The sequence below is a fragment of the Triticum dicoccoides genome, chromosome 2A (genome assembly GCF_002162155.2).
Source record: "Triticum dicoccoides isolate Atlit2015 ecotype Zavitan chromosome 2A, WEW_v2.0, whole genome shotgun sequence".
Classification (NCBI taxonomy): Eukaryota; Viridiplantae; Streptophyta; class Magnoliopsida; order Poales; family Poaceae; genus Triticum; species Triticum dicoccoides.
In genome coordinates this window covers 95,876,953-95,949,041 of record NC_041382.1, presented here as the reverse complement: position 1 = coordinate 95,949,041, position 72,089 = coordinate 95,876,953, and the positions used below count along the sequence as shown (strand labels likewise).

General features: G+C 44.7%; 2 protein-coding genes and 2 pseudogenes across 2 annotated transcripts; 2 read left to right on the top strand and 2 right to left on the bottom strand.

Annotated features, from left to right (window-relative positions):
* The first annotated feature begins 42,339 nt into the window (after positions 1-42,339).
* LOC119353572 (protein DMP2-like) lies at positions 42,340-43,292 on the top strand. The gene has a single exon (XM_037620192.1). The coding sequence runs from the start codon at positions 42,442-42,444 to the stop codon at positions 43,075-43,077; it is 636 nt and encodes a 211-aa protein (XP_037476089.1). The 5' UTR covers positions 42,340-42,441; the 3' UTR covers positions 43,078-43,292.
* A 4,237-nt stretch (positions 43,293-47,529) lies between these two features.
* On the bottom strand, positions 47,530-50,870 carry LOC119353571. Its single transcript, XM_037620191.1, has 4 exons — positions 49,847-50,870; positions 48,331-48,538; positions 48,120-48,249; positions 47,530-48,023 (listed from the first exon to the last, which is right to left on the bottom strand). The coding sequence occupies exons 1-4, from the start codon at positions 50,644-50,646 to the stop codon at positions 47,767-47,769; spliced, it is 1,395 nt and encodes a 464-aa protein (XP_037476088.1). The 5' UTR covers positions 50,647-50,870; the 3' UTR covers positions 47,530-47,766.
* Positions 50,871-60,019: 9,149 nt separating this feature from the next.
* LOC119353570 lies at positions 60,020-63,997 on the top strand (annotated as a pseudogene).
* A 3,100-nt stretch (positions 63,998-67,097) lies between these two features.
* LOC119359082 lies at positions 67,098-68,804 on the bottom strand (annotated as a pseudogene).
* Positions 68,805-72,089: the final 3,285 nt, after the last annotated feature.

Genomic DNA, 72,089 nt, shown 5'->3' with positions numbered 1-72,089 from the left:
GAATGCGAGGTTACTATTGTCCATGAGGCTTAAGTTTTACAGCAAGAGATTTCTCACGGACGGACACGTTGAACAGCAAAAAAAGAAGTTTCAAGTGGACGAATGGGCTTCTAAACGTGCTCGGTTCTATTTACAACAAGTTGTAGTCATCCTGAAATAATTTTTTTGCACAAGATGTTGATTTTATGGATCACACCGATCCATTTGTTTGTGACTGCGAAAAGAGTGGTTGGGTTAGATGTTACTACCATGTTAAATTTGGGTTTTGTCTAAAAGTTTGATGAATAATTAATCCTTGGGCTTTTTGTACCGTTTGTCAGCTTGAGTTGCATGTTGTTGCCCTCGTACTCCCCTCCACCTGCCACTACACTACCGTATCTTCCACGGTTGTTGTCCGTTCTCGTCCGAGGCCTCGCTGTCGTTCTCTGCCTTGGTTTGCTCGTTGTGCCCGCCGCCGTCCGGCGTTGTCAACATGGTTAACAACCAAGAGGAATCAGGAGATAACTATACATGGAGAGGCTGACAATAGGGACCCACCAGGGTCATTGCATTATGCAAGAAGGTGCTTCGTTATTACAAGCCAAAAAATACTTCCTCCTAATTGTTTGACAACTAGGTCCCACGCCATTGTCAATGTAGTCAATAAACGAGAAAATTACACAACAAGCGGATAACACCAGGGACCCAGCAGCTCGCCCAGTTGTTTTTTAGTTTCAGAGACGGAGCTCAATTGCACGCTGTGCGGGGGCTGTGGCCCTTCTAGCCCACACTTATGCTTTTATTTAAGCACATGACGAGCCCGGTTGATATCTTTTTCCTTTCTGAAAATGGCTAGCCCAGTTCTTTTTTTGGAGAGTACCAAAACCAAGGCCTACTTGCTTTTCTCAGCCCTACTAGGTTGCACATCTTTGAAGACGAGGAGGGATGTAAGTAGTAAGAAATGGGCTTCCCTTGAAAATGGGCTATAAGTTGTAAGAAATGGGCTGTAAATTTTTAAACCAAAGCCAACCGACAATTACATTAAAATATCATTTTTTCTGGATTTATCTACTCTCTACTCTTATAAAAACCAAAGCCAGCTGTCAATTACATTAAAATATCGTCTTTTCTCCCACAAGATAAACTACTCATACAAATGCATCTTCATGTTTCATGCAACGCACGGGCATCTTGCTAGTAAATATTTTAAATTTCATTCATTTTTTGGTGGAGTATTTTTTATATAATTTTTTTAAAATTATTTTTAATGTGACTCGAAATTTTGTGATTAAAAGAGTTCGGACCCCATCGAAATATGAAATATTTCGTTGAATTTTTTAGAAGTGCCTAGAATATATGGTCTGTAATGCTAATAAAAAGAATATGGGCTCCAAAATATCCTTAAGAATTAGCAAACGAGCTGTAAATTATTGAAAATAATGGCTAATGGGTTGTATGATGTTTTCCACAGATTTGGAGGTTGACTTCTGGGCCTACTAGGTTCATGATGGCGTTGTCCTATTTTTTTTTTGAAGCGTACGCAAGGCTTGGTCCACTTAGTCAACACAGAGCAGTGACTGTTGGATGTCCATCCAACGGTCGCCGTGCTTCTTCAATCTCTGATCTTCCTGCTCCAGCCGCCCAAACCAGTGCCGACGGGACTGCCTGCTCCCTCCTCCCGTGGCCGGCTATGCTGTCGCCAGGCCATCCCTCTACCCACCCGCACATCCTGTTATTTTCCAGCAACGTCAGCCTCACCCCGCAGCCGACCAGTCAGCGCTCGTACTCCCCTCAGCGTGGGCATCCACTGACGTGTCTTCCCGAACTCTGTATCATTCCCTTCCTAGGCCTTGCCGTCGTCCACCACCCTGGTGCTCTCGGCATGGTATGGTCAACGTGGTCAACAAACGCCATCCATCGGAAGTGGACGGTACGTGGAGAGGCTGACAGCTGGGTCCACGGCCGCACATAAGGAAATGCCTCCTTATTACACGCAAAATAATGATTCCTCCACCTGACAGCTGGTACCCACTGGAAGGGCCTCTGTATTTCGCAAAAAAAACGTTCCCCCCGCTGACAGCTCGGACCCGCCAGCTATATCTTCGCATGCAAGGAAGTGCCTCCTTATTACACAAAAAAATGAATACTCCCCCTGCTAGCTGGGACCCACCATAGTGTGAGGCTGACTTGTGGGCCTACTAAGTTGACGGGGATGGAGGGCTTTGTCAACTTAGTCAATATGAACGATTCTAGCTCCAGTGACCGTACGATGTCCATCCAATGGCCGTAGTGCTTCTTCAACTTCTGGTCTTCTTGCTCCAGCCGCCCAAACCAGCATCGGCCGTGCCACCTGCTCTTGCCTCCCATGTCCAGTTGTGCTGCCACCGCTGGCCATGAGATCCCTCTATACTCACCCACACCTCCTGTTATTCTCCGGCGACGGTAGCCTCACACCACAGTCGAAGCAGTTAACCCACGTACTTCCCTCCACACGGGCATCCACTGCCGCATCTTCCCCGGCTCTGCGTCATCCCCTTCCTAGGCCTTGCCGTCGTCCACCGCCCTGGTGCTCTCGGCACGGCGTGGTAAACGTGGTCAAGGAACGACTTCCATCAGAAGAGTACAGTACGTGGAGAGGCTGACAGCTCAGTCCATGTCTGCATCAAGGAAGTGCCTCCTTATTACGCGCAAAATAATGATTCCTCCACCTAATAGCAGGGACCCATCGGACGGGCCACCGTATTTCATGAAAAAAACGTTTCCCCCTGACTGCTGGGACCCACCAGCTACATCTTCGCAGGCAAGGAAGTGCGTCCGTATTACGGGCAAAAAAATGATTCGCCCCCTGACTGTTGGGACCCACCAGCTACATTTTTGCTCGCAAGGAAGTGTCTTACAGTCGGGACCCACCTGGTCGAAGCGTATGTAGCATTGTCATTCTGGTCGCGAACGTGTACGTACATACTAGTCGATAGGTCTGTCTGCAGGCTGCAGCGATGAACCGTGGCTGTGTAAGGAAGGGCACGTGTCGTAGTAGAGGCGCACATGTAGCATGTACACGTACGTACAATGGCCATGGTGCAAGAAAGTAAATACGGCCAGGTACGTACATACGGGTAGGGTCTCGAACGCCTACTCGCACATACGTACGGCCAGGTCTTGTGTACATGGCTGGGTCAGAACGGAGAAACTGCGTCGTCGTGTTCATGGGGAGGCAACAGAATGCATCGTGTTCATCGGGAGGCAATGGAATACGTCATGTTCATTGGGAGCCAACCGGTTGGACGGAACAGTTGATCGAAACGAGGCCTGGCGTATAGTAGAACGGAGGAAACGACCTTGTGTTCGACCGGCCATGGCCGAAACGGGATCCTATTCATCGGGAGGGGTCTGGCGTACCGCAAAACGGAGGAAACGGACTTGTGTTGGAGTGCTATGGTCGAAACGGGGGTCCTGTTCATCGGGAGGGGTGTGGCGTGCCGCAAAACGAGACTCCACGGGATACTATTCATCTCCACCGTCGACCTCCTCCAGCCTCCACCTGCGACTATTCATCCACGGACTCCTTTTCATCTAGCCTCCACTGCTCCTCCACCGGCTACTGTTCAACCAGCCCTCTCCACGGGGTCCTGTTCAATCACCCCTGCACAGGCTACTGTTCATCCAGCCCTCCACCGGCTATTGTTCAACCAGCCCTCCACGGGGTCCTGTTCATCCATCCCTCCACGGGATCCTGTTCATCCATCCACAACCGACTCAATCGGGGTCCTGTTCATCCAGTGGCAATGGCCTCTACTACCACGGGGTCCTGTTCATCCAAGCCCCCACCGGGAACTGTTCATCCAAACCCCCCCAAGAATGCTCACTGTTCATCCAGACGCAGCATCGATCGGCTTTAGTTAGCAGCAGTAGCGAAGGAATCACTCGATCGGGTTCAGTTAACAACCATCGATCGATTGCTCGGGTTCAGTAATGCGTAGCTTGCAGTGCAATCGCTCGGGTTCAGTAGGCGAATGCCTCGCTCGGGTTTAGTTAGAGCCCAATGCCTCGCACACACACACGCGCGTACGTGTAAGAGAGAAACACGCATCGCTCGGTCTCGACCACCCACCGTAACTGGGAACTCCCCGATATTTTCCTCGCCCTCGCTTCTACCATGGTTTTTTCCGTCATGCACGGCCCAAAGAATGTCATGCAGCTGCGTCTCCGGCCTGCCCAGGACGAAAAGCCCATTTTCTGTTATGATTTTTTGTCATAGAAGTAGGAGCCCACCACATCTATGATGATACCGGGTTTGTCACAATTATCGTCATAGAAGTGTCATGAGCATGATAGGAAAAAAATTTGTTCTGCCCAAAATGTCATGGATGTGTCTTTTTTTGTAGTGTTGGCTTAATGCCATGCATTAAGAACTCAACAACTTCGAGCACAACAAGGTCTGGAGATTGACGCCAAGGCCAAAGGAGAACCATAATGTTATTGGAACCAAATGGATATTCAAGAGCAAGCAAGATGCTCACGGGATAATCATTCACAACAAGGCTACTCCCAAGTCGAGGGTATCGACTATGGTGAAACCTTTGCTCTCGTTGCTCGTCTTGAATCTATTCGTTTGTTGATTGCTTATGCTTCTCATCATAACTTCAAGTTGCAACAAATGGATGTGAAGAGTGCTTTTCTTAATGGTCCTATTAATGAGTTCGTGTATGTCAAACAACCCCCGGGGTTTGAGGATCCCGAGTTCCCCAATCATGTGTACCAACTCGATAAGGCACTCTATGGCCTTAAACAAGCCCCACGTGTGTGGTATGAGCACCTTACCGAGTTGTGATACGTCTCCATTGTATCTACTTTTCCAAACACTTTTGACCTTGTTTTGGACTCTAACTTTCATGATTTGAATGGAACTAACCCGGACTGACGATGTTTTCAGCAGAATTGCCATGGTGTTATTTTTGTGCAGAAATAAAAGTTCTTGGAATGACCTGAAACTTCACGAAGAATTTTTTTGGAATTTATAAAAAATACTGGCGAAAGAATCAACACCAAGGGGCCCACACCCTGCCCACGAGGGTGGGGGGCACGCCCACCCCCTGGGGGCGCCCCCTGTCTCGTGGGCCCCCTGATGCTCCATCGACCTCAACTCCAACACTATATATTCATGTTCGGGGAGAAAAAAATCAGGGAGAAGGATTCATCACGTTTTACGATATGGAGCTGCCGCCAAGCCCTAATCTCTCTCGGGAGGGCTGATCTGGAGTCCGTTCGGGGCTCCGGAGAGGGGAATTCATCGCCATCGTCATCATCAACCTTCCTCCATCACCAATTTCATGATGCACACTGCCGTGTGTGAGTAATTCCATCGTAGGCTTCCTGGACGGTGATGGGTTGGATGAGATTTCTCATGTAATCGAGTTAGTTTTGTTAGGGTTTGATCCCTAGTATCCATTATGTTCTAAGATTGATGTTGCTATGACTTTGCTATGCTTAATGCTTGTCACTAGGGCCCGAGTGCCATGATTTCAGATATGAACCTATTATGTTTTCATGAATATGTGTGAGTTCTTGATCCTATTTTGCAAGACAATAGTCACCTACTATGTGTTATGATCTGGTAACCCTAAAGTGACGATAATCGGGACCACTCCTAGTGATGACTATAGTTTGAGGAGTTCATGTATTCACTAAGTGTTAATGCTTTGTTCCGGTACTCTATTAAAAGGAGGCCTTAATATCCCTTAGTTTCCGATAGGACCCCGCTGCCACGGGAGGGTAGGACAAAAGATGTCATGCAAGTTCTTTTCCATAAGCACGTATGACTATATTAGGAATACATGCCTACATTACATTGATGAACTGGAGCTAGTTATGTGTCACCCTATGTTATAACTGTTACATGAGGAATCACATCCGACATAATTATCCATCACTGATCCATTGCCTACGAGCTTTTCACATATTGATCTTTGCTTGGTTACTTTTCCGTTGCCACTGTTACAATCACTACAAAAACTAGTAATGTTACTTTTGCCACCGTTACCATTACTTCCATATTACATTGCTACTAAATACTTTGCTGCAGATATTAAGTCTTTCAGCTACAGTTGAATTGACAACTCAACTGTTAATACTTGAGAATATTCTTTGGCTCCCCTTGTGTCGAATCAATAAATTTGGGTTGAATACTCAACCCTCGAAAATTATTGCGATCCCCTATACTTGTGGGTTATCAAGACTATTTTTTGGCGCCATTGCCGGGGAGCATAGCTCTATTCTTTGAGTCACTTGGGATTTATATTTGTTGATCACAATGAAGAACTTGAAAGACGAAAGAACCAAGATTTTTCCCTCAACTACGAGGGGGGGGGGTAAGGAACTGCCATCTAGCTCTACACTTGATTCACCTTCTGTTTTGAGTAAACTTGCGACACCTACTCCTGCTATTCATTCTGATATGTCGCATGTTATTGATGATGCCACTTTTGCTTTGCATGATGCTTATGATGAAACTACTTCTATGCTTGATAATATTGTGCCACTAGGTGAATTTCTTGATGAACAACTTGCTAGGGTTAGAGAGAATGAAATTATTGAAACTGATAATATTGATGAAAGTGATGATGAAGATTCTCCAACTAGATATGAATTGCCTGTTGTGCCTAAGGGTTATGTTATGGATGAAGAAACTGCTAGAGACTTTTTAGTTTGCAATGATAGATATGATCTTAAGAAACTGTTAGCTAAGCTGAAAGAAAAGTCTTTGAATGCTAGAATGAAATATGACCCTGCTTTTGCTACTTCACCTATCTATATTTCCGATAAGGATTATGATTTCTTTGTCGATCCTGAGTTAATTACTTTGGTTGAATCTGATCCTTTTTATGGCTATGTATCTGAAACTGTTGTGGCACATCTTACTAAATTAAATGATATAGCCACCCTGTTCACTAATGATGAGAAAAATCGCTATTACTTTATCCTTAAGTTGTTTCCGTTCTCATTAAAGGGTGATGCTAAGACATGGTTTAATTCTCTTGATCCTAGTTGTGTGCGTAGTCCCTAGGATATGATTTATTACTTCTCTGCTAAATATTTCCCCGCTCATAAGAAACAAGCTGCCTTAAGGGAAATATATAATTTTATGCAAATTGAGGAAGAGAGTCTCCCACAAGCTTGGGGGAGGCTTCTCCGATTACTTAATGCTTTGCCTGATCATCCTCTCAAGAAAAATGAAATAATTGATATCTTTTATAATGGACTAACCGATGCTTCCAGAGACCACCTGGATAGTTGTGTTGGTTGTGTTTTCAGGGAAAGAACAGTTGAGCAAGCTGAATTGCTATTGAATAATATGTTGAGTAATGATAATGATTGGACACTTCTCGAACCAACTCCTAAGCCAACTCCAAAGAAAAGGGGTATTCTATTTCTCAGTCTTGAAGATATGCAAGAGGCAAAGAAATATGCGAAAGAAAAAGGTATTAAAGCTGAAGATGTTAAGAATTTACCACCTATTGAAGAAATACATGGTCTTGATAACCCGACACAGGTAGTAAAGGTAAATTCTCTCAATAGATTTGATAAGGGTGAAATCCCATCTACTAAGTTTGCTAGACAATGCTTGGATGAGTTTGATAATTTTATGATTAAACAAGAAGACTTCAATGCTTATGTTGATAGACAATTGAAACAAGGTGCTTATATGATTGAACACTTGAGTGATTATATGTCTAGAGTTAAAGGTGAACTTAAACTTATTAGTAAACATGCTTCTATGGTTACCACTCAAGTAGAACAAGTGCTTAAAGCTCAAAATGATTTGCTCAATGAATTAAAAAATAAGAAAAATGATAATTCTATTAGAGTTGTGACTAGAGGGTAAAATGAATCAGGAACCTTTGTATCCTGAGGGTCACCCTAAGAGAATTGAGCAAGATTCTCAAAGAACTAATGTTGATGCACCTAGTTCTTCTAAGAGGAGGAAAAATAAAAATGATAGGACTTTGCATGCTTCTAGTGAACCTGTTGTTGACACACCTGAGAATCCCAATGATATTTCTATTTCTGATGCTGAAACACAATCTGGTAATGAACATGAATCTAGTGATAATGTTAATGATGATGTTCATGTTGATGCTCAACCTAGCAATAACAATGATGTAGAGATTGAACCTGCTGTTGATCTTGATAACCCACAATCAAAGAATCAACGTTATGATAAGAGAGACTTTGTTGCTAGGAAGCATGGTAAAGAAAGAGAACCATGGGTTTAGAAACCCATGCCTTTTCCTCCTAAACCATCCAAGAAAAAGGATGATGAGGATTTTGAGCACTTTACTGAAATGATTAGACCTATCTTTTTGCGTATGCAATTGACTGATATGCTTAAAATGAATCCTTATGCTAAGTATATGAAAGGTATTGTTACAAATAAAAGAAAGATACCGGAAGCTGAAATTTCCACCATGCTTTCTAATTATACTTTTAAGGGTGGAAGACCAAAGAAACTTGGAGATCCAGGAGTACCAACTATACCATGCTCCATTAAAAGAAACTATGTTAAAACTGCTTTATGTGATCTTGGAGACGATGTTAGTGTTATGCCTCTCTCTTAAAATCGTAGACTTGATTGGAATAAGTTGACACCTACTGAAATATCTTTTGCAAATGGCTGATAAATCAACTGTTATACCTGTCGGTATTTGTGAGGATGTGCCTATTGTGGTTGCAAATGTTACTATTTTAACGGACTTTGTTATTCTTGATATTCCCGAGGACGATAGTATGTCTATTATTCTGGGTAGACCCTTTTTGAATACTACAGGGGCTGTTATTGATTGCAACAAAGGCAATGTCACTTTTCATGTTAATGGTAATGAGCATACAGTACACTTTCCGAGGAAACAACCTCAAGTCCACAGTATCAATTCTATTGGAAAAATTCCAACTATTACTATTGGAGGTTTTGAATTTCCTCTTCCTACTATCAAGAAGAAATATGATATTCTTATTGTTGGGGACATGCATATCCCCGTTCAAGTAACCTAGTGTTATTCAAAAATTCTCCGGTTTCATGCAATTCAGGAAGAGTTTGTTAACAAGACTTGATCAACCTTGTTAGTGGATTCCTTTTGATGAGCATGAGATGGATGAAGTTAGAAAGAACAACTCTCTGTACCCTCCTTTTACTTTCTATTATTTAGATTAAATAAAGCAAAATTAGTATTTTCTGTCTGTTTTCTGAATTATCCTTGCAATAAAAAAATACCCCGAAAATGAAAAATCTCCAAATGTCCTGGAAATTTTATATGATTTTTTCTAGAACATTTAAGAATTATTGGCACTCAGAACACACCTAGGGGCCACACCACCTGGCCACGAGGTTCCAAGGCGCGCCCCCTGCCTCGTGGACCCCATGTGCCCCCCTCCACTTATTATTGCACCCACACACTTCATCTTCCTTCAGAAAAAATCCTCCACCAGTTCAAACCCGAGTTCTAGCTCATCTTGCTGCCATTTTTTATCTCCTTGCTCAAAGCTCCATTCACAAAACTGCTTTGGGGGATTGTTCTTCGGTATGTGACTCCTCTAATGGTCCACTTAGTTTTTGTTCTAGTGCTTTATTTATTGCAAAAAATTTCTACTTAGGTGACCCTGTTCTTGAGCTTGCATGTCAAATTTATGTGGTTAAAAGTAGTTTTAATGCATGATATGGCCTCTAGGCACTTGTGGGAGTAGTTGCTATCAATCTTGCTGAGTTTGATTCACTTTTATTTTGAGTCACTAAAAATTTCAGAAATTTTTCAGAGAAAGAAAATGATGAAGAGATTGTTGAGGGGCTCTTCGAGCCAAAGCTCGAAGGATAAGCAAAGTGAAGATAATAAGAAGCCCAAATATAATCTCCCTCGCACTGCGGAGGTTCGGCCGTGTGAATAGCCTTGTGATGAGTTCTTGAGAGAAGCCGAGATTTATGAAGAGTTTTATTATTTGGCTGAGAATGCAGGCCTCATCGACTTCCTCCGCGACCAGCGCGAACAATATCTCCTCCTCACTAATATTTTCGTGCAAAATTTTTATTTTCATGCTAAGAAATCACCACCTTCAGTGGAATTTCATTTATATGATGAGGTTAAGGAGATGTCACTATATGAGTTTTGTCGGGTCTGTAAGATACCCTTTGCAGGCAGCATAGAGGAACCACATCGTAATGATGTGGAGGGGTTTATTGATATGATTGCTGTAGGGAAACAAGGAAGGTTTCCGATGCAAGAATCACTAGCATACATTTTCCTGTTCTACGTTACTTTGCAATATTTGCTAGTAGATGCTTAATTGGTCGCAGGAACAGTGGAAACCTTAGTGCCCCTGATATTGTTATTTTGCGCCATGCTTTGTTTCGTGATACCACTTTCAGTTTAGGCGCTATTGTTGCTAAACAGTTAAATCTGAACTGTACAAAGGGTCCCATCTTCAGAGGCATCTTTGCCTCGCGCCTTGATGCACACTTTAACATACCTATTAGGCATTATGAGAAAGAGTAAAAGTTGTTGCCTCCTATTTTTCTAGATTATAAGAGTATGGTAGCACATGATTTTATTGTTAAGGATAAGAAGAAGGTGCTTAAGTATAGATTGATTTTTGATAGAAACTACTATGAGATTATTACCTTGCTTGCTTCCGCTTTGTTTAACATATTTTCACGCACGTACCTCGTGTTACCGGAGGCCGTTCATGCATACTGGAGCCTGACATCAGCTCCAGAGCCTGAGCCGGAGCCACCACTTGATCCTTACCATCAGTCTGTTTATCAGTGGGATCCGGAGGAGACCAGTGGCACCCAGAGGACACCCCTCCGTACACCGGAGAGGGCAGCTTTGAGCCATGGCCATAGATCAACTTAGGCCAAAAGCCTAAGCTTGGGGGAGTATGTATTTCTCACCAACATTACATTCATGTTCACACACTCATGCCAGTTGTCGTTGCTCATACTTTTTCATTGTAATATCCATGCTAGTTTATTTTGTTTTCCAGCATTCTTCTTGTGTGTTTGAAAAACGTTAATAAAAACAAAAAAAATTGTTGTAGCTTTTAGCTAGTTTACTTTCCATGCTTGTAGTAGTAGTAATTAAAAAGAAAACCCAAAAAGATTTCTCGTTCTTCTTTGCTTGTTGGGAGCTTTCTCGTGTAAATAGTTTTATTTCCTTTCTTTTCTTTGGGGGTCGAGAGGAGAAGACCATGATGAAAATGTTGAGTGGATCTCATATGAATTATTGTTGATCTAACCAAGAGCCCATATTACCTTGTCTTCTCCCTTGTATTGAATGCTTGCAGATTCCAGCTCAGTCCAATGCACGTGCACTATTATTATTATCCACACTGTTCGGTTGTGCAAGTGAAAGGCAATAATGACGATATATGATGGGCTGATTGAGACGAGAAAAGCTGGTATGAACTCGACCGATCTTGTTTTTGTAAATGTGATTAGTTCATCGTTCCTGATTCAGCCTATTATGAATGAAACATATTTGCAATGACAATTAGAGATTATAGTTGCTCATGCCATGCTTAATTTGCTAGGAGTTTATAATGGTTTACCTTGTGTGCCAACATGCTATTAAAATGGTTGTGATGTGGTATGATAGGGTGATATCCTCCTTTGAACGATTCAAGTGGCTTGACTTGGCACATGTTCACACATGTAGTTGAAACAAAATCAACATAGCCTCCACGATATTTATGTTCATGGTGAATTATATCCTACTCATGCTTGCACTCAGTGTTGATTAATTTTAATGCATGTTCATGACTGTTGTCGCTCTCTAGCTGGTCGCTTCCCAGTCTCTTTCTAGCCTTCACTTGTACTAAGCAGGAATACTGCTTGTTCATCCACTTCCATAAACCCCAAAAGTTATTCCATATGAGTCCACCATACCTTCCTATATGCGGTACCTACCTGCCTTTCCAAGTAAATTTATATGTGCCAAACTCTAAACCTTCAAATGAAATTCTGTTTTGTATGCTCGAATAGCTCATGTATCAACTAGGGCTGTCTATATCTTCCATGCTAGGTGGGTTATTCTCACGAGGAGCGGACTCCGCTCCTCATTCACGAGAAAATGGCTGGTAACCGAGATGCCCAGTCCCATGCTTAAAATTAAAATAAATGCAAACAAAACTCCCCCAGGTTTGTTGTTAGTTGGAGGCACCCGTTGTTTCAGACAAGCCATGGATTGATGTTTGTTGGTGGTGGGGGAGTATAAACTTTACCATTCTGTTTGGGAACCGCCTATAATGTGTGTAGCATGGAAGATGTCGAGTTCTTTCGGTTGTTATGTTAACAATGAAAGTATACCACTCAAAATATTATTTATCTCTATTTCAAAATCGAGCTCTGGCACCTCTACAAATCCTTGCTTCCCTCTATGAAGGGCCTATCTATTTACTTTTATGTTGAGTCATCACCCTCTTCTTAAAAAGCACCAGTTGGAGAGGACCGCTGTCATTTGCATGCATTACTATTAGTTTACATTGAGTATGAGTGTGACTGGATCTCTTTTACCATGAATTACAATGTTTAGTCAGTCCTTGAACTTCAGAGGTGCTTTGCATTTATGTTTTGCGGTCTCAGAAAGGGCTAGCGAGATACCATCTCGTTATATCATATTATGATTGCTTTGAGAAAGTGTTGTCATCCGAGATTTACTATTATTGCTCGCTAGTTGATTATGCCATTGATATGAGTAAACATGAGACCTAAGTGTTATTGTGAATATGGTTAGTTCATAATCTTTGCTGAAAACTTGAATGCTGGCTTTACATATTTACAACAATAAGACCAAACAGAGTTTGTAAAAGTTTTTCTTTATCACTTTCAGTTTGTCAACTGAATTGCTTGAGGACAAGCAAATGTTTAAGCTTGGGGGAGTTGATACGTCTCCATCATATCTACTTTTCCAAACACTTTTGACCTTGTTTTGGACTCTAACTTGCATGATTTGAATGGAACTAACCCGGACTGACGCTGTTTTCAGCAAAATTGCCATGGTGTTATTTTTGTGCAGAAATAAAAGTTCTCGGAATGACATGAAACTTCACGGAGAATATTTTTGGAATTTATAAAAAATACTGGCGAAAGAATCGACAGGGGGCCCACACCCTGTCCACGAGGGTGGGGGCGCGCCCCCTATCTCATGGGCCCCCTGATGCTCCACCGATCTCAACTCCAACTCTATATATTCATGTTTGGGGAGGAAAAAATCAGGAAGAAGGATTCATCATGTTTTACGATACGGAGCCGCCGCCAAGCCCTAATCTCTCTTGGGAGGGCTGATCTGGAGTCCGTCTGGGGCTCCGGAGAGGGGAATCCGTCACCATCGTCATCATCAACCTTCCTCCATCACAAATTTTATGATGCTCATGGCCGTGCGTGAGTAATTCCATCGTAGGCTTGCAGGACGATGATGGGTTGGATGAGATTTCTCATTTAATCAAGTTAGTTTTGTTAGGGTTTGATCCCTAGTATCCATTATGTTCTAAGATTGATGTTGCTATGACTTTGCTATGCTTAATGCTTGTCACTAGGGCCCGAGTGCCATGATTTCAGATCTGGACCTATTATGTTTTCATGAATATGTGTGAGTTCTTGATCCTATTTTGCAAGTCAATAGTCACCTACTATGTGTTATGATCCGGTAACCCCGAAGTGACAATAATCGGGACCACTCCCGGTGATGACTATAGTTTGAGGAGTTCATGTATTCACTAAGTGTTAATGCTTTGTTCCGGTACTCTATTAAAAGGAGGCCTTAATATCCCTTAGTTTTCGATAGGACCCCGCTGCCACGGGAGGGTAGGACAAAAGATGTCATGCAAGTTCTTTTCCATAAGCACGTATGACTATATTCGGAATACATGCCTACATTAAATTGATGAACTGGAGCTAGTTCTGTGTCACCCTATGTTATAACTGTTACATGAGGAATCGCACCCGACATGATTATCCATCACTGATACATTGCCTACGAGCTTTTCACATATTGATCTTTGCTTAGTTACTTCTCCGTTGCCACTGTTACAATCACTACAAAAACTACTACTGTTACTTTTGCCACTGTTACCGTTACTCCCATATTAGTTTGCTACTAAATACTTTGCTGCAGATATTAAGTCTATCAGGTGCGGTTGAATTGACAACTCAACCGTTAATACTTGAGAAAATTCTTTGGCTCCCCTTGTGTGGAATCAATAAATTTGGGTTGAATACTCCACCCTCGAAAACTATTGCGGTCCCCAATACTTGTGGGTTATCAAGTTGTTGCAAGATTGTGGGTTTGAAATTGGGAAAATCGACCCCACTCTTTTTATTAAGAAGGTCAAAGGGGAGTTGTTTGTATGCCAACTATATGTTGATGATATTATCTTTGGTTCACCTAACAAAGCTTTCAATGAGGAGTTTGCCGCACTCATGACCTCGAAGTTCAAAATGTCCATGATGGGAGAGTTGAAGTTCTTTCTCGGGTTTGAAATCAAACAAAAAAGAGAAGGAACCTTCATCAACCAAGCCAAATACACTCAAGACATGCTCAAGAGATTCATGCTAAGTGATGTCAAGCCGGCTTCTACTCCAATGCACGTCAAATGCCAACTTGACATTGATCCCGATGGTAAAGCGGTGGATCAAAAGGTATATCGCTCTATGATCGGCTCCTTGCATTACCTTTGTGCATCTAGACCGGATATCATGTTGAGTGTGGGAATTTGTGTACGGTTTCAAGCCTCACCTAAGGAAAGCCACTATGTGGCGGTCAAGCGAATCTTTTGATATTTGGCTCATACCCCAAACTTTGGCTTATGGTACCCTCGAGGAGCAAACTTCATCCTCGTGGGATTTTCGGACTCGGATTGGGCGGGAGACAAAGTGGATAGGAAGTCAACTTCCGGAGGGTGCCAATTTCTTGGTTGCTCTTTGGTGAGTTGGTCTTCTAAGAAGCAAAGTTGTGTGTCTCTCTCCTCCACCGAAGCCGAGTATGTGGTCGCCGGTAGTTGTTGTGCTCAACTTCTATGGATGAGGCAAACTTTAAAGGATTACAGTGTCATTTGTGACAAAGTGCCTCTTTGGTGTGACAATGAAGGTGCCATCAAGATTTCTCTCAACCCGGTGCAACACTTCAAGACGAAGCATATTGAGATTCGGTATCACTTCATTCGGGATCACATTAGGCGAGGGGAGATTGAGCTCAGCTATGTCAACACTAATGATAACCTTGCAGATGTTTTTCGAAGCCTTTGGATGAAGCAAGATTCCGTGAGTTAAGGCATGAGATAAATATCATTGATTTGAGCAATGTGGCTTGAACCTTTGCACACCCCACCATACTCATCTTGATGTCTTGTTTAGGTGTAGGCCTGGACATAGTGGGAGTGTTGTTCTCTCAATGAACTCTCCCTCCCCCATTATGCATATATTGATCAACTCTTTCACATTAGTCATTGTTGATGGTACTTGTGCTTCAAAGACAAGTTTTGGTCATGGGCCCAAGGATAATTCTTCGTGGTGCCATACTAATTGACTCAAACATAGGTGGCTCTGGCCACCGCCCTCTTTTCTTGAGAGGTTTTGGTTCGTTGTTTGGTCCTCTCTTTCTCCGTGTTTGTCTTTGGACCTTGTGCCGTGGTTTAGTTGTTTCTTTGTGTGCTCTTTTTGTGCATCCTTTTGCTTGAAGTTTGTGTTGCAAAGGCCTTTTGTTTCTCTTGTGTCAAAACTTGCACTTTCTTGGGCATGCGGTACTACCATGGGGTGCCACAGTACTACTGCTGGAGATGGGTGGCTGTTGTGCCTGCACAACTGCGACCACGGCATGGTATTACCGCTTCCATCATGGCAATAATGTTTTACTGCCGCTGGAAGAGCAGTACTACCGCCCAGTGTGCGGTACTACTGCCCGGGCGGTACTACCATGATGATCCGCGGTACTACCGCGCTGTCGAGACCATGTGGGGGTTAAGAGAGGGCGGGGGGAGTTCCAACTCCCCATACCCATTCATCTCTTCCCCTCACCTCGTCTCTCTCTCTCTCTCCTGCTCAAGAACGGCGCCGGAGGACCTCGCCGGATCTCCGTCTCTGGCCACTCTCCTCTCTTTTCAACCAGTGGGATCGATCCCCACCTCGCCCTCTCGCCATGGACCCCGGTATCTCCCCTTGCCCCTCTCTCTTTGCTTCTTTTTGTTGCTTCTAGGTTTTGGGAGATGCATGAGTAGGTCTTGTGATTTTTGGCTAAATCTTTGCAAGAGGAGATTGTTGGAGAGTGTTTGTGTAGTTGATATGCTATTTGGTGTAATACAACTTGGTAGTTTTGATCAACGGTAGTACCTATTCATCTTCACGGATGTTCTCATATTTGTTTTTGCCGAATCCGCCCTGTGCGGTACTACCATTCCCCTGGAGCGGTACTACCACCCGAGGCGCGGATGTAAAAAATTACTTCCGCTCTGAGTGCACTACCGCGCCACTCCGGCGTTGTACTACCGCGGTCAGAGCAGAAGTAAATTTTTACTTCCGCATCCTGTTACAGTACTACCGTTTGGCCTAAAATTGCTTCGTTTTGTCACACCTAATCTCATTTCTATTTCTTTATTTCTTTTGCCCTTGGTCTTTGCAATAATACTTCTCGCTTCTCTCGTGTGTTTGCGTTGTGTGTCATAGGTGGTGGATCCGGTTCCGGTGCTAGGCGCTCGAATCCCAGCAATGATACGAGCTCAAAGCGCCTTCGCAACCAAGAAGCTCCTGAGGGGTCCAATGCCCCACAACGCCACGTCAAGACCACAACTACCAAGATCAAGGAGCCAGTTGTCAGCATGGAAGAAATGCCTCAAGCAGAGTTCCTGATTCGAAGGAAGCTCAACCCCTACGTCAAGCCTAGGGAACTCTTCAGGGGCAATGACTTGTTTTGGACCAAGCAACAAAACCTCATCTTCCTAGATGTGATCAAGGCCAAGCAGAACATCTATGTACCAGTTCAATGGATTGACATGGTCCATTTGAGGAAGAATCAGGCATATTTTGGAGAGCCTCTGGACTTGGTGGAGCAGTTTGATATTGAGGGGATCATCACGTTCCACCTTGACTATGGCCTGGAGATTGTGGCTCGGTTCTTTGCCTCTGTCCACTTCCAGACAGATGAGAAGTGGACCCTGACTTGGATGACTAATGGAAAGAGGATGACTGCTGAGTGGAAGGAGTTCATGGATATATTGCACGTTCATGATGAGGGGCTAGATGTGCCCGTTGGTATCCGCCCGCACACCAACCCAGAGTCTGCGTCCAAGAACAAGCTTCAACCCTACCATGTTGAGAAGACTTTACCCAATGGCAAGAAGTCTTATGTGCTAAACCCGTTTCTCGACATCATGCACTGGATCTTCCGCGACACTATCTTTCCACGCATGGGTGACAAGGACAAGGTGCATTCCTATCTTGTGGACATGATGCTTACTTGTGAGGAAGTGTGTCTTCAACAACCTAGACCACTTGATGTCTCTCACATCATGTGGGGTGAGCTTCAGTCTGCTGTGTTCCATTGCAAGTTTCCTATCTACGGCCCTTATCTGTACCTCCTGATTTCGAAGACTTGGGAGAAACTCTTTCCGGGTGAAGAGTTTCATGCTCCCAACTGGATTCGCCATGAACCCATTAAGCTGCGCCAAAAGAACAAGTGGGCTAACACCACTACCCGGGCTAAGGCAGAGGCTGCCCGCATGGATGTCGATGATGATGAGATTGAGGAGGAGGAGGCGGAGGACAGTTTTGAGGGGTATGCACCTCCCTCAGCCGAGCCATCTTGGGCTAAGAATCTCAAGGCCAAGATGAAGGCTCTGTTCTGCATGCAGGCCAAGGAGCAGTACCAGGCTCACGTTGCTCAGAAGGAGAGTCACCGGCGTGATAAGCGAATTTTGAGAAGCTTGGCGAGCACGTCTCGAGCGGGTCGGAGAAGAACATAACTCCTGAGGCTGCTTGGATGACGAAGCAAGGCTATCAGTGGGCTGAGTCAGATGAGGAGTCCATTCCTACTGCTGAGACAGATGAGGAGCTTGTTGGGTGATCACTTCAGTGGGAGCTACCACCCGTGTCTTAGGTGTCCTCTCTGCCTTTTTGGTGTCTCGATGCCAAAGAGGGAGATAGTGTAGGATTTGCGAGTCTTTGTCTCCTTGCTTTCGTGTCGTTTCGTTGAACTTTCGTTGCTTTGGTTTGTGTTTTGTGCGTGTGAGACTAGGAGACTTATTCTATCATATGGTGTAAGACATATGCCTCAATCCTATCCTTTATTGTCTAGTATGATTAGTAGCTTATTTTGTCTTGTGCCCTTTACATCATGCTTAGTTACTATACCTTGCTTCCATGCTTAGTGTCACTTACTTTGCTGCAAGGATTGCCGTATCTATAAAATATAAGGGGAGTGTTGATACTACTGTGTGTGTTGTGCAGTCTAAAGCGTATCTATAGAATGCACACATCTAGGGGGAGCCTGTATATATTTTATAGATCTTGGGTTTGCTTGCTCATTTTATATCTCTATGTGCAAATCTCGTATTGTCATCAATCCACCAAAAAGGGGGAGATTGTAAGGGCATATTTCTCCCTGAGTGGTTTTGGTGATTGATGGCAGTGCATTTGCGGACTAATCATGTTCTTTGAACATTTTAGATATCTCATGTCTAGGCACAAGACGATTCGGTGCCCCTTAGAGCCTATCAAAGACATCGGTTCTCTATGTTTCTTTTCGGTGGATTTGAGTCATAGGAAAGCCATACTATTAAGAGGGGGCCCACTTAGGAAAGGTTAGGGTGGAATCAACACATACACATCTGTTCCTTTGCACCGCCTTTCCTTTGCTTCGATAGAGCACCTTCCAGTTATCCATGTCTTGCGATATGAAGGCTGCCAAATGCTAAGTCTTCTGTGGCGTGCGGTAGTACTGCTCAAAGGAGCAGTAGTACCACAGGGGCGTGCAGTAGTATCGCTCAGGCGAGCGGTGGTACTGCACCTTGCGGTAGTACTCCTGGCGAGCGGTAGTACCGCTGCCTCCAGCCCTGGCGCTGGCGCATGCGGAAGTAGGCGCGGAAGTACTTTTTTACTTCCACCCCTACGTGGTAGTACCGCTCCCTGGGAGCGATAGTACCGTGCCAGATTTTTGCACAACCCTAAGCTTAGCGGAAGTAGTTACGGAAGTAATTTATTAATTTCGTGCTTTTTCCAGCGCCGGTAGAGCACTGCCTTGTGGTAGTACCGCAGGGGGACGTAGTAGTACCACTCCGGTGGTTCTACCACTTGCTGTCATGTGCAACATGGCCTCGTCTGGTCACTACCGTGCAAGCGGTAGTACCAAACCGTCCAACGGTAGTACCGCGGTCGTGTGCAGTAGTACCGCACCGCGTGGGCTGAGTGAGGGGGTAACGGTTGGATGTTTCCCCCACTATATAAAGGGGGTCTTCTTCCCAAGAAGACCACCTCTTCCCTCCCCAAGCTCCATGGTTGAGAAGGCCCTGATCTACACTTACACCAAGAGAAATTTGATTCCCCCCACTAATCCCTTGCGGATCTTGTTACTCTTGGGTGTTTGAGCACCCTAGACGGTTGAGGTCACCATGGAGCCATATTCCATTGTGGTGAAGCTTCGTGGTGTCGTTGGGAGCCTCCAATTAAGTTGTGGAGATAGCCCCAACCTTGTTTGTAAAGGTTCAGTCGCCGCCTTCAAGGGCACGAATAGTGGAATCACGACATCTCGCATTGTGTGAGGGCGTGAGGAGAATACGGTGGCCCTACTAGCTTCTTGGGGAGCATTGTGCCTCCACATCGCTCCAACGGAGACGTACTTCCTCTCAAAGGGAAGGAACTTCGGTAATAGATCCTCTTCTCCACCGGATCCACTCTTGGCTATCTCTTACCTTTACTTGTGCAAGCTTATATTGTGTTGTATCCCTTTCTTGCTTGTGTGCTTGTTGTTGTTGCATCATATAGGTTGCTCACCTAGTTGCATATCTAGACAACCTATTTTTATGCTAAGTTTAATTTGGTAAAGAAAAGCTAAAAATTGTTAGTTGCCTATTCACCCCCTCTAGTCAATCATATTGATCCTTTCACAAAGTGTGTACGCAATAGCCCGGGCTCGCAGGTTGTGTGCGAGTTTTCTTCGTAAACCATGTTGGATGTCTTTGCCTGCACTATTATTACCATCAAAATCACTAATTACACCCACAAAAGATCACTAATTAAGGGGGGCACATTGCAAAGGTCACTCTCCACCTTCTTTGGTGATGACAAGTGCCACACTGCATGTGTGTCATTTGTCGAATGGGGGTTTCTTTTTTTCTTCGTAGAATCATTTATTTAAAACATTTAATTCTTGAACCGTGCATTGAAACCACGATCCATTTTTAGCATTGGATTCCTTGTGTTGAGATCTTTGTAAGTAGATCCCATGTTAATAGGTTTCGTCGACTTTTTTCATGGATAAACCGAGGAAACACAAATGAAAAAGCGAAATCGGGAGAAAATAGAAAAATACCCCAGAAGCACAGCTATGCTTTTTTTCTTTCACTTTTTTGAAAAGCATAGTTCTGCTTTTTCCTTCTGGGAAGCACACTTTTGCTTCTCGCGGGAGCACAAGACGTGTTTTAGGAAGCACACTGATAACCCACAAGTATAGGGGATTGCGACAGTTTCCAAGAGTAGAGTGTTCAACCCAAATTTATAGATTCGACACAAGGGGAGCCAAAGAATATTTGAAGGTATTAGCAGCTGAGTTGTCAATTCAACCACACCTGGAGATTAATTATCTGCAGCGAGTAATCAGTAGCAAAGTAGTTTGATAGTTTTGATAGTAGTGGCAGTAGCAACGGTAACAGTAACAGTGATAGCAATATTTTGTAGCAAGTGTAACAGTGATGATAGCAGTCGTAACTTAGCAAAATCAATAAGGATAAATTCGTAGGTATTGGATCGGTGACTTGTTGGATGATATTCATCATGAGCCAGTTATAACCTAGGGCGATACGACACTAGCTCCAGTCCATCGATATAATGTAGGCATGTATTCCGTAAATAGTCATACGTGCTTCATTAAAATAACTTGCAGACATCTTTTGTCCTACCCTCCCATGGCAACGGGGTCCATATTGGAAACTAAGTGATATTAAGGCCTTCTTTTAATAGAGAACTGGAACAAAGCATTAACACATAGTGAATACATGAACTCCTCAAACTACGGTCATCACCGGGAGTGGGCCCGGTTGTTATCACTCCGGGGTTGCCGGATCATAACCGTAGTAGGTGACTATAACTTGCAAGATCAAATCTAAAACATGGATATAATGATGAATTCATAAACGGTTCAGATCTGAAATCATGGCACCCGGGCCCAAAGTGACAAGCATTAAGCATGACAAAGTCATAGCAACATCAATGTAAGAACATAATGGATACTAGGGATCAGGCCCTAACAAAACTAACTCGATTACATGATGAATCTCATCCAACTCCTCACCGACTAGTGAGCCTACGAAGGAATTACTCACTCCTGGTGGGGAGCATCATGGAATTGACTATGGAGATAGGTTGGTGATGACGAAGATCAAAGATCCCCCTCTTCGGAGCCCCAAACGGACTCCAGATCTGCCCTCCCGAGGAAGAACATGGCTTGGCAGCGACTCCGTCTCGTGGATCGTGATAATTCTTTCTCCTTGATTTTTTCTGGAAATATGTGATTTTGTAGTATCAGGGGGATCATCAGCGGGGCCACCAGGTGGGTACAACCCACCTGGGCGCGCCAGGAGAGGGGGGCGCACTGGTGGGTTGTGCCCACCCAGGGGCCCCTCTCTGGTAGGTCTTGGCTCCAGAAATTCTTATATATTGTATACAAATTCCTCAAGAAGTTTAGTTCCATTCCGAGAACTTTTATTTCTACACAAAAAACAACACCATGGTAGTTCTGCTGAAAACAACGTCAGTCCGGAGTTAGTTTCATTCAAATCATGCAAATTAGAGTCCAAAACAAGAGGAAAAGCGTGAGAAAAAGTACATACGTTGGAGATGTATCAACTCCCCCGAGATTAAACCTTTGCTTGTCCTCAAGCAATTCAGTTGATAAACTAAAAGTGAGAAAGAAAAACTTTTACGAACTCTTTTGCTCTTGTTTGCATAAATAAGCTTAAACAACACCTAGGTTTTCAGCCAGCATTATAACTAACCATGTCGACGATAACTCTTAAAGATTATAATGATTCATATCAATGACATAATCAGCTAGCAAGCAATAATAAGATATCTCAAACAGCAACACGTTGTCAAAACAACCATGATATAATATGAAAATAATGGTATCTCGCTAGTCCTTTTTGAGACCGCAAAACATAAATGCAGAGCACCTCCGAAGTTCAAGCAGCGACTAAACATTGTAATTCATGGTAGAAAAGATCCAATCATGATGCACCCAACATTAGTTGTACACAATGCATCAATCATGATCGCTGTGCTCTACTCAGTTTCTGGCGCTTGTTTATAGAAGGCGATGACACAACATAAAAGTAAATGGAAAGTCCCTTCGCAGAGGGAAGCAGTGATTTGCAAAGGTGCCAGAGCTCAATTTTTAAAACAGAGATAAATGAAATTTTGAGACATGCACCCTTCTCATTCACTTCACGACCATCAGTTATCAACATCTTCCATGCTAAGCACGCTAGTGGCGGTCCCCAAGCGGAAACTAAAGGTTTTGGCTCCATTAGGAGTTTTTGTTTGATTATGTAAGAGATGAACTCTTTTTGTATTTTGCAGTTTGGTACTGGGCATCCCTATTTCCGCCCATTTCCTCGTGCGATGGCGAGTGAATAAACACTCTACCTGAGGGTAACATGCTTAGCACGAAAGATATCGACCACCTCCTGTCGTTCCATGAATGATCCAGGCACACAAAACAGATAATTTTTAGAAGTTTTTAGAGGTGGCACATGCAAATTTACTTAGGACGGCAGGGTAATACCGTATATAGGTAGGTATGGTGGACTCATCTGGAATAGCTTTGGGTTCCAGGTTTTTTATGTACAAGCAGAATACCCACGTAGTACAGGCGAAGGCTAGCAATTTTAAGATTGGGAAGTGGCTAGCTAGAGAGCAACAACGATCATGACCAGGCGTTATGCATAAGTAACATTGGACACTAGCATGAGTAGGATATGAACACCATGAACATAAACATTGTAGAGGCTATGTTGGTTTTGATTCAACTACATGAATGAACATGTACCAAGTCAAGCCACTCGAACATTCAGAGGAGGATACCATATCATCATACTACATCACAATCATTTTAGCGCTATGTTGATATCCAATGTAAATCATTATTAACTCCCAGGTACTTATGCATGGCATGAGAAACTATAATCTCTAATTGTCATTGCAAACATGTTTAATCATAACGGGCTGAATCATGGGCACTAGGTTAAACATATTTACACAGACAAGACAAGTCGAGTTCATACCAGTTTCTCGTTGCCACGACCAGCTCATCGAATATCGTCATTATTGCCTTTCACTTGCATGACCGAATGATATGAAAATAATAATAGTGTAAGAGTGCCATGGACTAAGCTGGAATCTGCAAAACATTTTATTCAACAGGAGAAGACAAGGTAAAATGGGCTCTTATTAGTTCAACAGCTATTCATATGAGAGCCACTCAACATTTTCATCGTGGTCTTCTCCTCGGAAAGACTCGGATAAAAAGAAAAGAAATTCAGAGAAACACACTGAAATATTTTTGGAGTTTTTGGTTTTGAAGGAAATATGCCCTAGAGGCAATAATAAAGTTATTATTTATTTCCTTATATCATGATAAAAGTTTATTATTCATGCTAGAATTGTATTAACCGGAAACATAATACATGTGTGAATACATAGACAAACAGAGTGTCACTAGTATGCCTCTACTTGACTAGCTCGTTAATCAAAGATGGTTATGTTTCCTAACCATGGACAAAGAGTTGTTATTTGATTAACGGGATCACATCATTAGGTGAATGATCTGATTGACATGACCCATTCCATTAGCTTAGCATCCGATCGTTTAGTATATTGCTATTGCTTTCTTCATGACTTATACATGTTCCTATGACTATGAGATTATGCAACTCCCGTTTACCGGAGGAACACTTTGTGTGCTACCAAACGTCACAACGTAACTGGGTGATTATAAAGGAGCTCTACAGGTGTCTCCAAAGGTACATGTTGGGTTGGCGTATTTCGAGATTAGGATTTGTCACTCCGATTGTCGGAGAGGTATCTCTAGGCCCTCTCGGTAATGCACATCACATAAGCCTTGCAAGCATTGCAACTAATGAGTTAGTTGTGAGATGATGTATTACGGAACGAGTAAAGAGACTTGCCGATAACGAGATTGAACTAGGTATTGAGATACCGACGATCGAATCTCGGGCAAGTAACATACCGATGACAAAGGGAACAACGTATGTTGTTATGCGATCTGACCGATAAAGATCTTCGTGGAATATGTAGGAGCCAATATGGGCATCCAGGTCCCGCTATTGGTTATTGACCGGAGACGTGTCTCAGTCATGTCTACATTGTTCTCGAACCGTAGGGTCCGCACGCTTAACGTTACGATGACAGTTTCATTACGAGTTTATGCATTTTGATGTACCGAAGTTTGTTCGGAGTCCCGGATGTGATCATGGACATGACGAGGAGTCTCGAAATGGTTGAGACATAAAGATCGATATATTGGAAGCCTATATTTGGATATCGGAATCGTTCCGGGTGAAATCGGGATTTTACCGGAGTACCGGGAGGTTACCGGAACCCCCCGGGGGGTTATTGGGCCTACATGGGCCTTAAGGGAGAAGAGGAAAGGAGGCAAGAGGTGGCCGCACGCGCCTCCCCTTCCTAGTATGAATAGGACAAGGGAAGGGGGGCGGCGCCCCCCCTTTCCTTTCCCTCTTCCTCCTCTTTCCCCCCTGCTCCTTCTCCAACTAGGAAAGAAGGGAGTCCTACTCCCGGTGGGAGTAGGACTCCCCCTTGGCGCGCCCCTCCTTGGCCGGCCGCCCCTCCCCTTGGATCCTTTATATACGGGGGCAAGGGGGCACCCTAGGACACACAAGTTGATCTTCGTGATCGTTCCTTAGCCGTGTGCGGTGCCCCCCTCCACGATATTACACCTCGGTCATATTGTAGCGGTGCTTAGGCGAAGCCCTGCGATGGTTGAACATCAAGATCGTCACCACGCCGTCGTGCTGACGGAACTCATCCCCGAAGCTTTGCTGGATCGGAGCCCGTGGATCGTCATCGAGCTAAACATGTGCCAAGAACTCGAAGGTGCCGGAGTAACGGTGCTTGGATCGGTCAGATCGGGAAGACGTACGACTACTTCCTCTATGTTGTGTCAACGCTTCCGTTTCGGTCTACGAGGGTACGTAGACAACACTCTCCCCTCTCGTTGCTATGCATCACCATGATCTTGCGTGTGCGTAGGAAAATTTTGAAATTACTAGTTGCCCAACAGTGGTATCAGAGCCTAGGTTTTATATGTTGATGTTATATGCACGAGTAGAACACAAGTGAGTTGTGGGCGATATAAGTCATACTGCTTACCAGCATGTCATACTTTGGTTCGGCAGTATTGTTGGATGAAGCGGCCCGGACCAACATTACGCTTACACTTACGCGAGACCGGTTCTCCCGATGTGCTTTGCACAAAGGTGGCTAGCGGGTGACAGTTTCTCCAACTCTAGTCAAACCGAGTGTGGCTACGCCCGGTCCTTGCGAAGGTTAAAACAGCACCAACTTGACAAACTATCGTTGTGGTTTTGATGCGTAGGTAAGATTGGTTCTTGCTTAAGCCCGTAGCAGCCATGTAAAACTTGCAACAACAAAGTAGAGGATGTCTAACTTATTTTTGCAGGGCATGTTGTGATGTGATATGGTCAAGACATGATGCTAAATTTTATTGTATGAGATGATCATGTTTTGTAACCGAATTATCGGCAACTGGCAGGAGCCATATGGTTGTCGCTTTATTGTATGCAATGCAATCGCGCTGTAATGCTTTACTTTATCACTAAGCAGTAGCGATAGTCGTGGAAGCATAAGGTTGGCGAGACGACAATGATGCTACGATGGAGATCAAGGTGTCGCGCCGGTGACGATGGTGATCACGACGGTGCTTCAAAGATAGAGATCACAAGCACAAGATGATGATGGCCATATCATATCACTTATATTGATTGCATGTGATGTTTATCTTTTATGCATCTTATCTTTCTTTGATTGACGGTAGCATTATAAGATGATCTCTCACTAAATTATCAAGAAGTGTTCTCCCTGAGTATGCACCATTGCGAAAGATCTTCGTGCTGAGACCCCACGTGATGATCGGGTGTGATAGGCTCTATGTTCAAATACAACGGGTGCAAAACAGTTGCACACGTGGAATACTCAGGTTATACTTGACGAGCCAAGCATATACAGATATGGCCTCGGAACACGGAGACCGAAAGGTCGAGCGTGAATCATATAGTAGATATGATCAACATAGCGATGTTCACCAATGAAACTACTCCATCTCAAGTGATGATCGGACATGGTTTAGTTGATTTGGATCACGTAATCACTTAGAGGATTAGAGGGATGTCTATCTAAGTGGGAGTTCTTTAAGTAATATGATTAATGGAACCTAAATTTATCATGAACTTAGTACCTGATAGTATCTTGCTTATTTATGTTTGATTGTAGATAGATGGCCCGTGCTGTTGTTCCGTTGAATTTTAATGTGTTCCTTGAGAAAAGCTAAGTTGAAAGATGATGGTAGCAATTACACGGACTGGGTCCGTAACTTGAGGATTATCCTCATTGCTGCACAGAAGAATTACGTCCTGGAAGCACCGTTGGGTGCCAGGCCTGCTGCTGGAGCAACACCAGATGTTATGAACGTCTGGCAGAGCAAAGCTGATGACTACTCGATAGTTCAGTGTGCCATGCTTTACGGCTTAGAATCGGGACTTCAACGACGTTTTGAACGTCATGGAGCATATGAGATGTTCCAGGAGTTGAAGTTAATATTTCAAGCAAATGCCCGAATTGAGAGATATGAAGTCTCCAATAAATTATATAGCTGCAAGATGGAGGAGAATAGTTTTGTCAGTGAGCATATACTCAAAATGTCTGGGTATAGTAATCACTTGATTCAATTGGGAGTTAATCTTCCAGATGATTGCGTCATTGACAGAATTCTCCAATCACTGCCACCAAGCTACAAGAGCTTCGTGATGAACTATAATATACAAGGGATGAATAAGACTATTCCCGAGCTCTTCGCAATGCTGAAAGCTGCGGAGATAGAAATCAAGAAGGAGCATCAAGTGTTGATGATCAACAAGACCACTAGTTTCAAGAAAAAGGGCAAAGGGAAGAAGAAGGGGAACTTCAAAAAGAACAGCAAGCAAGTTGCTGCTCAAGGGAAGAAACCCAAACCTGGACCTAAGCCTGAAACTGAGTGCTTCTACTGCAAGCAGACTGGTCACTGGAAGCGGAACTGCCTCAAGTATTTGGCAGATAAGAAGGATGGCAAGGTGAACAAAGGTATATGTGATATACATGTTATTAATGTGTACCTTACTAATGCTCGCAGTAGCACCTGGGTACTTGATACTGGTTCTATTGCTAATATTTACAACTCGAAACAGGGACTACGGATTAAGCGAAGATTGGCTAAGGACGAGGTGACGATGCGCGTGGGAAATGGTTCCAAAGTCGATGTGATCGCAGTCGGCACGCTACCTCTACATCTACCTTCGAGATTAATATTAGACCTAAATAATTGTTATTTGGTGCCAGCGTTAAGCATGAACATTATATCTGGATCTTGTTTGATGCGAGACGGTTATTCATTTAAATTAGAGAATAATGGTTGTTCTATTTACATGAGTAATATCTTTTATGGTCATGCACCCTTAAAGAGTGGTCTATTCTTATTAAATCTCGATAGTAGTGACACACACATTCATAGTGTTGAAACCAAAAGATGCAGAGTTGATAATGATAGTGCAACTTATTTGTGGCACTGCCGTTTAGGTCATATCGGTATAAAGCGCATGAAGAAACTCCATACTGATGGGCTTTTGGAACCACTTGATTATGAATCACTTGGTACTTGCGAACCGTGCCTTATGGGTAAGATGACAAAAACACCGTTCTCCGGTACTGTGGAGAGAGCAACAAATTTGTTGGAAATCATACACACTGATGTATGTGGTCCGATGAATGTTGAGGCTCGTGGCGGATATCGTTATTTTCTCACCTTCACAGATGACTTAAGCAGATATGGGTATATCTACTTAATGAAACACAAGTCTGAGACGTTTGAAAAGTTCAAAGAATTTTAGAGTGAAGTTGAAAATCATCGTAACAAGAAAATAAAATTCCTACGATCTGATCATGGAGGAGAATATTTGAGTTACGAGTTTGGTGTACATTTGAAACAATGTGGAATAGTTTCGCAACTCACGCCACCCGGAACACCACAATGTAATGGTGTGTCCGAACGTGATAATCGTACTTTACTAGATATGGTGCGATCTATGATGTCTCTTACTGATTTACCGCTATCGTTTTGGGGATATGCTCTAGAGACGACCGCATTCATGTTAAATAGGGCACCATCAAAATCCGTTGAGACGACGCCTTATGAACTATGGTTTGGCAAGAAACCAAAGTTGTTGTTTCTGAAAGTTTGGGGTTGCGATGCTTATGTGAAAAAGCTTCAACCTGATAAGCTCGAACCCAAATCGGAAAAATGTGTCTTCATAGGATATCCAAAGGAAACTATTGGATACACCTTCTATCATAGATTCGAAGGCAAGACTTTTGTTGCTAAATTCGGAAACTTTCTAGAGAAGGAGTTTCTCTCGAAAGAAGTGAGTGGGAGGAAAGTAGCACTTGACGAGGTAACTGTACCTACTCCCTTATTGGAAAGTAATACATCACAGAAAATTGTTTCTGTGACACCTACACCAATTAGTGAGGAAGCTAATGATAATGATCATGAAACTTCAGAACAAGATACTACTGAACCTCGTAGATCAACCAGAGTGAGATCCGCGCCAGAGTGGTACGGCAATCCTGTTCTGGAAGTCATGCTATTAGATCATGATGAACCTACGAACTATGAAGAAGTGATGGTGAGCCCAGATTCCGCAAAATGGCTTGAAGCCATGAAATCTGAGATGGGATCCATGTATGAGAACAAAGTATGGACTTTGGTTGACTTGCCCAATGATCGGCAAGCAATTGGGAATAAATGGATCTTCAAGAAGAAGACTGACGCTGACGGTGATATTACTGTCTACAAAGCTCGACTTGTCGCAAAAGGTTTTCGGCAAGTTCAAGGGATTGACTACGATGAGACCTTCTCACCCGTAGCGATGCTTAAGTCTGTCCGAATCATGTTAGCAATTGCCGCATTTTATGATTATGAAATTTGGCAGATGGATGTCAGAACTGCATTCCTGAATGGATTTCTGGAACAAGAGTTGTATATGATGCAACCAGAAGGTTTTGTTGATCCAAAGGGAGCTAACAAAGTGTGCAAGCTCCAGCGATCCATTTATGGACTGGTGCAAGCCTCTTGGAGTTGGAATAAACACTTTGATAGTGTGATCAAAGCATTTGGTTTTATACAGACTTTTGGAGAAGCCTGTATTTACAAGAAAGTGAGTGGGAGCTCTGTAGCATTTCTGATATTATATGTGGATGACATATTACTAATTGGAAATGATATAGAATTTCTGGATAGCATAAAGGAATACTTGAATAAGAGTTTTTCAATGAAAGACCTCGGTGAAGCTGCTTACATATTAGGCATTAAGATCTATAGAGATAGATCAAGACGCTTAATTGGACTTTCACAAAGCACATACCTTGACAAAATTTTGAAGAAGTTCAAAATGGATCAAGCAAAGAAAGGGTTCTTGCCTGTGTTACAAGGTGTGAAGTTGAGTCAGACTCAATGCCCGACCACTGCAGAAGATAGAGAGAAAATGAAAGATGTTCCCTATGCTTCAGCCATAGGCTCTATCATGTATGCAATGCTGTGTACCAGACCTGTTGTGTGCCTTGCTATAAGTCTAGCAGGGAGGTACCAAAGTAATCCAGGAGTGGATCACTGGACAGTGGTCAAGAACATCCTGAAATACCTGAAAAGGACTAAGGATATGTTTCTCGTTTATGGAGGTGACAAAGAGCTAATCATAAATGGTTACGTTGATGTGAGCTTTGACACTGATCCGGACGATTCTAAATCGCAAACCGGATACGTGTTTACATTAAACGGTGGAGCTGTCAGTTGGTGCAATTCTAAACAAAGCATCATGGCGGGATCTACGTGTGAAGCGGAATACATAGCTGCTTCGGAAGCAGCAAATGAAGGAGTCTGGATTCAGGAGTTCATATCCGATCTAGGTGTCATACCTAGTGCATCGGGTCCAATGAAAATCTTTTGTGACAATACTGGTGCAATTGCCTTGGCAAAGGAATCCAGATTTCACAAGAGAACCAAGCACATCAAGAGACGCTTCAATTCCATCCGGGATCTAGTCCAGGTGGGAGACATAGAGATTTGCAAGATACATACGGATCTGAATGTAGCAGACCCGTTGACTAAGCCTCTTCCACGAGCAAAACATGATCAGCACCAAAGCTCCACGGGTGTTAGAATCATTACTGTGTAATCTAGATTATTGACTCTAGTGCAAGTGGGAGACTGAAGGAAATATACCCTAGAGGCAATAATAAAGTTATTATTTATTTCCTTATATCATGATAAATGTTTATTATTCATGCTAGAATTGTATTAACCGGAAACATAATACATGTGTGAATACATAGACAAACAGAGTGTCACTAGTATGCCTCTACTTGACTAGCTCGTTAATCAAAGATGGTTATGTTTCCTAACCATGGACAAAGAGTTGTTATTTGATTAACGGGATCACATCATTAGGTAAATGATCTGATTGACATGACCCATTCCATTAGCTTAGCATCCGATCGTTTAGTATATTGCTATTGCTTTCTTCATGACTTATACATGTTCCTATGACTATGAGATTATGCAACTCCCGTTTACCGGAGGAACACTTTGTGTGCTACCAAACGTCACAACGTAACTGGGTGATTATAAAGGAGCTCTACAGGTGTCTCCAAAGGTACATGTTGGGTTGGCATATTTCGAGATTAGGATTTGTCACTCTGATTGTCGGAGAGGTATCTCTGGGCCCTCTCGGTAATGCACATCACATAAGCCTTGCAAGCATTGCAACTAATGAGTTAGTTGTGAGATGATGTATTACGGAACGAGTAAAGAGACTTGCCGATAACGAGATTGAACTAGGTATTGAGATACCGACGATCGAATCTCGGGCAAGTAACATACCGATGACAAAGGGAACAACGTATGTTGTTATGTGGTCTGACCGATAAAGATCTTCGTAGAATATGTAGGAGCCAATATGGGCATCCAGGTCCCGCTATTGGTTATTGATCGGAGACGTGTCTCGGTCATGTCTACATTGTTCTCGAACCGTAGGGTCCGCACGCTTAACGTTACAATGATAGTTTCATTATGAGTTTATGCATTTTGATGTACCGAAGTTTGTTCGGAGTCCCGGATGTGATCATGGACATGACGAGGAGTCTCGAAATGGTCGAGACATAAAGATCGATATATTGGAAGCCTATATTTGGATATCGGAATCGTTCCGGGTGAAATCGGGATTTTACCGGAGTACCGGGAGGTTACCGGAACTCCCCGGGGGGTTATTGGGCCTACATGGGCCTTAAGGGAGAAGAGGAAAGGAGGCAAGAGGTGGCCGCGCGCCCCTCCCCTTCCTAGTCCGAATAGGACAAGGGAAGGGGGCGGCGCCCCCCCTTTCCTTTCCCTCTTCCTCCTCTTTCCCCCCTTCTCCTTCTCCAACTTGGAAAGAAGGGAGTCCTACTCTCGGTGGGAGTAGGACTCCCCCTTGGCGCGCCCCTCCTTGGCCGGCCGCCCCTCCCCTTGGCTCCTTTATATACGGGGGCAAGGGGGCACCCTAGGACACACAAGTTGATCTTCGTGATCGTTCCTTAGCCGTGTGCGGTGCCCCCCTCCATGATATTACACCTCGGTCATATTGTAGCGGTGCTTAGGCGAAGCCCTGCGACGGTTGAACATCAAGATCGTCACCACGCCGTCGTGCTGACGGAACTCATCCCCGAAGCTTTGCTGGATCGGAGCCCGGGGATCATCATCGAGCTGAACGTGTGCCAAGAACTCGGAGGTGCCGGAGTAACGGTGCTTGGATCGGTCAGATCGGGAAGACGTACGACTACTTCCTCTACTTGTGTCAACGCTTCCGTTTCGGTCTACGAGGGTACGTAGACAACACTCTCCCCTCTCGTTGCTATGCATCACCATGATCTTGCGTGTGCGTAGGAAAATTTTGAAATTACTACGTTGCCCAACAGGTTTTTCTTCAACAAGCAAACAAAAACGAGAAAAACTATTTACACGGGAAAGCTCCCAACAAGCAAAAGAAGAACAAGGAAATCTTTTTTGATTTTCTTTTTAGTACTACTACTAAGCATGCATAGAAAGTAAATTACTACAACTATTTTTTTTTGGTTTTTCTAAAGTTTTTCAAACACACAAGAAGAAAGCAAGAAAAATAAATCTAAGCATGGATGATACAATGAAAAAGTGTGAACACCGACAAATGAAATGATAAGTGAACATGAATATAACGTCGGTGAGAACACGTACTCCCCTAAGCTTAGGCTTTTGGCCTAAGTTGGTCGTGAATCAGTAGCCTGGAGGGTAGTAGTCGGCGTGGTAGCTCACGGAGGCTCTCGGTGCGGAGGCCTCAGCACGTCGTGCTGCCAACACTGCTGCGTTGTGAGCTCGGGCCTCGTTCTCAAGAACAAAATATCTTTCCTTGCTATGATAATCAAAGAGAGCAGGCGCGGGCTAATATGTGTCCACAACATGTGATTGGTTAAACAACAAATTATAAGTGAAGTTATCAGCCCTTCCCTTGAGAATCTTATGCTCCTTCAAGACATCAAAATCTAAATATCGAGTGGGTAGGATAGGGTCAAAGGGCAAAGGTGAAACACCCAGTCCTCGTGCTAAACATGTGGCATAAATTCCACCATAGAACCAGCCACTTTTAGCGTTATGCTGAAGTCTATGTGCAACAATCGCTCCAAGGTTATAATTCCTTTCACTGGTGAGAGCGGTGTAAATGAGGCTCAAATCTGGCGAACAAAGTATGCTACAGTCTCGCTTGCCTACTATGGATTTCCTGTTAAATAATGCAAGATACTGGATTGCGGGAAAGTGAACACTTTTTATTCTTCCTTGTCTCACTCCTCTATTTTCACTGTAACAAAGGCTAGTCAAGAAGGTCTCATACTTAGCCTTTGCTGGCTCATCAAGCGAACCCCAAAATGGAAGTTTGCAATGGTAAGCAAAATTCTCTAGTGAAATAGTGTATGGGTTATCATAAAGCATAAATGACACCTAGACTCACGTGGAAAATATTTAAATTCTTTGACAAATGATTCAGTGAGAAGATGGTGTTGTTCACACTTATCTGAGAGGTAGGGACCGAGACCGGCATTGTGAACATATTGCTCAAAGTCCTCCTTAATGCCCACCTGCATCATATACTCATCGCAAGGCCATAAGCATGTTTTGGTGGCAGCATCTCGCGTGGAACTTTCACTTGGTTCAACGTAAGACCGTCGGGTAGAACTGTCACTAGAGGATGCCCCCGAGGATCGTCTCCTCGAAGAACTCCTTCCAAATAGGTTCATCATGTCCGCGTACAATTTTCAAGCAACAATCTCCCGAAACAGTTTCGAAAATGGAGCTTCAAGCAAAGAGATCGAAATTGGCAGCAAAATGAGCAAGAACACGGGAGAGAGAGGGAGAGTGATTTTTTTCTGGAGGTAGGTGACAATGTGGGACGAAGAGATAAGTGAGGGGGCCCATGTGGGGACCACAACCCCCCAGGGTGCGCCAGGGGGTGCTGGTGTGCCCAGGTGGGTTGTGCCCACCTGGTGCAACCCCCTCTGGTTACTTTTGCACCAAAAATTCTTGAATATTTATGAAAAAATCATATAAAATTTTCAGGGCATTCTGAGAACTTTTATTTTTGGGTCATTTTTTTATTGCATGGGGAATTCGGAAAATAGACAAAACATGACATTTTATTTTATTTAACTAATAAAAACAGAGAATAAAAGGTAGGGACAGAAAGTAGTGCTTACTAAATTCATCAACTTCATACCGTTCAAAAATGATTCATTAATAAGGTTGATCAAGTCTTATTAACAACCACTTTTGATTAGTATGAAACCGAAGAACTTTCGTAAATCACTAAGTTACCTCAATGGGGATATGCATTTCCCCAACAATAAGCATTTCATATTTCTTTTTGACAGTAGGTAGAGGTATTTGAAAACTTCCAATAGTGATTGTCTGAGATTTTTCAATAACATTAATACCATTCACTTGGAATTGTTTCTTCGGAAAGTACACCATATGCTCATTACTATTAATATGAAAAGTGATCTTGCTTTTATTGCAATCAATAATAGCCCCTGCAGTATTCTAGAAGGGTCTACCAAGGATAATTGACATGTTGTCGTCCTCGGGCATCTCAAGTATAACAAAGTCAGTCAAAATAGTAACATTAGCAACAACAACAACAACAACAGGCACATCCTCACAAATACCGATAGGTATGGTAGTTGATTTGTCAGCCATTTGCAAAGATATTTCAGTAGGTATGAGTTTATTCAAGTCAAGTCTTTTATATAAAGAGAAAGGCATAACACTAACACCAGCCCCTAAATCACACAAAGCATTTTTCACATAATTCTTTTTGATAGAGCAAGGTATAGTTGGTATTCCCTAATCTCCAAGTTTTTTAGGTACTCTATCTTTAAAAGTATAATTAGCCAGCATAGTGGAGATTTCAGCTTCCGGTATTTTTCTCTTATTTGTCTGATGTCTTTCATATACTTTGCATAAGGAGGCATTTTCAAGATATCAGTCAAGCGAGTACGTAAAAAGACTGGCCTCAGCATTTCAGCAAAGCGTTCAAATTCTTCATCATCATTCTTTTTAGTTGACTTGGGTGGAAAAGGCATAGGTTTTTGAACCCACGGTTCTCTTTTTTTACCGTGTTTCCTAGCCACAAAGTCTCTTTTTTCATATCTTTTATTTTTAGGTTGTGGGTTATCAAGATCAACAGGTGGTTCTATCTCAACATCATTATCTGTTCTTTTTCATTGATTGGTTGAGAGTCTTCATGAACATCATCATTATCTTTTTCATTATCATTAGGTGAGTGTTCATTACCAGGTTGTGTTTCAGCATCTGAGATAGAAGCTTCATTTTCATTATCAGGAGGTTTTTCTATTTCAGGTTCGCTAGAAGTGTGCAAAGTCCTATCATTTTTCCTTTTCTTTTTCTTTCTAGAAGGACTAGGTGCACTAGTGTTAGCTCTTTGTGAATCTTGTTCAATTCTTTTAGGGTGTCCCTCAGGATAAAGTGGTTCCTGAGTCATTTTACCTCCTCTAGTTGCAACTCTAACAGCAAAGTCATGCATATTATGATTCATTTCATCAAGTAATTCTCTTTGAGATTTAGAAACTTGTTCTAGTTCGGTTTGAACCATAGAAGCATGTTTTCCAACACCTCTAACATCATTTGATATTATAAATAACAAGTCACTCAAGCGGGCAATCATATCAGAATCTTATTTCAATTGTTTCGTAACATTTGCATTGAAGTGATCCTGTTTTATAATGTAGTTTTCAAACTGATAAAGGCATTGACTAGGATGAATATTGAGAGGATTATCATTTTCATTAAACTTCATAAGAGAATTTACCTCTACCACCTTAGGCATTGGTGGTGTATTAAGCCCATGTATTTCTTCAATAGGAGGTAATTTTTTAACATCCTCAGCTTTAATACCCTTTTCCATCATAGATTTCTTTGCCTCTTGCATATCTTCGGGACTAAGATATAATATACCCCTGTTCTTCGGAGTGGGTTTAGGCGGTGGTTCAGGAATAGTCCAATCATCATAATTTTTCAATATGTTATTCAAAAATTCTTCAGCTTGAGCAATAGTTCGTTCCTGAAAACACAACCAGCACAACTATCTAGGAAGTCCCTAGAAGCATCAGTTAGTCCATTATAGAAGATATCAAGTATTTCATTTTTCTTAAGAGGATGATTAGGCAAAGCATTAAGCAACTGACAAAGCCTCCCCCAAGCTTGTGGGAGACTCTCTTCTTTAGTTTGCACAAAGTTAAATATTTCCTGTAAGGCAGCTTGTTTCATATGAGCAGGAAAATATTTTTCAGAGAAGTAATAAACCATATCCTGGGGACTACGCACACAACCATGAGCAAGAGTATTGTACCAAGCTTTAGCATCACCCTTTAATGAGAAAGGAAATAATTGAGAATAAAGTAATAACGAGTTTTCTCATCATGAGTAAAAAGGGTGGCTATATCAGTCAACTTAGTAAGATGTGCCACAACAGTTTCAGTTTCATAACCATGGAAAGGATCAGATTCAACCAAAGTAATTAACTCTGGGTCAACAGAGAATTCATAATCCTTATCAGCAATACAGATAGGTGAAGTAGCAAACTTAGGATCACATTTCATTCTAGCATTCAAAGATTTTTCTTTATACTTGCGTAGTAATTTGTCTAGATCATCTCTATCATTACAAGCAAGAATGCCTCTAGTTGCTTCTTCACTCATAACATAACCTTCCCATATCTTAGGCAATTCATATCTAGGAAGGCTAGTTCTAGCAGGTGTTTCAGGAGTTTCAGTTTCAAGCTCATCATCAGATTCAACAACATCATGTTGTATTACTCTAGCAATTTGTTCATTGAGAAAATCACCAAGTGGCACATCATCATTATCAAGCAAGGTCATCATCATAAGCATCATTCATAGTAGAAGTAGCATCATCAATAACTTGCGACATATCAGAATTGATAGCATGTGGTGGTGTTGCAAGTTTACTCATAACAGAAGGTGAATCTAAAGCAGAACTGAATGGCAGTTCCTTACCTCCCCTCGTCTTAGAGGGATAAATCCCAGTCTTTGGATCCTTCAGATTCTTCATAGTGATAATATGATAATAATACCAAGTGACTCAACAAATATAGCTATGCTCCCCGGCAACGGCGCCAGAAAAAGGTCTTGATAACCCACAAGTATAGGGGATCGCGATAGTTTTCGAGGGTAGAGTATTCAACCCAAATTTATAGATTCGACATGAGGGGGGCCAAAGAATATTTGAAGGTATTAGTAGCTGAGTTGTCAATTCAACCACACCCGGAGATTAATTATCTGCAGTGTGTAATCAGTAGGAAAGTAGTTTGATAGTTTGATAGTAGTGACAGTAGCAACGGTAACAGTAATAGTGATAGCAATATTTTGTAGCAAGTGTAACAGTGATGATAGCAGTAGTAACTTAGCAAAATCAATAAGGACAAATTCTTAGGCATTGGATCGGTGACTTGTTGGATGATATTCATCATGAGACAGTTATAACCTAGGGCGATATGGCACTAGCTCCAGTTCATCGATATAATGTAGGCATGTATTCCGTAAATAGTCATACGTGCTTTATTAAAAGAACTTGCATGACATCTTTTGTCCTACCCTCCCGTGGCAGCGGGGTCCATATTGGAAACTAAGGGATATTAAGGCCTCCTTTTAATAGAGAACTGGAACAAAGCATTAACACATAGTGAATACATGAACTCCTCAAACTACGGTCATCACCGGGAGTGGGCCCGGTTGTTGTCACTCTGGGGTTGCCGGATCATAACCGTAGTAGGTGACTATAACTTGCAAGATCGGATCTAAAACATGGATATAGTGCTGATTTCATAAATGGTTCAGATCTGGAATCATGGCACCCGGGCCCAAAGTGACAAGCATTAAGCATGGCAAAGTCATAGCAACATCAATCTAAGAACATAGTGGATACTAGGGATCAGACCCTAACAAAACTAACTCGATTACATGATGAATCTCATCCAACTCCTCACCGACCAACGAGCCTACGAAGGAATTACTCACTCCCAGAGGGGAGCATCATGGAATTGGCGATGAAAATAGGTTGGTGATGACGAAGATCGAAGACCCCCCTCTCTGGAGCCCCAAACGGACTCCAGATCTGCCCTCCCGAGGAAGAACATGGCTTGGCGGCGGCTCCATCTCGTGGATCGCGATAATTCTTTCTCCTTGATTTTTTATGAAAATATGTGATTTTATAGTATCAGGAGGGTCATCAACGGGGCCACCAGGTGGGTACTACCCACCTGGGCGCGACAGGAGAGGGGGGCGCGCCCTGGTGGGTTGTGCCCACCCAGGGCCCCCTCACCTGTAGGTCTTGGCTCCAGAAATTCTTATATATTGTATAAAAATTCCTCAAAAAGTTTTGTTCCATTCTGAGAACTTTTATTTCTGCACAGAAAACAACACCATGGTAGTTCTGTTCAAAACAGTGTCAGTCTGGGGTTAGTTTCGTTCAAATCATGCAAATTAGAGTTCAAAACAAGAGGAAAAATGTGAGAAAGAATAGATACGTTGGAGACGTATCACACACCTATGGAAGCACATGTCGTGCTTTTTTAGCATATTTTCTGCTTTTTTTCGTTTCAGAGCAACACTGACTGTGCTTTTCGTGGAAAAACATGCTATGATTTTACCTTTTTACAACTAAGCACAACTATACTTTTCCCTTTTTCAAGAAGGACAGATGTGCTTTTCCAACGTAGGGAGACCAAGAAAAACCAGAAAGCCAAATAAATAAAAATGCATGCCAACAATAAAACTAAAATCCCAATGGTGCGTCTAGCAATAACACTTCGCGGTGACTGGCGCACCACTTGGGGCCCTTCCATAGCCCCAAAAGAGGCATCTGTGGGAGCCCCCGAAGGGGTACCCGCTAGATATTTGCTCCCCATTATCACCAAGCAGACAAGACTTCCTTTCCTATTTGACACCCGGTAGTGTATTGTCAGGCCCATTATGGCGAAGCATGGTGTGGACGGTTTTCCCCCTTTATTTATTTTTGTTTCCAGATAGCTTTTCACCGAAAACCTGTTGTTGCCCTTTTTTACGTTTTTAAAATACAAAGATATACCCTCTCCTTCCCGGATTATTTGTCACATAAATGGAAGTATCTAGATGTATTTCTAGTTCTAGATACATCAATTCTTATCCATTTTTGCGACAAGTAATCCGGGACGGAGGGAGTACATTGTAAACAATGTTTAGTTTGTGCTTTAAGAGATGTTCACCAGGTATTAAAAAAATGCTCTTCATATGTTAAAAATGTTCACCATTTATTAGAAAATGCTCGATGTGTATTAAAAGAATATGTATAGTGTATACTTTAAAATGTTTAAAAGATGAAAAAGGAAAAGAATACAAAAGGAAAACAACAAAGCAGGTAACCAAAAACAAAAGAACAAACAAAAACTAGAACATAGAAAAAATGGTAGCTCCTGTTTGAGGACCTCCTATTTGATGCGCTAGGCGTTGGCGAATGCGTAGCTTCTCCTGTGTGAAGGGTGTTCTTTCTTGCGTAGGTGTTGGACCGGCCCATTTTCCTCGGGTGTTTTGTTTTTTGCCCATTTTCCTCGGGTTCTTTTTTTGTTTCTGATGTGTTTCTTCCGTTTCTTTGATTTTCACCCAGGAAAAAAAAAATCTTCAGCACATGTCTACAATTTTGTACATTTTATGTATACATTGGGAATACTTTTTAATGAATATTTGAAATTCATGATTAATGTAGAAAAATTATGTTTCAAATTACTTTTTTATACACATTGTACATTTTCCGCATATATCAAGAATATGTTTTAATACATGCTTAACATTTATGAAATGTATGGTTAACATTTATTATACACGATCAACATTTTCTAATTTTTATTTTTCTGTTCACATTTTTAAAAATATTTAAAATGTGTTCCTACATTTTTGTATATATCATTTTTTTTGTACATATTTAACATTTTTGAAATAGATATTTTTAGCAGCAAACCCCACTATATTAGCTAGGAGTACAGTTCATAGGGATTATAGAGGGGTAGTGGGGAGCTCCCAACCACAAATGGCGACCAACTACTAAAGAAGAAGAAAATTTAGCTAAGTTATATGAGCATCAAAATTCAAAATTCGACCATCGAAGATAAAATCACGGGTCGTGAACTCCTTTGATCTTTCATTAATCTCCTTGATTATTGCGCCGTTTCTTCTCTCCGCCTTGCCTTTGATATCTACTACCACTGGTTTGCAGTCACAAGCGATGACAACTTGATTCAAAGATAAATCAAGCGCTAGAGCCACAGCTTCACGACATGCAAGCGATTCTAGTGTCGCTTGATCTATAATATGAACGAACACCACTGTCGAGGAGCCTAAGTAATGCCCTGAATGACCTTGACACACCACTGCAGCAGAGCCTCTTCCTCCATCTCTTGAAAAACCTCCATCAACTTGTAACTTTTGAAATAGATTTTTTAGGGGTAACTCTTGAAATAGATGATTAATATTTTTCAATTTTTGTCCTTGATGACTAATATTTGGGCCGAACGAGCCAGCTCAGCCCCATTCCCCCCTCGCGCCCTTTTTAGGCTGGCCCATGTGCAGGGCGCCTTTTATTTTTCATTATGTTTTCCCACCTTTTTCTTTTCCTTTTTTGTTTCCTCTTATTCTTTAAACAATTTGAGATTTAAAAAAAGTTCCAATTTTAAAAAAAAATTCAAGAAATCCTAAAATGTTCATGGATTTTATTTTTGTATTGATTTGTAAGAAATGTTTACATATTTAAAAAATGTTCCAAGTTTTAAAAGAAATGTTCTGGAAGTAAAAAAATGTTCATGATTTGGGAAAAAATGTTCATGTATTCATAAAATGTTCGTGATTTTCATTTTGTCGCGATCTAGAAAAATGTTAATGAATTACTATTAAAAAATATTCACCAAATTATTGTTTTTGTGAATTACAAAAAAGTCCATTGATTCAAAAAAAAGTTCATGAATTCGAATATGTCATGCATTTGAAAAAAGTCGTCAAAATTAAAATATGTTCAGGAATTTCAAAAATTGTTCCCCAATTTCAATATTTATTCGTTATTCAAAAAAATGTTCGCCGCTTCAAAAAACGTTCACAAGTTTCAGAAAAAAATATTCAGAATTTTGAAACATTTCAAGAATTTATAAAAAAATATTCACAAATTTGAAGAATGTTCACCATTTCATTAAAATGCTCGCAAATTTGATTGGACGTCACTGGGTAGACGAATGAGGTTTGTTCGATGTACGGCTTCAAAGCTTGATGCCCATCCTTCCGCCACTCACTAGCCAGTGACCTACTGCCACAGTTTACCAGCAACCTCATAGCGGCAAGTCTCCCTTCATTCATCGAAAGCCGGCCACCGAAGAGATCATTGTCACTGGGGGGCGATGCTCCCGTCCTCATTAGACGCGTCATGGCCTCTGAAATCTCATTGTCACTCTACTTATCTGATACATGGGTCATAAGTCTCTGAAGTTCCTTTGAACATTGCCAAACCTTGCTTGCTGGTCACATATCCTTTCCAGGATCTTCACTCGCCACCCCTGTCAGCAAAAACTCAAGCAACATACATGTAGCAATCTCTTGGTCTCGACCATGGAGGTCAACGTCTGCAGATTTTCTAAGGAAAGTGCAGCTTTCATAACTGAGAAGGCTTAATTTCAACCAGTAGGCTAGTACGTATCCACTGAGTAGAATACACTTGCATCCTACGTGGACGTCCAATCTAGGGGCAGCGTCACGATCGCATTGTAGTCTCTCACCAGTACGAGACGATAGGCTAAGATGACCATTTCTTTCGTCCCTGCCTGCAAGAAACTCCCGAGACAATTAATCTGCAACGAGTGAGCTCACAACACGCGATATAAAAATGTGTGCAGGTTTATAGATTGGTGTCATGAACAAGCAATCCGACCTAATCAATCATGAAAACTCTTCATGAAACTATCCCTTCGCGACGCATCGCTGTCAGGTTCTTAGAAAAATTTCGTACATATGGACTTCGCGGCTGGAGGAATTTAATATCATCCTGCAAATGTGGGCAACATGTACGTCAATTTGGTTACTATCACATTGCAATTTACAACCAAGACAAGCTACCACTATTTCTACCGGAGTAAGCAACCGGATTAGTTTCCAAGCTCCCATGGATTTCTTTAGGCCCAGATGGCCTATAAAATAGGTAAATTAGAGAAGGAAGGAGGGCAGGGGATAGCTTAAATCAGCTGATGGAAGAAGGCATCAAAGAAGCCGAGTCGAGCAAGAAAGCAGCAGCAGCCGAGAGCACAGCGACCAAAGTGGGCGTCATGGCCGACTCGACGTTCGGGAGCATCGGCGACGTGCTCAAACTGCTGCCGACGTCGACGGTGATCGTGTACGAGGTGCTCAACCCGATCGTGACCAACGCCGGCGCGTGCAGCGTGGCCAACAGGGTGGTCACCGCGGCGCTCCTCGTGCTCTGCGCCTTCTCGTGCGCCTTCTCGGCCTTCACTGACAGCTTCGTCGGCGCCGACGGCAAGGTCAGGTACGGCCTCGTGACGCCCAGGGGCCTCCTGCCGTTCGGCGGCGGCGACGACGACGACGCCGGGGCGAGGGACTTCTTCAAGTACAGGCTGCGCCCGGCGGACTTCGCGCACGCCTTCTTCTCGGTGGTCGTGTTCGCGGCCGTGGCGCTGCTGGCCGACGCCAACACGGTGGCGTGCTTCTACCCGGCGCTCAGGGAGCAGCAGAAGCAGGTGGTCATGGCGCTCCCCGTCGTGGTCGGCGCCCTCGCGAGCGGCGTCTTCGTCGTCTTCCCCTCCAAGCGCCACTCGATCGGGTACCCTCCGGCGAAGCCTGCCGCGAGCTCGCTGGCGTCGCAGTAGCTAGTCCGGCCGGTGATCTCGATGTATGCGCTCTCCCGCCGTGTGCTATGTGTTTGCGTTTCGCGGGCGTACATATTTTTTTTTAGTCGAGTTTTCTGTGCGTACATGTGCCGTTCGCATGTGGTGCTTTTGGTTCGTCGCGGGTCGCGGACAAGGCCCAAATGTAAAAAAGTAAGTTCGATTTTTTTAACACAGTACAAAAGTAAGTTCAATTCTGTACCCTTTTCTTGGTATAAATATTCCTTTTTTCAAAAAGACAACCGAAGGGCTTCTTCAGTATGATAAATTTTATTATAGGAAAACAGTAACCAGGAAAGACAACAGGACACAAAACGATAAGCAAAAAAATACATCAAAAAATCATATTGATAATATTTTTCTTTTGATTGTACGTCGTACGCCGAAGCTTGAAAATTGCAATGAGCCGACCATAAGGAAAAGCCCGCAAACTTCCTTGACATATTAAGCTTTGAAGACCGAAAAATGAAGAAAGAATCCCATTGCTAGAATGGGCTTATTTTAATATGAAATTACATGTCATTTCCTTTCAAAATGGATAAAATGAATACAAGTGAATTCAGATGATAATTCATGTTAGTGATGAAAAGAACTCTTCTACTTCTTCGATATATTGCAATTTAAAGAAATGGAAAAAGTCATTCATCGTTAGAAAATAAGATCTAAAAACCACCGAAAAAACGGTTAGGGCATCACCCCATGCAGTTCATGCTTGCTATCTTGCAGTACTATCATAGAAGGTTGGAGAAATCGAACCATGCCGCATAACAAATCGAAAGAAGATGCTGAAATCATAGCACCAAGAGCCAGACAACTCTTCCCCTTGATTTGACACACTAAATGTTTAAATCCGAAGAAAACTAACAAATCTGACATCTACCCTCGTCAAGATACCGAGAGACCAAAGAGACCTTATTTCAGTGTGTCATTGCTGCCACCATCTCGTCGATGACGCAAGACGGCTAGAGAAAGAAAAATGTAAGGAAAACAAAAACCTATAAGGTCACTACTTAAGACATGAGATTAGGCTAAAAGGTCGCCACTTAAGACATCAACGAGGGACCACTCATTTCTCACCTTCCCTTTGTATCTCGGAACCATCTCCTTGAGAGTCGCCATTTTCTGCCCGACGCCTTTTCCCTTCTCCTCCGGCGGCGAAGCCATCGTGAGTGAGCATGCGAAAGGTTGCCAGGTCGCAATAGTGTCATGTAGGTCTAGTAGTAGGTGTAGGGCTAGGTCTAGGTGGCTTGCCTTGGTGGCGATTAGTGCTATGTCGTGTCTAAGCTCTGTCCCGACTATTGATTTACGCATGCAACGCTAACACACATTTTATTTCCTACTGAGTAGAACAACCAGGAACATGCTTAGGGTACAGATCATAGGTTTACCACTAGGTGTGCAGTCCTTGCAGCGGAAGAAGAGTCAAAGCAGTGCGTTGATTCACCTTATATTATGGAACGGAGGAAGTATTTTGAACCTTGATCTTACTTAACACTCATGTGTGATTTACCAAGGTGGTTTACTTATACTATCATATATTGATATGCATGCATATTTTGAGGTGCAGACGATTTGTGCTTTCTCATGCTAAAATCTTTTCTAACTAGAGAATCATGCAAATATATAGCAATTGGACCGAGTTAAGCTTTGACAAATCTTGCTAATTGAATATTTCCCTTTGAAGTCTCGGTTATTGACCTGGCACATGTTCATACATGCAAAATTATTCCATAATTTAGCCTCCACCGTGTATCAATTTAAAAGAATTTACATTATGCTTAGACTGCACCTGGCTTTAATTGTTCAGAATGCATAATTATGATGTCTAGGCTTCCTGATTGGTCGCTCCTAATCCTTATTGCTAGTCTACGCCTGTACTAAGCGGGAATGTTTCTTGTGCATCCATTTACCTAAACCCAATTATTTCAGAGAGTCCACCATACCTTCCTATACATAGCTGAAAAATCATTCAAAGTAAATTGTCAACACCGCCCATTTTTGTTGCCAAAGTTTTTAAGGTTTGGGAAGTACGGGTTTCTACCCTCTCTGTAATGGCTGTTATGCAATTTAAATAAACCAAAAAATGAGAGCTCCAAACAAAACTTCAAAGCTACAAAGCCGAAAGGCTAAAAATAATAAGTTTGATGTTCTGAGACCATTACAAAGAGGGTCCTGAAACTATTCTCCCGACTCATTAAACACTCAAAATAACTTACGAAACTCCGGCATCGCAAGTGTGCCATTTTCATAAAATTAAGCGCATTACACTCCCTGGTTCCATTTGTGAAAGGCATGTGTTTTATTTTATGTTGAGTCAATTCACAATCTCTCAAGCACCAACTCAGTAAGAACCTAGCAATCATTATTGGTGCAACATGCATTTTGTAGTAGTTAAAGAGGCGTAGAATGGGTATGTAATTCTTCCACTTTTAAATGTTGTGCCTAGTCACCATCTTGATAACGTTGATGTCTATGTACTGCTTTATGTTTGCAAGTGTAGTCACGTAAGATTAATGAGATACTCAATTATCATATTGCTCAGCCCCCCCCCCCCCGACCTGGGTCTTGGATCCGCCACTGGGCAAATGTCGGGTATTTTGTTGATGTGAAACTACTTTGTTACGTAAACCACTCCATTCACCATATTGTCATTGCTACTAATAATTCTTGCAAGCAAGTACTTGTCTCATGTCTGGTTGAATCAATAACTCAATTACTAAACCTTGTAAATATTCTTCGATTTTCCTTTGTCGAATCAATAAATTTGGGTTGTATTACTTCCCTCGAGGCTGTGACAGAGCTTGAACCCAAATCATGGGTGGGCATGCGTTGGAGGGGGTCAAACATATTCCCTTCATTTTTCTATACAAGGCCACAAACTTGGATTACAGGTACCAATGTAAAATTTAATGTGTGCTTTACAAGTCAACTTTTCTTCTTGTTTATTGGGATCATTAATACTCTGCATGCACTCAAAGAAGCTGAGTGGAGGAAGTAGTTGATTGTCATTATGACTACATGCATGCAAGTATTAAACAGGTTGTTAGTACGAGAAAATATCATTAACTTTGCCTTGATTACTGTTGGTGGCCTTGTATAGATGCAGAATGTATATTCCATAGTGGCCTTGTATATAAAAATAAAGGGAGTAATTGCTTTCAGCTGATTTTTGTGTGGAAAATATGCCTAATACAAAAGGATATATCAGCCCATGGATCTTGGCAGAAATCTTTACTTCCCACAAAAACTTATGAGGAAAATGCACATTGCTTAAAATCATTTTTTACATAGAAAGATTCAACAGTGAAAATTGCCATCAGCAGTAACATCCATCTTACAGTGAATTTTCCAGGGAGTGATACGATGTGGAAGCAACAAAACAAATTAGCAAACCACTCGTTTCCTTGTAAGTATTAACCAGTGATTTTCCCTGATTTTCCCAGATTCTTACTCACTCCGTTCCGAATTACTTGTCTTGGATTTATCTAGATACGAAGATTCGTATCTAGATAAATCCAAGACAAGTAATTCGGAACGGAGTGAGTACTTAAGTTGCTGGGATCATGTCAGCATCCGGGACCAACGGTTGCATCTAATTACTAGCCAGCATCCATCACCCTCAGGCCTCAGCTCGTCCGCATGGCAATACAGGTGATCAGCACCCCTCAGGCGCGAGGGCCACATACGCGCGCGCCCGGCCATGCACGTTCGTGATCCACAGTTGGACAGTTCTCACGGTGGTTGGGATACATCGACCCATGATTATACATACGGTCGGGACCTTGCTGTCCGTCCATGCATGCATGGTACGTACGTACTGCTCTGCTGGGTGTAGCATAGCACCGTGTACATCAGCCGGTACGGTACGGTGGGCCGTATCGATCCAGTAGCTGCGAGCCGTCGGCGTCAGCCATAACACCTCGCAGCCAGCAGTAGAGCACATCTGCTGTGTTTTTCTCTCGTTTTGTTTATCTTATCAGAAGAACAGAATGAGTCCACTGGCCCTATCCGGATAACGTATAGGAGCTATGGCTCACCGGTGAGGATGGAGACGGCTCTTGTTATGAAACAAAGCAGGTGCTGTGCCACCTGCTTCGATGATACTCCCTCCGTTTCATAATATAAAAACGTTTTTTTTACACTGATGTACTGTTAAAAACAATTTTATTTTTTGGGACGGAGAGTAAAAAGTTGGCTTCGTCGTGTACTGTTCCCTCAAAACAATGGTGAAGCAAAGACTGTAGTACTGAAGTTGAAGTTTTTATTTAATTTTTTTGCTCTAGATTCTTCAGGCTGGTGTACATTTCGGTAGACGATCGGCACAGTTTGCCAGCTCTTTGTGCTGCATCCACTTCTGGTTTGTAAATTGTAATTCAGGCAACAGGGACTGCCCACCCGAAGCCACCCCGAATGTGAAAACAGGGCCAAGGCAAGGCAGCAGGCAACAGCGGCATGGAAGCCATCCCAAAAATACATTGCTTCCTTCCACCTCCTGGTTACTTATACATCACATTCTTCAGCCCCACTTCAACCACTAGCCATCCCAGCCGTATACACAATTGAATTGAAAGCAACCAACATCGCCTCTACCAACAATGGCAAAACAGGTAAAAAAGAAAAAGAATGTACGTACTAGAGAAGGACTCCAGCAAATAACACAGAGTATCATCATCATTTAGCCGCCCATATCCCTTTTCTGGGCCCCTTCTTGCTCATCTTCACCACCCTCTGCTTCCGGCCCCCGGCGGCCTGCTCGTCCGCGTCCCTGGTGTCCGGCACTATCGCGACGTCGACCCTCACGATGTGGTGGTCCGACGTCCCCTTGGAGGAGACGACCGTGTAGGAACCCGGCACGAACTTGTAGGGGGAGTTCGGCGACGCCAGAATGTAGTCCACCCTCGTGCCGTACTTGCACGTCCCTTGCACGTCTGGAGATTCAGTTCAGTGTAATTTCAGTACCAGAGTAACACAGCAGACATTGTTAACAGTGCCTTATAAAAACGTGGCATGTCAGTCAGTCTTACCCTGGCCTTTGGCCACGACCACCACGGCCTCGCACTCTCCGGCGAAATCCTTGGCGTCCACGTATTGCTTCCCCTTGAGGTACTTCATCACCTCCACCTTGGGCGTCGGCTTGCCGATCTCCTCGTAGTACTGCAAAATGCAACACCAAAGATCATTAGAATTGCCTCGTAATGTCCAAGGTTTCGAAACCATTCGGAGAAGACTGAAGACCTTGACGATGTCGGCCCATCTGTCGGCGGAGTAGTCGGTGCCGTCGAGCGCGTTGAGGCCGCCGGCGAGGATGTGGGGGCCGTCGACGGAGCGGAGCATGGCGTCCACCTGCTTCATCCGCCAGCTCTCGTCGAGGTGGTCCAGGTGCGTGCAGTGGAAGTTCACCTCCCCGGCCCGCGGCACCTCGATCGTGGCCCTCAGCACGTTCCTGCACGCGCCATCACACCTCTTCAATTTTTCACCACTTCTCCTTCCCGACAACCATTCAGCATTAAAAAACGGTGACAGGGGCTCCATCAAGCTCGGACAGCAACAGAGGCCGGGGAATTATGCACGTTCGGCTCTCGATCCATTATTATTATATAATTAGAGATTTCGTGATCGCGATATCACACGGACACAAAAACAAAAACAAAAACAAAAACGCAGTGCAATAACTTGTCGTGGCCTCCTTGCATGGCCGTGGGTGGCTGTCCGTCCGTGGATCCGAATTGAAGCCGCCGTCGCCCGGAAAGGGCCTGCCCAGCTACTCCGGACTGTTCGCCGACGGCGACGCCGCGGCACCCTAACCGTCGTTCTAACCATGGACTCCGGTTGATCAGTCACGGGGAAAGCTACCAAAGAGAAGAGAGAAAAGCATGGACCCTCGGGAGCCGGCCGTTTGCCCTTGGATTGTGGACGCTGAATGCAGAGAGAGAGAAAGAGTGTGTGTGCGTGTGTGGTGCCAGGCGCCAAGGGAGCTGTTTCACCTAATCCATGGCTTGGTACTAAACTAATAACCCTAAACAAAGAGGCAGTTTAGCTAAGTTGTGGATCAAGATGTGTCATACTTACTCCCTAAGCATCTAGCTGCCTGTCGGGCGTGGGTTTCGGGTTGACAAGCGCTAGTGGCAGGTGAAGCCCGGTGCCTACTACGTACCGCTTTTGGCTCGGAACACGGGTCAGCCGGGACACTGCCTGGCTAAGCAACAAGAAGCTTCCACGAGAGAAATAACAATACTAAAATGAGCAGAAAAAAGAGAAGAAGCTTTAAGGTTATGTCTGAAACTCAGGAATTTCCATGGAGATTGTTTAGGCTTCTTTCGACCGGCAATAATGCACGGCGGACCGGGCGGGGTCCGGCCGGGGACGCAACGCATGCAATGCACAACTACCATACGTTCATGCGAAAACGAGCAGCTAGCTAGTGGTAGTAGTAGATGCTGCTGCTTGGGTCGAAAAGGACACGGGCTAGGCTAGCACGCCGGTGGCGCCGACGAGCGGGCGCCGCTGTCCGGCAACAGTCGCCGGCCTGGCATGGCCAGCGGCACACGAGCCCTGGTCGGGCGCAAGGACGGGGCACTAATGCGGCGCACTGGCGACGTTTGACTGCGGGCCGGCTGTGGGTTCGTTCGTTCGTTTACAGTGGAAGAGGATGGAACATTCGTTCGGACCACGACGTGACCCGCAGCCCCGAATCCGATGCAGGAACAGAAATGAGCGACGCCGTAGGAGGGCGACTGACGGACTGACTGACCTGAAGTCGGACTGGTCGGCGACGCGGAGCGCCTTCCAGCGCTTGATGGGCCAGCGGGAGAGCACGGCGTTGCCGTACTCGGGCGCCCAGCTCTCGGCGAACACGTACCGCATGCCCAGCGCGCCCGCCAGCTCCGACAGCGGCCGCATCCCGCGCTCCTCCTCGGCGCGCACGTTCTGCAGCCCGATGATGTCGGCGCCCGTCTCCCGCAGCACCTCCTCCACGCTCCGCCGCCGGCTCGCGTCCAGCCCGCCCGCGATCACCTGATGCGGCTTCCGGGCCCTCGGGCTGCCGACCAGCCGCCCGCTCCGGTCCAGGGAGATCTCGTTGTCCTGCAGGTTGATGGACACGCGCGCCTTGCTCGGCGCCCGCGACAGCAGGCTCGCCTGCGCCTTCAGGATCCCCTTGGGCCGCGGCCGCGCCCCCGTGCCCGTGCCGGCGCCGCTCCGGCGCGCGGCCTCGCGCTCCGCTCCCGCTTCAGGGACTGCGGCCACCGCGGGCGCCATGGAGAACAGCGCCGCGTTGAACGTCGCCACGCGGATGGTCACCGGCTGCCGTCCCTCCCCCGGCGCCGACCCATCAGCACCGCCGCGCGGGGTGCCGGCCTTCCTGCTCCCGCCGTTGCTGCCCAGCCGGCGCACGGTCACGCGCGCCTTGGGCACCGTCGCCGCTCCGGCACCGGCAGCAGCGCCAGCGCCACCACCAGCACCGCCCTGCCGGCGTCTGCGCGGGCGCGGGTGCAGCGCGCGGAGGCCGGCGAGGACGCGGCGCAGCATGTGCCTCAGCGCGGCCACGAGCATCCGACGCCGCAAGTCGGTGCAAGAAAAGCGCGCGCTCCCGCCCACCCGCCGCCTTGGCTTGCGTTGGCGTGCGCGGCCGGTGTCGTGCTGGTGAGCGCGGCCGGGGAGGCAGGCAAGCTTTGGCTTGGCGTAATATACTACTCCCTGCTCTGCTTACTTACTTACTCCATGGCCGGCTAGCGACACGGGGAGGCGACGGCGACGGCGACGGCTCCGCGTGCCTCTGCTGTGGAGGCTCGCTTCGCTGCCGTCACCGGGGGGGATTTTGTACTGCTGGTTAGCTCGACGCACGTCAGATGACTGTGGTCGCGGATTATTCGCGCGTACTAGTGCGTACGTGGACGTGGTCACAAGCGAGATCCGCTGGTCGCTGCAGCGTCGTCGTTTTTCTGTGCCATCTTCTCCAGGGTATCTTCTTCCTCTGCCAAACCGGAGTGAGGCCAACTCCACCGCGCGACCCCATTTTATCCGGATGCGTCCGTTCAAGATAAAACGGACATACCAGACGACCTAACGGCAGACCCGCTTAGCTAGCCAGCCGCCGTCGCTGCTGCATGTGCCGCAACTTCGCGCGTGGGCGAGCGCCCCGGCAAGGCTCGGAGCGCGTGGGCTGCGGGCGGGCGCGGTTGCTGCTGCAGCCTCCGCGCTGGCGAGCAGGCGAAGCACGGGGCGAGCAGCTGCGACATCTGTGTGGCGAGCGTGGCGTGACCGGGCAGTCGGGTGGGCAGGTACGGGCGCACGGGCGAGCTCGGGTGTTGCTGCTACACCCCGGCGAGCACTGATGCGGCGCAGCGAGAGCGAGAGCGCGAGCTTGTGGGCGGATGAGGCGCAGACGTGGGCCAAAATGCAGGCAGATATTTTGGGGTAGTCAGCTGCACTGGGTGCCTCCAACATGAGCCGGACACGCATGTCCGTTTTGCTACCCATTGCTACCTCAAACGGATGAAATCCGGACAAAGGGGACGTCCGTTTGAGGTCATACGGTGGAGTTGGCCTGAAGTGGAGGAGCACACAATCCCGTAGCAGAGTACTAGTACCAATTACACAACCACAAAATATATACAGAAAAGGATTTTTGATCGGCTAAGATGACCAGCTGAAATAGTATAGGAGCATCTACAACCCGGCACCCCAAACCTCTCTCATACAGCCGGGCGGACGACCCAGTTAATGACCGGTCAAAAAACCCGACCCCAGCCATCTTAAATAAGCCTCAAACGTCCGGACTGACGGTCAAGTTCCACACGAAACACTCCGAAACCCGGCAATCTGATGCTGGTCTCCTTTGTCAACGCGTGATGCCACTCCAGTGGGCCGCATAGTGCCCTGGGACGGCTATTTAAGCCGGCCACCGGCACCGAAACCCTACCCATTCACATTTTCCCATGTTGTCCGTCGCCGCCACCGCCACTTCCCACTCGCGCATTCGTCACTAGTAGTAGTCATGCCCCCACGCCTTCGGGTAAGGAGCTACTCGTATCTAATGCCGGAGTGCTGACTGTAGCTGTTTGAGCAGATCTGGGCAAGGCGCGAAACCCATATCACCGCTGGGCTACCTCCGGACGAGGTGGATCCGGAGAAGGAGGAGGGGGAGGAGGAGGAGGAGTAGGAGGAGGAGGAGGAGGTGGGGAAGACGAATGGGAAGGACGCGGGGCAGGAGGAGGACGTGGGTGCAGTGAAGATGCGGATCTGCAGGCGATCCTCGATTCCCTCCCGTCGAAATAGGCGACGAAGGCCAAGTGTCGTCTTCCGCAAAAAGCGATGGCGGAGCATGCGGTAGAGTCGACGAGATGCTCGCGTTTATGGATGAGGAAAAAGAGGAGCCGAAGCCCTCCTACACACCCATCTACTCGACGCCCGGCACGGATGTCGTGGACATCTTCGGTGACAAAAGCTTAGTTCAGGCTAGTATTGTGTATGTACTATGTAGAAAATCCTTTGCACGGTTTGTATGGATCTAGGGGATGAAATATCGGATGCATAGCATTAAATATGAGACGGACGTGCTCGGTGGCGTTCATGGAAGTTTGAGGTGCCGAATTTGCCATATCGGGTTATAGATGCTCTGATGCACCGCCCGTATGGAACAAATACGTTTGCTATAAAAAGAAGAAGAAGAAGAAGAAGCAGCAGCAGCAGCAAGGGAAAAAAGAATGGAAACACGGTGCTGGCATTACAGGGCTGGCGCTACAGTTTGAGCATGTATTGGGCGATGGACGGACAGCGCTGGCGGGGCGGCCCCCGGGCGTGTCGGGTCTTTTCGGCGGCTCCAACCACTTCCACGAGCCGCGAAATGAATGCCGACTCGACCGAGCCCGATCCGCTCCCCTGCTCGGGCATAGTGTCAGGTGCGGCGATCGCCTCGCCTTTTGCTGGTCACGGGCGATAGAGCCGCCCCGTTGCGTCATACGCGCGCGATACGGATCGAGAACCGTACGCTGCTGTACGTACAGTACATGCCGAGACACCTGTCGTACGTCGAGTGGCCGGCTGTGCTCGTATTAATCCGTACCAACTTTTCGTAATATTTGCGTGGAGATCGAGTGGTTTGTGATACGACGTTGACACCGTCACGGTAGAGCGTGGAGTAGTGGTTCGTGTGGGGGTTAGATGGCTGGTTATACGTATATTTTGTGGATGGTGACGATCTCACTGCGTATTTTGTAGGAGTACTCCGTAAGTGTGGTCGTTGACTGATCAACTGACCGGAAAGGACCGCGTGACCACTGAACAGAGGCGGCCGGCCTCTTTGTTTACTCGCCATGCCCGTACCGAACAAACGACTCTGTATTTCTGGCTGAGGGCACGTAGTACAACGTAAGGTGAGCCATGTTTTCTGAGCAGGTGGTAGGGGCTATGCTTATTGGTTTTCCTCCATTGTTTTACTCAACCAGTAGTGATTTCCTTCTTTGGGGCCGGGTCCGTACGTTGACCTCACGCACCTGCCTCGGGTTTCTTCTGGAAGCGAGCGGCCACGGCGGACGGACGCATGCTTCTTGTCTGCGCCACTGCAACTTTTGCATGGCCGGCGCCCGGCGGTAGGTGTAACCGCGTCGTATCGTATCGTACTATATTCGTATGCATCCCCGATCGATTGATCTTTCCCGGAGCAAAAGCATCCCGAGCTCTTCCAGACTAGTTTAGTTTTGCCGCTCCAAATGCGGGCGGCGTCGGTGTCACGCACTCCTGAATCCCTGCACTGTCAAGTCATATACCCCCTCCGTCTAAAAAAACTTGTCCCAATCTCATTTCTCAAATGGATGCAGATACATTCATTTGAGGGACAAATTTTTTCGAACGGATGGAGTACTACCACAAAACCCTCTACCTTGCTTGAGCAAAAATCCTCCGATTCCGAAGCTTCCCAGAAAAGTTCAAGTCATACAAAACTCAGCGGTGGATTAACTAACCTCTCGCAAAAAAGACGACGAAAATACTGTAGCTCGACCGCTTTCCGGCTTTCGGGAGAAAAGCGTGTACGTACGTAGACGACGACGCTGTCCCCTTCCCCGGCGCATTAGGAATCAGAGGATCAATCAGTGCCAATCATGGTGCCATGAGCGGACGGACGAGCTGGTCTGCTCTCACCGCAGCTTCCACGCCACCGCAAAAGCCACTCCACATCTAGCTGCTGCCCGTAGCAGGTAGGTCTGGAAGGGCCGGACCCGGACGCGTGATGCCGATCGGCCGGGAAAGCTCACGGGCTCTGGGCGCAAAAGCGAGACGGACAACGAGAGGACCGATGGATCCATGGATCGATCGTCATGGCGACATGATGCGTGCACGCGCGGACAGGGGGAAGAGGACACGGGCCGCGGCGGGGATAGGGATCCATGAGACGAGCCAGCACGTGAAGCGCGACCTGAAAGTCGAGCAGGACGCACGTACTTTCTCGCCGGTGGCTCCACCCGCGACGCCCGGTCCGTCGTTCGATCGGCACCACCGCGGCGGCGCCCCACCACCGACGAGGTACCGCGGCGTCAGAGGATCGCACCAGCGGCCATGTTGAACAGTGGGCAGAGGCCAGTGGCAATGTGGCATGACGCTTTCTGGCTCCGTCTCAATTATCGATTTTGGATTTGGCCTGTCGTGTCAGGGATGTTCAGGGGATGGTTCTGAAGATGGCAGCGGGGTGCTGCTCGCGGCAGAGCGCATCGGCTCTGTTCTGCCATGATTGCCCTGGTGATCAACTGATCCATCATGACGTCGCTCGTAGCACGATTCAGGCTGCTCTCTTTTTTAGCTAATAACACATGTACTACTACTCAAGAGTATCATTATCGGTCTGGATCATTCCATAATTATTTGGGAATCATAGCAGTTGTGGACACTGCTGCTAGCGCTGACAAATGCGCTCAGGGCGACTGCAGACAGGTGAGGGCAGTTATGCGTCGAATCAGGGTTATCTTAATCGTAGCCGTCAGCTTTGTGGGTCAGGTGATGTTTCTTAAACGCTTTTATATGTACAGTTTTGCTATTTCACATCTAGATGTGAAATACTATGTCACATCTAAGTCCCTTACCGTCCGATCTACTGTTGCTTGTTTATTCGTGCGAGCTGTTGATTCCGGTTCCTGGCCATGTCCGCGACGTCGTTGCGTTTTTCCTCAGCCCGTTATGTGTCCTGCACACGTTGTCCATTTTTTTAGAACTGTGTCAGGTGTTTTGTCGGCCCACTATCCCTGCGTCCGGGCTCTTCTTTTGGCCCGTTTTTCTGTGCGTTCTCCCACTCCTTTAACCATCGCGTCACTGTTTCCAACCTTGTTTCAGTTTTGTGTTGTTTTTTTCATGTATATAAGCTACAGGGAGAACGTGAAGAACGGTGTTCCAAAAAAAAACGTGAACAGTATGTGCATTCGATGGAGAACTATTCGTCTCATTCTCTTCTTTCTGTTTCCTTTTCCTTTTCCTTGTTCCTTGTTCCTTTTTTTTCATTTGTTCGTTCGAAATTTATGATTTTTTAAATAGGATTTGCTAAATCTCATCTTGATCAGGTTTATCAATGGCTTATCTAAGGTGATGTCCGTTGGATTTTATTGTAGTAATTTTTCGCGCAACCTCTTGATCTTGTGTCGTCGGCCGGTGTATTCCCGTGTCATCTTATTTGTTTGTTCACATATAGGCCCATTCATGTTGTGCGTCCATTTTTTTTTGTCGGACCTTTTCTTCTTGTACATTTTGTTGCAGGTTCATTCTAGAGGAGAGAGTGTAACTAGATTTTTTTGTATTCTTTTTTGCATAAGGACATCATCTTTTTTAGTTAATTAAACATTTTTTGTTGTTTGATTTTTTTCAAAAGTTAATTAAATTTAAATTTTTTAAAAATGCATGATTAATTTATATTTTTGTCATTTATTTGTTTGATAAACATTTTTATTGATGAACAATTTTTGAATACACGCCTCAGGTGCAAGTCCACCACCGACTCATAATCTAGGGTTGACTTTTTTGTTCTAGTTGCAAGTCAACCATTAACTCGCAACTAGCCTGACCTTGTTTTATTCTACCTGCAACACAACCATTGATTCACAATTGCCCCTTTCATCTTTTTTAGCTGCAGTTGCAAGTCAATCATCGACTCGTAATTGGGCTCGACCTTTTTCCATCCCAGTTGCAAGTCCACCATTGACATACAACTAGTGCTTGATCTTTTTTGCCTCAATTACAAGTCCACTCAAGACTTGCAACTGGACCCAGTAATTTGTTTTACTTGATTGCAAGTCTACGATCGACTTGCAACTGGGTTCGGTCTTTTTTTATCCAGTTACAAATCCACTATCGACTCACAACTGGCCCGACAATTTTCTTTTCAAGTTCCAAGTCCACCGTTGACATGCAAGTGGGCACTTGATCAATTTTTTTGATAAACATTTTTATTGATGAACTATTTGTGAATACGCACCTTAGTTGCAAGTACACCACCAACTCGCAACTAGGGGTTGACTTGTTTTTTTTCAGTTGTAAGTCAACCATAGACTCGTAACTTGTCCACCCTTGCTTTTATTCTAGTTGCAAGACAATCATCGGTTCCCAACTTGTCCCATTGATCTTTTTTTTCTGCAGTTGCAAGTCAATCATCGACTCGCAACTAGGCCCGACCATTTTTTCCAACACAAGTCCATCATTTTTTTGACATTCAAGTGGACACTTGATCATATTTTCTATTGATAAACATTTTTATGGTAAGTAAATTTTAAATACACAACTCGGTTGCAAGTCTACCACCAACTCGCAATTAGTGGTTGAATTTTTTGTTCCAGTTGCAAGTCAACCATCAATTTGCAAATGGATTTTCCCTTGTGTTATTCCAGTAGCAAGACAACCATCAATTCACAACTAGGCCCCTTGATCTTATTTTGCTGCAGTTGCAAGTTAACTATCGACTCGCAACTTCGCTCGACCCTTTTTCCGTCTCAGTTGCAAGTCCACCATTGACATGCAATTGGGTCTTCGGTCTTTTTTTAACCCAATTGCATGTCCATCCATGACTCACAACTAGACCCAACATTTTTTTGGCTCAATTACAAGTCCACCATCGACTTGCAATTGTGTTTGACCCTTTTTTATCCAGTCGCATATCCAATATCGACTCGCAACTCGGCAGACAATTTTTTTTTTCAGTTGCAGGTTCACCGTTGACATGCAACTGGGCACTTGATCATTTTTTGCCCTAGTTGCGAACCCACCCTTTGACTCGCAACTAGGCTCGTTTATTTTTGCCTCAGTTGCAAGTCCACCATTGACTCGCAACTAGGGCTAACTTTTTTGTGTCTCAGTTGTAGATCAATCATCCACTCACCATTGGGTTTGACCCTTTTTTTGCTATAGTTGCAAGTCAACCATCAACTCGCAACTGGGCTCAAATATATTTTTTCCATCCGAGTTTCAAGTCCACCATTGACATGCAACTCGGCCATTGATCCTTTTCTTTACCACAGTTGCAGGTCCACACTTGACTCGTAACATGCATCGATATTTTTTAACCCAATTGCAAGTCGAACATCAACTCGCAACTGGGTTCGACCATTTTTTTTGTTTCAATGTAGTTTTCAAAATTCATGACCTTTTTTTCAATTCGTGAACATTTCTTTTGTCCATGAATATTTTTAGGAAATCAATTTTTTTAACAAATTCATGAAAATCATTTTAATTCATGAATATTTTTGTTCAATTTGTGAATACTTTTTAATTTCTCAAACATTGTGAATTTTTTGAATTCATGAACATTTTTTAAATTGATTGATATTTTTTAAGTTGCCAGATTATTTTTTTCAAAATTGTGATTTAGGAAAATCATAAACATTTTTCATGTTTGCGGATGGGGTAAATTGACCTGAAAGACGTCAACCTAGGGACAAGCCGGAGGACACTTTGCAAAAAAGGTAAAGGATACGAGCTGCTTTTTCATCGTATACACAGACTTGTATCAATCAAGTCAAGGCCGGTGTGGGAGGGCTGGGAGCCGGGTCTAGCTCGTGTAGCTAGCGCTGGCGTTGCCAGGCAGCCCGTGTGTATTTAACCCGACAACAAACAATAAAGAAAAAGGCTAGAGAACAAACAACAAAAAAGGCCAGCAAGATGTGACATAGTTGGACCCTTATATGTATAGGTTCCATGGCAATTTGAAAAGCTGTCCTAACAAATTTAAGAAGGTTTAAATACAGTAAAGTAAAATACCCAGTGTGTTAGTAGTCAACGCAACCATCATATGGCCCAGGCGATCGCAAATCTCGCTACCTACACAACAAGTGCCAGTGTTGCAAAAAGGCAAGGAATTTGAAGATTGAATCAGAGGCCCGTCGAAAGAAAGACCCGCTCAATCATCATCTTATTTTGCGTCGTCCACAAGCTCCACGCTAACACCACAAACACCAGCTAGAAGAGACGGCTCCTCCTCCTGGGCTGGTTGGCACTGGTTTGAAGAAACACGGCCATATTTAGGGCCTCCCATTCAGGTCCGGGAGCCTCAAGAACAAAGCACCACAAAACTCCGTCGTGTAGGAGAAGAGGATGTGAGTCCCCGTCTCCGAGACACCACAAAGAGGGCAGAACCATTCCGGGGTCGTTTCACTTGATCACCTCCGTCCCAGATGGGAAGCGTTCCCTCAACAATTGTCATACAAAAATCTTGATCTTCAAGGGTAAGGGCGCTTTCCATAGCAGCGCGGCCCACACAATAATTGATCTTTGGCACATGGCATGATAGGCCGAGCTGACCGAGAAAACAACTGAAGGTTCCAAATGCCATGAGGCAGTCTTTGCATAATCCGCGAGCACCGGCGGGAGGGCAGCCCGCAAACTAGCCCACTCTATGGTCTCCACCTGCCCAAATGACTGTCGGAACAAAATGTTCTAATGCCCATTGCCGGTGGAGGACAACCCAGACGGATCTCTTGATTGATCCGTTGGGAGACCTCCAGAACTGAGATCCCTTCATATGAGAATAAGCAAGTAATGATTGCCCCTTAAGTACTTTGCTTTGAATATGTTGTAACCATGCCTCCCCCTTTCTCTCCTAATGACATGTCATACCCAGTGCAACATAAAACGAGACGACTAGTTGGGCCGGGTCCGGTTCAGTGTAAGTAAACTAGAAGAAAACCCAGAAAGAAATTAAACCGTTGGAATGGCATGCACATCAGCATAGTAAGATAAAAACATGATAAAAGTTAAATGGGATTGTTTGTGGCACAAGTTTGATTAAATTGAGTAAGAATATGAAAAATTCTAAATAGGGTAAATACTACCACAAACATGAAACTGGGGATAAAAATTGAAATTCACTTTAAGTTAATACAACCACAAAAATACTTTTGCACACGCGAGACCCAAGCCGACCAAGAAAGTTGTTTGTTCTTTCCTCGTTTGTCCTTTCAACTCAACTCGCATTATGGAGTAGTGCACAAGGATTGGCACCATCCCTCGACTTGTAATTGTTCGGTCATGAACCAAACTGACCCAAACTTCATGCGGTTTAGCAGAAGTAATGAACAACTTTTGAAATTCTGGAGGATTTTTAACATTCTTCTTTTAAAAAAATTAGAATATTTTTTAAAATTCATGAACATATTTTGAAATTTCGAACATTTTTCCAAATTCACAAAATATTTTTAAAATTCATGATTTTTCAAAATCCAGGAATATTTATCAAATTCACAAACATGTTTTTTAAATTCAGAACTTTTTTTTCAAATCCCGAACTTTTTTTTAAAGAAGCAAGAAAAACAAAACAGAAACGAAAACACAAATAAAACTAAAATTAAATTAAAACGAAAAAATAACAGGGGAGCACCGCCCCGCATATGGGCCGGCCCAAAGTTAATGCGGGGGCGAACCCTGCCTGCGCGTTTCCTCTCTATTCCCCTGCTCGTCCCCGACCTCGGCCGCTCTCGGCTCCTTTTCTTGCCGGTTCACCGCCTGCCACGGCGAACGCCGCCGCCCCTCGCTGCCTGCCTTTTCGTCGCTAGACGCCCAGGAGCTACCCCCGCCCGCCCCGCCCGCCCGGCGCTCAGCGCCACCGCGCCACCCTACAAGCAGCCGCCCGCCGCCCAATCTGCTCTCCGCCGACTCCGGCGCTCGGCTGGCAGCAAGGCAGTAAACCTACCCGGCGGCCAACCTTTGGCCCTATCTGTGTACTTGAGAGGTAAATTGTTCACTGCGGCGCTGCCCATCCTCAATTTCTGATTTAGGGTTTGCTCTTTGTTGTCGCATCAATAAGGTGAAAGGGTCAAGTCTATTGCCTTAACTAAACAAATCAGACTTGCTATATAGTACATGAACACACAGTCATGTGAACACATACAAATAATTTTGCTATCCAGTACATGAGCACCTGATCAGTGACATAATAATGATCTATCTGATTGTTTGCCACTCTAACAAATTAACAGTGCCACATAGTCTTCTTCGAATTTGTCAAGGTATATATTATGTAGGCTTATCTTATGCAAAATTGAGAATCTCGGTATGTCTGTAAGACCATATTGATCTGTTTCTATGTGCTATTGGTAAATTAATTAGAATTCTGTCATGTTCCCTAAAAACTAATTTTAGAACGTTGGCATGTCATAGTTGTTGCCAATTTATTTTAGGTGGACCGTCTGTTTTATAATCCTAATTCCGCCACTGCTAGCGTGAGGACCAGTAGCCACGGATCTACAGGCCGACGCCCGGATCAAGTTCTAGTTCCAGTCCATGGATCCAGCCACGATCGCCAGGACCACCAGCAGCTCCAGCCGCATCAGCATCAGCGAGCCACAGATCTACGGGCCGCGGACCCTCAGGGACGAAGGAGTTGTCAGAAAAGAGGAGAGGGACGAGCTTACATGGGCCCTCCTTGCCAAGATTGAGAGCTGCTACGGGCGGGTGAAGCTCCTCCAGGGGGTCTTCGACGCTGGCTTCTGCTTCGGACTCCTAGATCCCATCTCCAACATCGTCGCCGGCGTCTCCATCGCCGGCGCCATGAGCGTGGATGACCTTGACAATGAACCCGTCCCCGCAGCATCTTTCCCGAAGCGGAGAAAAATAGATTTGATCGGGGATATGCACCAGCGGTCGCTCAACGGCCTTGTAGCCTTCCTGGCCGCCCTCTTCCCCTACCTCACCGAGCCCAAGGCTATGTGGTACCTCAACAAAGCCGAGTTGGATCCCCTCGTTGCCGCCCGCCTCATCATCCAGCACCGGGGGATGGAGCAGAGTTTCAGGTTTAAATCCGACGCCACTGTCGCCGCCGTGGAACTGGCCCTTAGATGTGCTGCAGCTGCCACCCAACACCCGTGCCCGAAGCAGTTTGCGTCAGCTTGGAAGCTGCTTTCACATTTTCTTGAGTGTCGCCACCGTGCTATCAGGCCCATGTGTAACTTTCGATCGTTTCCAGTCCACTGAAATCATAGATATTCTGCTCAAGAAACATCAGCCATCAGTTTTCACCCTCGAAAAATCATGGGATCTTGCCTCTTGTCGTCTACTCAAGCTCAGTCCTGACCTCTTGGGGGAGGTGATGGGATTTCCTGAGCGGTCCACTATGAGGCGAATGCTGCTCACCACCATCCATGGATACTACCTGCAGGCACTAGCCCTGCTGCCCAAGGAGAAGCTGCACTCTCAATACCACCACAGCCTGCTCCAGGCCGGCCACTGCTACGGTCCACTGGACCCTGTCTCCAACATCATCCTCAATACAATCTGGTACAGCCGAGCCTACCCTCTAACCAAGAAGGTTGACCTAGAGGCAATCAGCACAGGAGGCCTTCTTCGAATTGCAGTCAGATCCTTCTATGGCCTTCTCTCCTTCCTGTGCACCCGCTGCGCCGGACACCTCTCGCCGGACCAAGCCATGCAACGACTGCAGGCGTCTGGGGCCGATCTCCGAATCGCTGATCCTAACCACCTTGATGATGATAACAATGATGATGCTATGATATCTTCCAGTGTCGAACAAGCTTATGCTGCAGCTGCAGCTGCTGCATTTCACCCCAAAACTCATGACCAGGCAGAGCTTCTCCGACCGTCTAATCCAATGCTGCGGATGGCCTCGCACTATCTCAAGGATGGCGGCAAGCTCTCCCACGTGGACGCCGACCATCTTGCCGAATGTCTGTTCTATTCCATCAGCGAGTTGGAACAAACCGAGCACCCAGAAACAAATATCGAGGCGGTAAACCAGCTGACGTATGGAAGGATGGATCGACTCATGAATGACTTCTGGAACGAGCATGCTGCAGTCGTTGGAATGGTGAAATCTTTAATTGACGTATACAGCCGGCAACCTGGGGTTGGTTTCTTCTAGCATAATTTGGATTTGTTCTCGCTGCAAAACAATCTGTACGTGTTTCAGATTAACATTCTCTGTCTTAATTGTTCTTGTTCAGGTACCCAAGTATGAGTTGCATCTTATCTGCGGTGTCAATAAGTATGTTGATGGCCCTGTGTACACGGGTCCTTTCACTCGCATATATCATTACTCCCATATCAACTTCCTCGCTACCCAATCTGCCGGTGCACCACCAACGCTATTCTTTGCTGAATGCCGCAATGATGGCTCTCAGACTCAGGAGATGGGCTGGTGCTGCCCTGTTGGAGTACCATCTCCAGGCACTGGTATGCTGTCATTTTCCCTTGCGACTTGGCATTTTTCATCAATCAGATATATAAATCTCTGCTATTCAATTATTAAATTTACAATATGTGTTACCTGTCTGTCACCCCTTGCAATAGTGGTGGATGTCTCCGACAGTACACCCGTTCTTCCTGGATAAGTATATTTAAGTTGCAAACAGCTGGCCTAGGGCAATCCCCATTTCAGTTGACCATCGTTGGAATACTGCTTTAAAACTTTCATATCTAAAATAGCTAGCCCCCACTAATCTATTTCTCTCAACAAGAAGCATGCCAACTCAGCATGCAACATGCATAGCTCAACATGCAAAACATGCATGAGAATTTCCATTATATTATGCATTTTCAGTTTTAGTTTGCATGTTATTACTCCAAATATTCATTTTCCATAAAACCATATATCGTTGAAACATATATTGTAAAAAAATTCCCGCAACAACAACGTGTGGGGTATCATCGATCAACAGGATATTCTCGCTGACCTTCCGGGTCTACAATTTTACCCAAATAATACATGCATTCATCAATCCTTCATTGCATTATTTCTGTTTACATCGTTGTTTAGTAAGTATCCTTGATGGAAGACGAGTAGCTAGCTTTCTGCCACTTCCATCATCCAGTAGCATGATGCGTTTTGATTTTTGTCTGCATCCATATGTGGCAGAGCAAGTCCGTTGCCTGTACTGTGAGTATGCCGGGAGCAGGGTTGTGCATCCAGCACAGGGGAGTTTCGTTGGACGTGGCCTAGAGTTTGAGAAGATGTGGGGCGAAGAAAAACCATATTCGGAATCATATACCAATGACTGCATCATAGCGTGCAGCCGTGAGCCGACTTACTGGGTAGATTATCTGGAAGAAGATTGGATCTACCGCAGCTATCGTCTTGATGGTAGCGATGAAGGGGAAAAGATCTTCTTAAAGAAGGGGCTTCCTGATGATGAAGAGATGAAGTACTTGATGGAGACGGGGTTTCTGATCATCGAGGATGATGGTTTGTCCTAAATAGCGCATGGATGCATGCATCAATCACTTCTATGTATATAATGCTAGAGATAACATCATGCATCATTGTTGCGCTCATATGCACTTGTATGTATGCTCGAGAAAACACAGTTTATGATATTGTGCTTGTATGCTTAATGTTTTGCTTAATGTTGCCACTCCTGTTGGCATGTTCTATGTAATAATTACTATCCTGTGTTTTCATGTTAAGACTTCTTGTCGTTGCTGAGAATTTTGTAATGAGTTGTAGTGACCTACTAGTGGATGACTGGATGATTCATCCTACTAGTGGCTTCTTTGAGCAATGACCGCACGGCAGAACAAGTCCGCTGCCAAGTACGACAAATGTTGTGCCCGTTCTCGGTTCTCTAGCTGTAATGTTGTAATGTTGCCGTCCTCTGTTCTCTAACTGTAATGTTGCGCTCATCCTCAGTTCTCTAATTGTAATGTTGTAATCTTAATGTTGCGCCCGTATGTGAAATGTTATGACTCCTGTTCTACATAGTATTATATGTGTTGTTTTCATTGTTAAGTCGTTTGTACTAAAGTTAGTATAAAATTGCAGCACTTGTTATGGGACCGAGGGAGTAGTAGCTAGTGGATGATTCATCTCGCACTGCTGCCTCACGTAATACTCCTTCAGCAATGGCAACTTTAATAGTACTTCCCAAAGAAATATAAGAGTGTTTAGATCACTACTTTATAGTTAGCTAAACACTCTTATATTTCTGTACGGAGGGAATACAATTTAGTGTTTCATTTTTGCCTTTTTCTTGAGCAATGGCAACTGGAGTGGTAATTGAGTTCATTTTTGTTGCTTATATATCCTACCAGTAGACCCAGTGAATGCCTGTTGCTCACAGTATGTGAAACAAAGATAAAAACAGCATGTACTGAAACACAATAAAAGTTGTCGAGTAAAACCATGACCATTGAGTGGCACTGTATAAAAAATGGAAGCCGAGAAATTAGTAACAGTACGGTGGTATATTCATCGAAAAGAGAATGCAATCAACTGGTAGCATGTCCACTGCAAGAGGGAATTTACACTACTATGCTTATCATCTAACCTGGTCTAAGCCAAAGCCTCCTGAAGTCTTAGGCGACTAAGGATCGCACTTGTAGTTTGATTAGCAGACGTAGGCTTATATAGCCATATAGGCACACTAGATCATAATGGCACATGGTAAACTGGCAACGGATCAGCAATAACAAATGAGTGCAAAATTTCTGTAAATATATGACTGCAAAAAAGCATGAAGGTTAGAAACAAAACTGAGCCATGTGGAATTTAAACACAAAAAGAAGCAAAGATTAGAAAACAGAGCACCAGTACTTGTGCTTATGAGGCTGCAGCTGTAATATCAGTTACTGAATTCATGCTTTGACATGATCATCTATTTTGACAACACAGCAATAAAATAAGTACGTATGGTACAAATGTACAAGAAAATCTAGAAGGTACATTATTCCTTGGATAAATGCATAAATACATTACGCTAGTAAGATGGTTCATGGTAAATTGGCAACAGACCAGCGATAACATCTCATACTGCTGCCACCTCGACCAACTGGCAGGCACAAAGATGAGCAGGGATAGAGAGTGATGCAGCGGCAGCCTCAGCAGCAGAGGCGGGGTTCGCCACCAGGGGCGGCGCAGAGGAGGGCAGGCTCGTGTCGCCAGGGGGCGGTCAAACTCAAAACCCTGTGCACGTGAACTCGTTGAATGTTGGACATTAAGCAAAGATTGCAACAATTGCAGCATTGCTGTAGGTCAGCGTGATCGCCTCAAGAATCATGCTCACACCGAACTCTTTCCTCCATCTCAGCATGTCTGCACACATATGCATCGTGTTAACAGCGTCAAACTCCATGTCCTTCGAGAACCTGCATGACAAATCGCATGGCAAGTTTTAGATCATGGCATTTCACAACGTTATCCAAATTGTAGAAGAAGGCAAAAGGGGGTAAAAAACCTCTGAAGCTATAGGCACAAGAATGATCAAGAAATTAACCAAAGTGGAGCACATTTAGAAAAAATATATTAACAAATGGCTTTAACATATACAATATTCAGTCCACGATATTCGCACTATTTTGCAGATCAAAAGGACTTGAAAGATTCACTCACATCGATCACTATGGGAACACCCCAATAGAGCATTCATCACAAGACCAAAAGAGAGGAACCTGATGGTCGTGGCCTCCCAATCTATTCGGACCAATTCATCAACCAAAAGAGCATCTTGCTCTTCACTGCGGCACTCTGATTCAAGAACTGAAGGGAATGTCTTTTGCATACTATCCTGTATGCTTTCATCAGTCTGTTCCCCTCCAAACGATAATTTACTCCTTGCCAAAAGACACGGCGATGCAAGCAACAAGGTCCTGCAGCAAGAAGAGTTGGGACCAAACTTACAGATTCCATAGCAAGAATAGGAAGTGTATATAGGCTCTCCCAGTAAACAGCAAAACAGAGGATTACGCAACTAGATATGATCATCTAATAACGCATGATACTCATCAACGAATGAATTAAGTGTTTGTTTTTCTGTTCCATATTTCTACACTCCTGCGACTGTCCTACATACATGCACATGCTTCCAAATTATATATTGACATTAATTACTCTATTGTTGCTCTTTTTGGCATCTCAATCTCCAAATTAAAACAACAATGATGAGGATGATGATGACTATTATGATGTTTACTATGATAGCTAAACAAAAATGATTGATCTGAAGTACGTATACTCATCCATCTGATGCTTTTTTTTCATTAATCTTGACATGCTTCATTTTAGATCCCACATGTTCCTTCATTGCTTCCACTGCTACAATCAGTGGTGGTGGTGGCCAGTGGGGATGACGGAGAAAGACATACCTATGTAGGCACATACCAGGTGATGAATAAGAGAGAACACATGAAATGGATACAATTTGATGTCGAAGATACAGCCGAATTATATCTGAGCTGAACTAAGGTTCCTGTTGCACTGCTCCAACAACACGGGCTTGCATTATTCAGTGTAACTCTTTGATTTAGAGGCTTCACTTCTCGTTGTATTGCTACTTAATTTGCTTTCTCCATTCATTTGCTTGCTTAAGTTTGTACTGGTTATATATGGTCATGTAATCCTTTCTTTTCTGCTGGCATTGTGCTCTTTGTTTACTTCATTAATCTGCTTGTTTAAGCTTGAACTGCTTATCACCATGTGACTGTAGCCTAGGGCTGGAGGAAAGCTTTTATGAAGTCTATATGCAACATGGACAATATACAGCATCTAAATATTAAGCTGCTCAGACCAAAATGATTAAGCTGCAAACCTGTATTTCAATGCAATTTCCTTCCAACAGTACAGAAAGGATGGCTCCTGAATGGAGAGCACTACAGATATATTTGTTCTGTGCCAAAATCCTATCACTCTACCGACAAGTGTCGCTATACCAACAACTGCTATCTTTCGACACATTCAATCTGGATAGTCAGATCTTGAACCCCAGCTTCTTGAAATATCCGTGAAGCACTTTCTCTTATAACAGACTTGTCAGCTTCAGCTGATATATGAAGATGAAAAGTGCCTACAATATCGGTGTTTGTCAAGTTCCATAAATGAACATTATGGACTCCAATCACACCATTAATCTTCTTAACATCATCCAGTGCTGCTTCAAAGTCCTTCTCATGGCTCCTTGAACTCTTTGCAACAAAATTTCAGCAGAATTTCTCAACAATGGAAGGACAGAAGCCACAATCATTATTGAAATGAATACAGAGCAAATGGGATCTGCTATTAGCCATCCCTTGTACTTAATTAGTAGGGTCGAGATCACAACACCGACGCTTCCCATTGTGTCAGCTAGGACATGTAAGAAGATACCTTCCATGTTATGGTCAATGTGACGCCGGCTTGCTGGCTTGGCATGGTTTCCGATTTCTGACGATTCCACTTCTCCATTACAAGACTGAGATTCTGCACCATGAGAGTGCACATTTATCAGTGGAATCTCTAGAAGTCCTTTCTCACCGTTGATGCTGCGACAATCTTGATGAGCCTGATCTACACCCTGCTGGTGATGTTCCACATGGCCATTGTGACCATGCTTGTGGCTACAACTATGGTTATGTTGATGATGATTCTCTGCATTGTTACTATCATGTCGGTGATTATGATGATGGCTCTTATTTGTGTCTCCATGATGACCAGAACATGTCTTCTCGTGATCAGCACTCTGATGAACATGGTCATGATGGTGATGGTGATCTTCATGACCATGATCATGATGGTGATCTTCATGACCATGATCATGTGAACGAGAATGGGAATGTGAATGGGAGTGAGAGCAGCTACCGCCATGCGCATGATGGTGCTCCTCATGAAAGAAAACCAATCCAATGATATTTACGAAAAGTCCACCAACAGAAACTGCCAAAAGGCTACTTGTTGATATCTCTCGAGGCTCGAGTATCCTCTCGAACGACTGCAACACAATCAGTGCCCCAACAAGTACCAAGAACACTGCATTAACATACCCAGATAGCACCTCGAACCTGCCCCTTCCATAGTTATACAATCCATTTGCAGGCAGCCTCGCGATGTACGATGCATATAGTCCAATTGCCAGAGCAGCAGAATCAAACAACATATAGCAAGCGTCAGAGAGCAGCCCAAGGCTATTGCTCATGAAACCACTGGCAAACTCAACAAACATGTAAGCTGTATTGATCAACAGAAAAGTAGCAATCTTCCTGGACTTGCGTTCACTAAGGATATGCCGGACTGGCCCCATGACAGCCTCATACACCGACTCGTCAGTGCTCCCAAGCTCAACATATCCTGAAGGAGTCAGCTCCCTGCTGGCGATCCACAAGATGAACCCACAAATTAAGAAGCCGGGCAACGACAGCTTTGGGTAGTACACCAGCTCCAGAACAATAGTGCACACAAAGGTCATTGCAAAATTCATGCTTGGTCTGCTGCTACTACTACTGCTGTCGTAGGCTTGCCGTCGTCCCAAGGCCATGCCAAAGACAGCCGCGTTAAGGAGAAGCCACCAGAGCTGGCCAATCGGGACACCATGGCTGGTGTCAGTGCCACCAAGAAAGAAGAGGCCCGCAAGTGCCGGCGCCTAGAGGAAGGTAGCGGCGAGGGCATAAACGGCCGCGCGGGCTTGGCGGCCGCGGGTGACACTGTGATGACGGCTCCGGTGACCGAATGGAGGGGGAAGGACACCGTGATGACGGCTCCCGTGACCAAACGGAGTCCGGCCAGGTATATATATTAATTAATTAAGCATGTGCTGACTATAGCTAATTGATGCATTAATTGTTTTTGGTATGTACACATATTAACTCTCTTCTTTTTCTTCTGTTCTAACACTCCGGATCGAGCAACACTTCGGTAACGAGACGAGGCCCGAAGAGAAAGTTGCGCGCGGATGAAAGGTACACGATCATCAAAATTGATCACGCTGGCCAACCGATTGAACCCCTCCGGACCAAGCAAAAATTTAATGCTCAGTGCGGGGTTCTAGTTAGGGACATGATCCCGATCAGCATCGAGCAATGGTTGAATCCCAAGGACAAAGACTCTCAGGTGTCTTATGTCAGCGATAGGCAGAAAGCTTAACTGTGGACCGCGCTGCAGGAAAAATTCACCTTCCCGCCAGAGGAGGATCCAAAGAATCCAGTTAAAAAGCCAATGATCAAGGCTTATGCTCTTAAGAAGATGGCTGAGCTATTCAGGAGGTGGAAGAATGAGCTGAAATCATTGTTTGTCGACCAAGACAAGACTCCAGAATTCATCGGCCGATTTGAGAAGATCAAAGATCAGTGGCCCGCATTTTTCACCAAAAAGAAATCTGAGAGAGCAGCGAAGATGTCAGCGACAAATAAGAAAAATGCTGCAAAGAAGAAGAATCACCATCGCACAGGGTCAGGTGGCTACCTGAAAGCCCGACTGTTGTGGGACAAGGCTGAGAATGACCTCATTGATAAAGGGATCGAACCAGAGACGCGACGCTGGCCAGACCATTGCAGGACTTGGTTCTTCGGGGTTGGGGGAAAATTGGACCCTGTAACAGGGAAGTGCGTTTGGACCAACGAGCAGCTGAACACACCCATCGAGAAGCTTCAAGAGTATATCGAAAAGGCGCGGCTGAAGGAAATATGCCCTAGAGGCAATAATAAAGTTATTATTTATTTCCTTATATCATGATAAATGTTTATTATTCATGCTAGAATTGTATTAACCGGAAACATAATACATGTGTGAATACATAGACAAACAGAGTGTCACTAGTATGCCTCTACTAGACTAGCTCGTTAACCAAAGATGGTTATGTTTCCTAACCATGGACAAAGAGTTGTTATTTGATTAACATGATCACATCATTAGGTGAATGATCTGATTGACATGACCCATTGCATTAGCTTCGCACCCGATCGTTTAGTATGTTGCTATTGCTTTCTTCATGACTTATACATGTTCCTATGACTGAGATTATGCAACTCCCGTTTGCCGGAGGAACACTTTGTGTGCTACCAAACGTCACAACGTAACTGGGTGATTATAAAGGAGCTCTACAGGTGTCTCCAAAGGTAGATGTTGGGTTGGCGTATTTCGAGATTAGGATTTGTCACTCCGATTGTCGGAGAGGTATCTCTGGGCCCTCTCGGTAATGCACATCACATAAGCCTTGCAAGCATTGCAACTAATCAGTTAGTTGTGAGATGATGTATTACGGAACGAATAAAGAGACTTGCCGGTAACGAGATTGAACTAGGTATTGAGATACCGACGATCGAATCTCGGGCAAGTAACATACCGATGACAAAGGGAACAACGTATGTTGTTATGCGGTCTGACCGATAAAAGATCTTCGTAGAATATCTAGGAGCCAATATGAGCATCCAGGTTCCGCTATTGGTTATTGAACGGAGACGTGTCTCGGTCATGTCTACATTGTTCTCGAACCCGTAGGGTCCGCACGCTTAAGGTTTTGATGACAGTTATATTATGAGTTTATGCATTTTGATGTACCGAAGTTTGTTTGGAGTCCCGGATGTGATCACGGACATGACGAGGAGTCTCGGAATGGTCGAGACATAAAGATTGATATATTGGAAGCCTATATTTGGATATCGGAAGTGTTCCGGGTGAAATCGGGATTTTACCGGATTACCGGGAGGTTACGGGAACCCCCCGGGAGGTATATGGGCCTTAGTGGGCCTTAGTGGAAGAGAGGAGAGGTGGCCAGGGCTGGGCCGCGCGCCCCTTCCCCTTAGTCCGAATAGGACAAGGAGAGGGGGCCGGCGCCCCCCTTCCTTCTCTCTCCTCTTTCCTCCCTCCCGAATCCTATTCCAACTAGGAAAGGGGGGAATCCTACTCCCGGAGGGAGTAGGACTCCTCCTGGCGCGCCCTATCCTGGCCGGCCACCCCCCTTTGATCCTTTATATACGGAGGAAGAGGGCACCCCTAGACACACAAGTTGATCCACGTGATCATATTCTTAGCCGTGTGCGGTGCCCCCTTCCACCATAGTCCTCGATAATATTATTGTAACACCCCGGATGTAACTTTCCCAATTTGTACTCCACTCTTGCCGTTTCGGCGTTAAGTTATATTTATTTTCTCAGGTTCGGGTCCTTGTCTCCGTGTGTTGTTGTCATTGTCGTGCATCTCATATCATGTCATCATGTGCATTGCATTTGCATATGTGTTCGTCTCATGCATTCGAGCATTTTCCTCGTTGTTCGTTTTGCATTCCGGCGCTTCGTTCTCCTCCGGTGGTCATTTCTAGCTTTCTTTCGTGTGTGGGGATTAAACATTTCCGGATTGGACCGAGACTTGCCAAGCGGCCTTGGTTTACTACCAGTAGACCGCCTGTCAAGTTTCGTACCATTTGGACTTCGTTTGATACTCCAACGGTTAACCGAGGGACCGAAAAGGCCTCGTGTGTGTTGCAGCCCAACACCCCTCCAATTTGGCCCAAAACCCACCTAGCTCTGCTCCATCATCTAGAGCGTTCGATCACGATTGCGTGGCCGAAAACTGCACCTCATTTGGACTCTCCTAGCTCCCTCTATGGCTATAAAAAGACCCCTCCGAATCCGGATCTTCCTCTACCCCCGAAACCCTAAAAAAACCTCGCGCGCCGCCGGACATTGTCCGCCCGGGGCGGACACTCCGCGCCACCGCCCCTGCACCAGTGGCGTTCTGCCACGTGGCACTCGCCGCCGCCTCCCACTGCCGGGCCTGGGAAGCCCAAGGCCGGCCCCCGAGGGCCCGTTCCCCGCGCCGCCGCCCGTCTCCTCCAGCCTCG

What these genes read in the sequence shown, in the direction of transcription:
- LOC119353572 (XM_037620192.1), top strand. Translation starts at nt 42,442, where the DNA reads ATGGAAGAAGGCATCAAAGAAGCCGAGTCGAGCAAGAAAGCAGCAGCA.
- LOC119353571 (XM_037620191.1), bottom strand. Translation starts at nt 50,646, where the DNA reads ATGCTCGTGGCCGCGCTGAGGCACATGCTGCGCCGCGTCCTCGCCGGC. An exon ending in GATGGGCCGACATCGTCAAG is followed by an intron (nt 48,250 to 48,330) that starts GTCTTCAGTCTT and finishes TGCATTTTGCAG; the next exon opens with TACTACGAGGAGATCGGCAA. An exon ending in GGTCGTGGCCAAAGGCCAGG is followed by an intron (nt 48,024 to 48,119) that starts GTAAGACTGACT and finishes CTGAATCTCCAG; the next exon opens with ACGTGCAAGGGACGTGCAAG.